The sequence below is a fragment of the Mugil cephalus genome, chromosome 10 (assembly GCF_022458985.1).
Source record: "Mugil cephalus isolate CIBA_MC_2020 chromosome 10, CIBA_Mcephalus_1.1, whole genome shotgun sequence".
Taxonomy (NCBI): Eukaryota; Metazoa; Chordata; class Actinopteri; order Mugiliformes; family Mugilidae; genus Mugil; species Mugil cephalus.
Genome location: NC_061779.1, coordinates 13993385 through 14050131, shown reverse-complemented (window position 1 = coordinate 14050131; position 56747 = coordinate 13993385). Strand labels below are relative to the sequence as shown.

Below are 56747 nucleotides of genomic sequence, written 5' to 3'. Positions count from 1 at the left end.
AGCTGAGGAACACCTGTTTGGAACATGCCGAGTGTCCTGATCAGATATAAAAGGAGCGTCCCTGAAAGGCTGGGGCGACGTAAGCAAATAGTTAAACAATGTTTCCAAATGTACAACTGCAAGGAATTTAGGGAGTTCACCATTTACGGTTCATAGCATCATCACAAGATGAAAACCAACACTGAATGAGTGTGACCTTCGATCCCTCACTAAATTAAAAACAGACTTCCTCCTTTGGGAAACAACATTACCAGGTAAAATGTCAAACTTTATTCATGAAGCACTTTTCATGCAATAAGAAAGCAACACAAAATGCTTCACAAGATAAAAAAACAAATAAATAAAACAATTACAACAAATAATCCCCCACACCCAAATATACCACAGTACATCTCCATATGTCTAGAGGAGTCCATGCACAGAGAGGTCAGAGCTGTTAACATACACAGTATTAGGCAGGTGGTCATAATAATGTGGCTAATAGGTGTATATTTTTAGGGCCTCCATTGATGGTTCCCACCGTTGTTTCCTCCTGAAGTGATGTGTCCTATGGCATATTTTGATAATGTTATGTTTTTATTTAAACATACTAGACGACATCTCTTGAGGTCTTGGAGTTTGCTGAGTCAGTGCTTGTGGGCAAACTTGATTGTGGCTCTTTTTTTTTTCTTTTTTTTTTCTGACTTGCTGCATCAGTCACTGGTCCTACTGTCAAGCATCAGGGTGGCAGTCTCGCGCTCTGAGGGTGTTTTACTTTCAGGAAGCGTGACCTGAGTAGCAATGATCAGCTCAGAGTTGTTCAGTACCACATGAAACCATCAACTACAGCCTGGCTGCCAAAGCTTGGCGCGACCAATTACATTTGGCCACTGTATAATATTTTATCCCCCATCATCAGCACTCCCAAGCTGTGCTCGCTCGCTGCGCTAGCTCTCAATAAATACTATTTACTGGTGACCAAAGAATATCATTGGGATACATTGATGGCAGGGTGGCGCTGTTGGGCTTCTGCTCGCTCAAATCGTGGCCTTGAGTTTGACATGTGTGGCATAAGATGACAGGATTCGACCCCATAACTTCGCTGTTAAAGAGGAAGTATGCGTGCAAAAAATAAATAAATAAATAAATAAGGAAACAAATAAAATAGGTGATTTGGTTCTCTGCCACAGACATAATGAATAATATCCACTGGTTACTGTATTTTACACATAAATGCTATACGTGTGAGGTGAAGAAGACCAGCAGCGAGTGAGAGGAGCTATTGCAGCTATGTAGTCTGGGATTTGTAGTACCAAAGGTGGGGTATGCAGAAACCATACAGACGCCACATAACCACCGCCTGTTTTTGTTTATTTATTTATTTATTTTGTGTGTGTGTACGTCTATAAATCAAAAGTACAGCAACCAAATCACATATGAAAAACATGACATTTTAATTTTACATGAGATCCTTCTCACTGATTCCACTCGACTGGACGCTGCATCTGATCAGACTTCACAACATCACATCAGCACTGCAGTGTTATTTACATGTGAAAGCTCCAGTGTATCGCTTGTGTTATCTGTTTTATGATTAAACATGTGGTCTAACCATTTAAGACCTAAACATCCGTCTGCGTGTGTGCGCACGCGCGTATTCGCGTACACACACATACGTTTTGTGCACGTGTACACGCTTATACACGTGCGTACACGTGTACGCGCTTATACACACACACACACGTATGCAGATATGTAGATAGTTTGGTTCGCTGCCACATGCATAATGAATATTATCTATTGGTTTACTGATGTGTGTGCATGTCTATTATTTAAGTCGCCTCAGATCACTCAGGACGTGTCTCAGTCCGCACCTGAATTTGTGGCAGCAGTTCTGAACGAAACAAAAAAGGACTTCTGGTTGAACATGACTCAAGGGTATGTAAATTTAGCTGACAGGAGCCAGAGAAACACTTTTTTTTCTTTTTTTCCTCCCCAGACAAGAACAGCTGTAGAAATAGCAGAGTTCCCCTGGGGACTGAAAATCATTAATGATGCTATGAGAAGTAATTGCACTGGACACGCTACACCTAAATACACCAAATGGCAGTTTATAGCACAATAATGTTGTGTATATATGTTTATCCTGTATGTACACTAATTTGTATAATGGATAGGCTTTAAAATTACATCTTGAAAAACGCTTGAATTAGTTCATATAAAATAACCCAAATTCTGCTGGAATATGCAGATTTATATGAACTGTGACTGGAAACTTACTTTCAGCTTCAATTAAAAGTTGTTCTGCTTTTCACTGGTTATTTTTAACTCCTACATCAATCTTGAGGGACCTTTACCATCTGTTCGTGTCGTCACAACACCCGAGCAGCAGGGGGCAGTCAAACACTGCCAAATTCACACGAGAGAAAACACACATTGTGATTTTCAAAAAATGCTTTCACAGTTTCACCCTCCACAGACACACAGACACACACACACACACACACACAAGAGACAAGAGGACAGGTCATTAACAAGACATTTTCTTTTATTCAATAAATAATTTACATTATAAACAGCTGGAGTGCGGGACCACATTTGCTTTACATAACAACAGAGTTTGATCTCTCTGGCATTTTCCCATTCAGCTATTTTTTTTAAAATTCTTTTTAGCCATTACAAGTCAAACAAACAAACAAAAGAGCTAAATAAAGAGGAAAACATAAAGTGCTTAAGACTCAAAAACACGAACGCCGGAGAACATTTTTCCTACATTCTCTTATCCAGGGAAGGTGTGCTGCGTTCAGGCGTTTTTTTTTTTGATCTGATCCACGTCAAGTGTACACTGTCAGTAGAGTTCTGCGGTGCTCGTGTTTTTGCAACATAAATCCCTTTTCAAAATAATAAAAATACAAAAAAAAAAAAAAAAAAAAAACGTTTCACATTCACCAAAACATGTACAAAAACAGGAGTGATAAATTCAAAACACAACTGGTAATATACAAATTTTAAACTCAACAATGCACAAACCTATGTACAATCTCACATTACACATGTAGAACCGTATACTGTAAAACACGCAATACAAATTACATCTATTAACACAAGATTCAACGTTACAATCATCTGTTTGTAGGACTTTTTTTTTTGTTGTAGTTGTTGTTGTTTTTGTCAAACTGCACCAGTACATATTCCAAATAGCAGTAGTAAGGCCTGCCAAATACTTCAGTGTAAAGAATAAATGACCATTGAAAAGTGCGTCCCAGCAGTTACAGCATCTACGGGGACGACTTACACACTAACAGATAGCTCAGAGCCAAAGTTCAACGAGGAAAAAAAGCAAATTGAGGCTGAAAAACCTGAAACAAATGTTCCTACAGTGTTTGTTACTGTTGGAAATCCAAACACAAGCTCTGTACAATTAACAATCCCCTTAATGTGTTTTAAGACGGAAAGATGACAGCAACGTTGGCACGAGGGCTTGTTCTTTGGCAATGACTTAAGCCATGAAATCACGTCTACAGACATATGCTTATCGTTTGCTCGCCGAGCCACAGCCGGGTCAGCTTCACCGATAGTTTATAAAAATGCCAAACTGACTAGATGTGACGTTGTTGCAGCTAGCACCGACACCACTGAGACTTGAAACGGAGATTTCAGATTCACGAAATGTTCTCAGGAAAAAAAAAAAAAAAAAAAAAAAGTCACACTTTGATCTGTTAATTCTGTAAACGCTGCCCTTAACTGTGTTTGTTTTTTGTTTTTTTTTTTCCTTTTTTGCCTTCTCGTTAGCTACATTCACATACACGAAACACTGTCTGATCTACTCGTCGGCTCAAACAACAGAGGGAAAGGTTGTGTGACACTGAAAATTATGAAAACAGACTATTTTTATCACCTCCCTAACTTGGCCGACAAGAGGCTGGAGGCTCCTTGTCTTTTTCTATTTCTGAAAATTTGGGTGCAACACGAAGACAAGGGAAGGATTTCTCCCACTGGAGGTTTGTTATCTCATTTCTGGAAACTCTTGCACCCACAAACACACAAAATTAACCACAGATGCTGAATTCTGCACACATATTGTACTAATGCACATGCGCACGCACACACACACACACACACACACACCCTAACAATATGACCCATTAATCTCCACAGCAGACAACTGGAGACGCTGCTCTGACATCCTTTTGGCTGAGTGCTTCCTCCAAAAAGGCTCAGGCTTTTCCAAAGCTGGAAACTAATCAAACATAGAGCTGCTTCTGGCCTAAGGTTAACAAAAGCCCCTGTCAGGTCCTCTCGCTTCGCCACATGAGCCACGGAGAGCTTCACTGGCTTGGCACCAATGTGGGGATCAGGGGAAGGGGAGGATCAGCAAACTCCTCTTTCTGCAAAAGATCATCTTGTCCGGCTTCCCATAGGCATGCGGCCCCGATGAGAATGTGGGATTTAATCCCAGGTGGGATGTCCTGAGCTCTGGGGGTAGCTGGGCTCTCTCTGTCTGCTCTCTTCAAAGACCGGTCCTATGAACCGGCTAAATGCGTGTGATGATAGGTGGGAGGATGGTGATCTCGTCTTGTCGTTAGGCTGATGTCGAGGCGTGACAGGTACCGCTGGAACCGGACCGAGGTGCTGGGGTGACCTACTGGAAAGCCGCCGGTCGAGTCGCGGAACCAGAGCAGACGAGAGGAGCCGATGTGCGACACAGCGATGGTACTCAAACACTCACTGACAGACACGCCACGGGGAGCTATAGATGAACCGCGTAACATTCGCTCCACAGTAAGACGGCGAGGAGGTTGAGGAGGAGGACCGCGAGTAAATCTTTGCTCTCCCTCCGCGGCGCGCCGCCCGTCACTTTGTCATCAAAGATGTGGTATCTCTCGCTGTTTGAGTGGAGCATTTTTACATCCTCGAAGGCGTAGTAGGCTGCCATGGTGAAGTTTATGTCTCCGGAGGAGAGCAGGTCAAACACGCAGGAGTCAAAGTACAGGTCCTCCACCGGGAGCCGCTCTTTGCACTTGGCGTTCGCGGACTGGTAGGTGAAGGCCCCGGTGCCGGTCCTGGGCCTGCCCGCGGCCTGGGCCTCCGCCGCCCGAGCTCTGAAGTTCCTGAAGTCGATGCGCTGGTTGGCGGGGCAGCCGTGGAGACACAGGTACAGGTCCTGGTTGTCGCCTTCCTCCACGGAGTTCACGACTTCCTCCGGCATGCGCACGGCGAAGGTCAGGTAGCGGCCCACCTGCCGAACCACGATCGTCGTACCGATGTAGCGGGCCTGAATCTCCACGTGCTGCCCGGGAACCTTCTCCACCACGCGCAGGGTGTTCGCCCCGTGACGGTCCCCTCCGTTCTTGGAGCCGTCGGCAAACGCGGCCGGCAGCTCGTCCGTCTCCGCGTGGTACATCTTCTGGTCCACGCATTCTTGGAAATTCTTGAAGATGATTGTCAGCTGGAAAAGGAAAAACAAGTTTGTTTTTAGGGCAAATTGTAGTAGATGTTCAAATTAAAAAAAGAGATGCGCTTATACTTTCGCATTAAGAACAACCGTGCGCTGATGTGTGCCATCTACCCCACTTAAGTGTCGCATTTCAGGGCTGGCTCAACAGGGGGGAGGCCAAGGTAAACGCCCTCAAAAAACACGAGCCCCGGCCATGTAAAATCAGGCCTCAGTTTGCAGACACAAAGACGATCCATTCATAGCGCTGAAAAACCTGCCTGTGAACCCCCAGAACTATGCTCCAGGGAGTGGCGCTGGGCCAGGACAGAGCGATATACTCTGCAGCTAATTAAGTGAGACTGGTCAGGACTCTGTAAGCTTGGTTTCATCAGGACACCAATGAGCCATTGTCAGAGCAGTGATACGAGGACAGCCTAGGGACTCCGATATCTGCCTGCTTCACACAATGCGCATCTGCGGAATACACTTTTAGCTCGACGGTTCATCCATTGCGCCAGTTATATCTCGACAGCCTTTACGCTCGGCTAACATTTCCCACCTACATTAACGTCTGCTCCCCCCCACCCCCCTTCCATTTCTTAAAACGTTCGCCGAGAACAAACAGAACGAAAAGGCCTGTTATCGCTCCATCAGAATGAAGACGGAAATAACCAGACAGTTTTATTTGCTGTAGCGAGAGCAATGTACCAACACAGAGCTCTGCTAATGCAGATCTTTTACCAGAAGGGCCCTGTTTGCACAGGTGGCATTGGCTGCAGCTTTGTTTTCCCTTTGTCCAGAAACCCTGATCCTTAAAAAGCTGTCTCATTTGCTTCCAAGAATAGCAATGTAAAAATGTAATTACTTTAAAAGCTTAAACCCCCCAAAAACGCTAAGTAGAGTATCATTAAGAAGCCTTGATTACAGAAAATTATAGTTTCTACAAATGTGATTAAGGACAAAGTCCGCTTATACCTCCAGTCTTAAGTACTTGGGTTATGATACTAAAGTTCCCAACCGTGGCTGCTGAAACTGTGCCAAATCTGAGCACACTCTGTCTTACCTCCACAAGTTCTACTGGAAGCCACTTCAAGTTCAGACAAACCAATGACAAACCACAACATTAATGACGCGCACTGATTAGGCCATAAAAGAAAATATCTCGTAATGTGTAGTAAATACCCACGGTTCTGCGCAGAGACACTACTGTTCTCAGAATGAACTGCACTCTAAGTAGACCGAACGTCAGCTCAAGTGAAAATGGAGCCTCGTGTTAACATTTGAGGCAGCGCTGCTGTTATAATACTAACATATCATTTATAAAGCTTATCGAGATCCTCGCGATTGCCCGGGGTTGGGCTCCGTCGTCTTGTTATTATGGAACCGGTCCAAACACTAACCAGAATCCACAGTTTGATGGAAAAGCAGAAGCGCGGCAGCTCTCGCCGTCAGACCACATGAAAGACGAGACTCACACGTACGAAAATAGGAACGCCTCGGCACTCTGAGGTATCCTGACATGTTATGGCTCCGATGCAACAGACAACCAGCACGCAGCACAACGCGGCAAGGTTTCAGCGAATTTGTACGATAACAAAATGTCACAAAATGCTTTGAACTGTCAACTTTCCCAGTTTAATAGATTTTTCTAACAGAAAAGCTGCACACTAAAGGCTGTGCTTGGCTTCGTATATCATCCATCCATTATAGAAACTGTCGCTGTGAAAAGTTAAATTGAAAATTTGATTGGCAACAATGCACCAATCATTAAAATCATTCATTCAGCCTCTGAAGTGTGAGAATTTGTTCATCTGAAGAAAACAATGTGAAGTTTTCTTTTAGCATTAACAGATAAAATAGTGTAAAGGAATGCACACGATGAATATAATCCTCAGGTGAAGCCCCAGCTGATTGATTATCTGCTTAGGCTGTACAAATACGCAAACAGGATGAACGAATAGGTTCCCACCTTGCTCGTGGCGGTGGCCAGAGATCCTGGTACAACAGGAGTGTTGGTCACCTGGACAGACAGGTATTTGTTGTGGATGAGCGGCCAGGCCCCTTCCACCTTGCACGTCTGGAAGTCGTCACCAAAGGTCCGGAGGTGCGGGTCTCCGAAGAAGCCACAGTGGGTGTAGTTCGGCGGCGCCGTGTTGCGCGGAAGACTCCGCTCATAGTGGCACACCTCCGGTCCGTCGGAGCGCTCCTGGCTGTCGGTCAGGACCGGCGGGGGCGGGGGAGGGACCGAGGTCCGGGCCCGGGGCGAAGACGTCGGCCCCTCCTTGGAGCAGTTGTGCTGGCTCATCAGGTCCTCGATGCCATGCTGGGCCGAGTGGTACGTCAGGTCACCCCTGCAGGTGCGTGCCGTCCGGCGCACGCAGCTGTTGTACGCCCGCAGCGCCGTGCAAAACTCCTCCTCCGGTCCAGAGTTCGAGGTGGAGGCCCAAAATTCAGAGTTACACTTGAGGATCTTGCACTGCAGACTCACTGCGAGGGAGGATACGAGATACAGTTTGAACAAAAGAAGCAAACCAGAGGTAACCATGTCACCTGGAAACATGATCCACAGAAAAAAAAAAAAAAAAACACTGATTTAGATAACACTGGAGCCAATGCGTAACACACACACAGTCAATGCTGTTTCTCCTGAAGACTAGAGAACTACATGCATTCTTACTTCCCTTCTTTACTATATATAAAAACTACAAAAATACTAGTAATAAAACAGTAACTTGTATTCACATACCCTTTTGTACATTATATAATCAACATTAAATGATAAAAACAATAATAACAAATTGCATCTACGCCTTTAAAGTCTTTAAAGTAAGTCTTTAAAATAAAAAGAACTAGTCTGCACCTTCCTCAGCTCAACCCGGAGGCAAAGAAGCTTCACTGTACTTTTCTTTTATACCCCAGTGGCTTCCATTTTACGCACAAGTAAAAATGCCATTAGGGATCCTTATCTCCACCTTTACTGATAATCAACACTTCTTTTCTCCGAGCTTTAACGCCACGTCCGGCTAACTCTTTACACAAATGTTGTTCAAACATTTCTCAGGATGCCTCGTTGCGACACCGTGTTTGACTAGTGTCACCTTCGACCAATAACGCATTTATCTGAGCGGGCTCGTGAGAAGTTTCACAAAGTGTCTGGAGGGCGGGAGGGGTATAAACCATATCAACACTTTGAAGTCACACTTTAAACAGTATTTCTCCTGAAAGTCTCACCGCAGCTCTCTCTAACCCACCCCCCCTCACACACACACACACTTCCTCTCCACTTACCAGCCATTTGATAGATGGCAATAAACTGCTAATCTTGATCTCAGCTATCAGCACATTATCACTTTGTTGTTTGACGGTAAGTGATTTAAGAGGGAAACTGATAAGGGGGTTGGCAAATGTTAAAAGTGAGCCGACTGAGGTGTCCACACTGGAGGGGAGGGAGGGAGGGGGGGCACATTTTTGAGTAAATATAAATACAGCAGGTCAATTTAAAATATGACATTGCGCTAATGCAGTTCTTCATTAAACCAAGCTAAAGGCTGGCTAGTGTGAAACACTGAGGCATGTCCCATCCCCCAAACAAAACAAGGTTAGAGAGCTGTAGAACCTCTCTTTAAAGTCTAATAAAAACCACCAAGAAAGACTACCAAATTAAGTAAAACTGAAGTTGTTTTGACATTTAATAACACATAATAGACGTTCACTGTTATTTTAAACGTTTTGCAAACGTCAACTAGTGAGCAGTGAATTCCAAAATCGCAGTAACCTCAATACTCTCGGAGATTTTAATCATTTTTGTATTGAGTTTGGTACGATTCCAATCGGTTACTATGGCGAATTATACACGTTTTGCCCTATTTAAAGAAATTTGAGGACTTGCGGTGATAATTTAGTTATTAATAGGAATAGGAAGCTACTACAGCTCGGCTATAGTATCACTAAGCATTTCGGCTATTAAATAGTTTTCAAACTCTGTTGGCTAAGGTCAAAAAGTAGTAACTTCTCTTAAGTTAGCTAAAGTCGTGATTTACAAAGTTAACCTGCAAGCTAGTACTAATATCTCGGCAGTGTGAAAACGTGTTGCAGTGTGGCTTAGCACTGATTTAAGAGTGAAATGTCGGATCTTACCGCAGGGGAAGAGTGACAAAAACACAGCGAGGACTCTGCACACTTCAAGCGCCGAGGGTCTCCCTCTTTCCCCCATAACCATCCATCCAGCTCGGGGTCGCACTTTACTCCTCTCCCTGGTCAAACCGGATTAAAGAAAAGAAGAGGAAAAAAAATAACAATGGAGCAAAGTTAGCAAGACAGCGCACTAAAAAGCTCCCACGAAAGAGGTCTGAAGTCGCTTTAGTTTTTTTGTCTTCGCTGAATGGTAACAAGTTGTTTTGTTTCCTCCAGCTTCCACGGCTGGTGCCGCGTTAGCTAGCCGGCAGTGAGTGCGGGGCACACGGCTCGGAGCTCGGAGCAGAGCCGCCTTCCTTCTAGGGAGGGTCGATGAGGTGCAGCCAGAGGACGCAGTCAACCAATCACGGCTGCCTGTTTTACTCTTAACCCCCACCTTCCCCTCTTCCCTTCCTTCGCCGAGGCTCAAATTACACCTGAATGTGCAGACTTGTTCGAGGCCGACCGAGTTTTCGCGACCCACAACGTGGAAGTTCAGTCCACCGCCAGGGCGGACAGGACAAGTCTGGTTAGTGGCTAACATCACAGCAGTAACCTCAGCGTGAAACAGAAGGGAAACAGTGTCCCGTCTCCACAGAGAGGACATTAACACAGAGGTAAGAGGGGGAAAACCGCCAACAATACAAACAAACAACACTTACCCGTCTAAATGTCACTTCACGCAAACCCAAAAACATTTTTCAACCTAAAATGATGGCTACAGGCCAAGTCCAGATCCACTTGTAGGCCACTGCTGTCCACCACGTGTTTACTAGATGTTCCTCACTGTGAATAACTCCCAACAAAGTGTCGGAAACAAGATGCCACCAAGCTCATTTTTAAAATTAGCAACAAATAATGAGCAACAAATAATGGTGGTAATGTTTTCGTCATCAATCATTCTGTCTACAGTATAATAAGAGCAGTGAAACATCCACTTGACAGTTTCCCAGAGCCTACGTTGACCCCCAGATAGTTGGTTTTGCTGTCAGACATAACAAAGAAAAGCATCTACTGCTTCTGGTGTAATGAGGTGGAACGAGCAAATAGTTGGCATTATTTTCCTGAGAGTGGATCACGTTTGCAGAGAAGCGGTTCGATCGACTGATCGTTTTAGTGGTGTGTGTGTGTGTGTGGAACGTCCAGATCATAACCGATCAAATCAAACTCAACATCAATGTTAGCGTAAGTCCAAATACTCCTGCAGGCATCCATTTTAACAGGAGTGATGTTCCAATTTTTATGTTTTGGAGACACTACCAGCGTTTTTTAAAGACATTTCAGTTCATTGAACAACATCTAAGTTGTCATCGGCCTTAAATCAGGTCCCAAAGATATCTGGTTCCACATCAGTATCAAAATTAGCACATGCAATTATGTGTTCATCCTATAGTTGTCAGGTGACTTAAGCTCCCAGAAGAAAAACACTGGGAGTGTGAGCCACGTGTTTTTAATTACACCTGCAGCCCCGTGCAGAAATATTTTGTAATTCAATGAAGGCATTAGGATATAAAGAGTTAAATTGGAAAACAATTAAACTGGGCTCCCTGCTGTAGTTTAAAGGAACAGACAGCAATGAATATACTTGGAGGTTTACACGTCAGTGACTTTAAGTTAAAATCCGCAGCATATTTTCCTGCTACTTGTACACCTTTAGTAAATTAAGACTTCAGGGCTTTCACTAGCACTATGAGGTTTTTATTTGTATGTTAGTGTGATTCATTTAAAACATTTCCATAAGAGGAGCAGGCGTCACTCCTCTCCTCTTAAAAAAAAAAAAGCATAATACCCTTTCTTTCTGATTACTCCTGACTAACACAAATCGCACATTAATGGTGTCTTTCACTAAACTAGAAACGCTACCACACAGATGGCTGCGTGTTCAGGTTGTGGCTGGCTGTACAGTATTTTTCCACAGTGTGGTGAAAGTCTTTGTGGCTGCTGTCCCTCTTATGGGTGATGGATATGTTCGTGCACAATGAGGTCTGAGCCTACACATGTTTTCAACAAGGGTGGCCCAGTGTGTGGACTTACTTCCAACTCTTAATATGCCGCGCATTCACATCTGAATTGAATGAGTGCAGCTGAAAGGTATAAGCTGCTCGGTGAAATGTTTTGATGAATTGTGGAATCTTTTTTTTTTTTTTTGCGCGATGCCGTTAGACGTACTGTGGCTGCAGCAAATGAAGCCAATGGAACTGTAATACCCTGAAGGCTTTGATGTAGATAACCTAATCAATGTGCAAAGAAACCTGCAGGATCAATGCAGCTGCACATCAGATCTGGAAAAATGGATCACATTCACCTGTTGCTGTGACAAAATACAGCGTATTTGTTCGTAATTTACATATTAACGTCAACATTTTTTGCACAGTTTACCCTTTACTCAAATAGCTAGTTGACTAATGATTGTTGTTGATGATTTGGTGGACCAGATGTTTAAGTCAATCAGTCATTTTTATGGTCTGCTTCTGGGGAACAAGCTAATAAAGTCATTAAATCACAGTTATATCTGTAGATTAACGGTTGTATTGTGTTTATATATTCCATAAGAACTAAATATTTAGGGCTTTTAGCAGAAGGCACTCTCCTGGAAAGTGACAATCACGCTGCATAATTAAAATATTTAAAGATTTTTCCTAAACATCAGTGAAATGACTTATTAGACGGCAAAGGTCCAGTTCTTTGTTAAGGACGACCCCGTTTTCTTCCATATTCTGATTCAGAAAATCGTACCATAAGCTTCCCTGACAATCAGTTGAAGTGGTTGAATCGTGCCGCTGTGAGCGACAGAAAATGCCACACATTGATTGGTACCAGCTCAGTTTTACATCCCCATCTTTGCCGGATGAAACGACTCTTTGCTGAAGCCACTGTTAAATAATGCTCTGATATTTTACGGATGAGTCATTGCTTAAAAAAATCATTAGCTTCGGCCCTTATTCTAGTCACGTAGGCCACATCACCAATCATAATTAGGTTAGGACCTCTTCTCACCAGCTGTCTTTGGTAATCGTTCAATCATATGTCACTTACGGATGGTAATATTGGGATTCAGGCACCGATGGACACATGGTTTGATTAATGTCAGCTGATTATCCACGCAGAATGTGTTCTGACATCAATAAAAGGCATATTCAACATCACGCAGACACATCTGGCAGGTCGTGCACGACAACAGTATAACATGCCTCCGTAATTCCAACACACACAGCGCCATTTGTTTTAAAACAAATGCCGCCTTGAATTTCTGATCTCCTGTCAAACCGTGACCTTTACATTAGTCCTGACACCTGTGTTCAAATGTAAATAACATACCAGATGAACTGTGCGCACTATAGCTCCATTTCTTTTTTTTTTTCTGTGCAGGGACTGATCCTCTTTTCCAACAGATGGCGCTTGTTGTGAGCCCTGACATGAAACCTCAAATCATGACACAAACGCACATGGCATTATGAGGACAAGCAAACCTGTCATTAAATATGAGCTTTATGGACAGCTCAGTTATTGGTCTAATTACGGCTGTCACGCAGTTAGGATTTAAAAGGTGAAAACCAGCATCCAGCGGGCGCATTTCTTTGCTGTTGCGCTGCTTTGAAGAAGATGATCTTTCTTTTTTATTATTATTGCATGTCAGTTTGAACTGCACTTCTAATAAATTGGTCATTATGCAGTAGGCGGTGCAGGGCTTTTGCTTTGTGTGTGCGCATTTTTTTTATTTATTTATTTATTTTTTTAATATTTATGATTTATGAATTCAGTTTTCTACCAGTTTCTGTTGTGAATGTTGCAGAAATCCGTGCAGCTCTCTCCGGACAGATAGTTGCAAAAAAAACAGACACAATTTAAGACTCAGAAGTATAGTTCACAAAGTACGAAGGCTCGCAAGACTCTTGTGAGGATTGAATTTAGATTACAGTGGTTTAAAATTAAAAACAAGTCGCGATCAAATGAGGAAGAACCGACCTTGGCGACTGCATGGGCTCTCCGCGACTCTGGAGTCCTGCAGGAACCCGGAGGACAGCGAACAGGAGCGAGAGAGGAAGCAGACTCCTAAAAAAAAGAAAATCTCCCCCTTGGAAAACAGCGTGTCACAGTAATCCCGAATCAAACGCACTCAGCGGCTCTCCGGGTGTAAAATCCGCCAATTTGAACATGGTGTCCACCGATCAGAAGTCTTCAGATCAAACCAAAGTGCGCCTGTTTTCTCTCTTTTTTTAGTTCATGGCATTCATTTACAAAGCTCGCAGCCGCCGGTGGACTCGGATCTCTTCAGCCATTGCCTAACTCATTTGGCTATCAGTCGATCGGAAAGGAGACATTATGATAGATTAAGTCCAGTAATTGGCCTCATCCGCGTGCCGAATCCAAATTGTTAGTTATGGTCGACGTCGGTGAGGAAGGAGGAAAAAAAGCCCTGAGGGCAAAGCTGCTGCTGCTGCTGCTGAGGACGGCCCGATCCGCTGTGTGGATGTTGTGAAATGGCTAGTTAGAAAGTGTGAGAGAGACAATGATCGGCTCTGCATGACGCCGCATGGGAGCCCCAAATCTTCCAAGCCCCCCCTGCCCAACTAGTTTTTCTCTCTTTGCAGAGAAGGGGGTTTTACAGATTAGGTCGCAGCTGCACCGAAAAACAAGCCAGAAATAATTCACAGTTGTTGTTGTTGTTGTTTTTTTTCTGTGATACCAAGTGAAACTAAACCATTTCATTTCCAATATTGCTTGAGTCACCCTTTTTATTTATTTCTTAACGTGCACGTTCTTTATGACATTACCACAACGCATTTTATCTATTTTTTTTTTTTTTTGCATCCAATTTTCTGCACCTCATTACAAATTGCCTCATTATAATTTGTGACATCTGTCAGATCTACACCCTCACCAGATAACCTTTACCCGTCCCTCGTCTTGGCAAATCACAGGTTTGAAAAAGACAAATCCATAATAATCGGGATTTAATGGAGGATCAGATGGACAAACACTTTGCAGCTGGGAGGAGGGGGGTTGGGTTGTGCTCAAAGGCAGAGAGGGCTGCAAGGAGGCTGCACCTGTGTTTTAGGATCAGGCTGCAAGCAGGAAAATACCACCACAACCAACCCCCCTCCCCTTTTTTTTTTTTTTTTTTTTGTCTAAAGCGTTTCAAGCCTCTGTTCCTTACAACTGGCTCTCTACTGCTCCAGTTTCCCTCTGCCGGAAGCTGCAGGGTGACCAGAATTCACACCGTCCTCTAACCTGACAACTGACTTGCACCGTGCAACAGGAACGCCGAGGCGGCACGGCGCGCCTCACCTTCTCTTAAAACACGCTACACGCAGGGAGATACCGAGCAGTTTCTGCCACCATTACATCATCCCTTTGTGCATCCAGCAAGAACCTGACCTCTGTAATCCACTCGTTTACTATCACAGCTCAGGCCTGCCCTCTCCAGATGGCCACTGAGAGGCAGCATATTTTACATTGATGTAACAGAAGAACATAAAAGAGTGACACCCCAGTGTGAATAGAATGGCTTTGGAGGTGCCGGATGCTGGCCCCATCTCAAACACAGCTGGCGTACACGCTGCCTTGCTGAGGTATTATGGTGAGTTAGCGCAGCGGACCTGCTTTACATGTCACTGGATTAATACAACGCTTCAGTTGTGTGTGTGTTGGAGTTTGGTTTCATTTTACAGAACCAATCAGTGACAGTCAGCCACAAAATAAGCATTCAGCGACGCCTGAACCCTCCGGGCTCTCCGTGATTTCCTTTTAGTAGCCTGTGATTTGACGCACTATAAAAATCTATTTAGTCCTTTATGTCGCTGCGAAAGTGTGAAATCCCCCAGAGAGCGGAAGAAACTAGTGAATCCAATCCAGAAATGATCACCCAGAATCAAAACGCTCCTGGATCCCGGCAGAAACATTAAGCCTGCAGAACGGCTGCTTTAAGAAAGGATATCAACAAAGAGAGAGACCGAATCGGAAGAAATTTCACAATATATTTTTTTTATTTTTTTCACAGTGTACTGTAAACGACTAAGTGTGATTTCCCAAAATACAGAGGAGTCATTCAAATCTTGCAGCACTATCTGGTGATTTGTTTTTTTTGTTTTTTCAAATATTTTGTTGTACTTCCTCAAATAGTTTCTTTTCCCCATGGCAGTATATTAACAAGACGTGGCTCTGCGCAAATTACCACATGTTGGGTGTGGATGAAATACATGGGGAACCTGTCACGAGAATGTCTGAGTCACACATGGATTAGCAATCATCATATGCTCTTACTGACCTCCCAGTTATGGGTTGAACTCCTGCAGCATAACAATTAGCCCATCACACCCTGTTTGTGCCTTTTCTCTTCAGAGGTGTCACACACGGCATTGTGTTCAGGAAGCTCTGAAAGGCCACTGAAGACATCCACACCTCCTCCTTTGATAACTGTGTCAAACGCTCATCTCCTCCCTAATTACTCTCCGTACAAAATATCATCCTTTCCTATATGGACTTGATTTATAACTCATAACCATAGCCTCTTCATCAGAATGAGTTAATCAATTAAGTCATTGCTGTTTCGCGGAACAATTTCTCAACATATCCTCGGGTGTTGCATAAAAAATAAGATAATATCTTTAGGTTCACATTTAATTTTGAGAAGTTGAGTCATGCCATCCATTTTCTTTTTTTTTTTTTTTTTAATTTTTAATGAAGAAAAATAATTAGTCTGCTGTAACAGCGGGATGCTACATTTGAAAGGTTCTTAACTAGTTTTCTTTCAAAATCTGGTAAAGTATTTTTTAATTTTTATTTAATTCATTAATTTAGATGGTACTGCGGCATTCACAACTTTAATTTCCGCCCCACTTGGGATTGTTAAACATTGCACCTGTAATAAATGCAAACAAATAAAGTGGCATTGTGCCAAAATGGGTACGACAAACAAGGGAGATGCATTGCGAGCCAAAAGAGACAGGCCCTTCAGACAGATGCTACCAGATGAGACATAACTGACATATTTGCTGCTGGAAGTTCTTTAGCCCCCGTGACCAATGATGGCCGTGGAGGAAGTGGGGGGAAGAGAGACGAGGGTGACACTGGGGAGATTGTAGAACTTAAGCTAATAGCGGGATAGCTGCTGGGCTCCATGTGTTTTTCATTTATCTTATGTATATAGATCTTTAATCCAATTGGTTTATTCTACGTTGCTTATTTTAGCTGAGCTTTTCCACTCAGTCTTATGGCGTTGTTGCCTGCTCTGCCTTTAATTTCTCCCCTGGGAACGAATTCAGTTCTTCTGAATCTGAGTGTTACCGTTTGATTCCACAGTATGTCATGGTAAATGATAATGATTAGCTTCGGGCTCCTCTCGAGCCAAGGAACACATTGATAGCTCCTAGACAGAATTTTGCTGGCACTGAACAAACTATAAGTTTGAAAAGTTACATTGACACGTAAAACAAATTCTTTGTGTTCACTCTGCATCGTTTTGGCTAGCTCGCAACTTTTATGAGCACAGGTGGAGTTTGTGGTCGGCTAATTAGCTAGCTAGCGAGCGAGCTCTTGGACTTAGAACGTGAGAACAAAACTTCATTCAAGTGGTGAAAATCAATCATACGTTATGAGAAAAATGCTGCTAGGCAGCTGTTACCATCTAGAAGTCAGAGAGGCTAATTTAGCAAGCTAACGGCCAGATAGGTTAATGTAGTAAATGTAAATATAGAACAGAAAAATTAGGCTACATATCAGCATTTTACTCATGAAACTGCAAAGAAACCTCTACAAATATTTAACTTCTACTCATGTAATTTCAGAAAACACCACAAAAACATGTTGAAATGTATGAACTCGGCAAAAGTTTCCAACTAGCCATGACCGTTGGTATGGTTCACACGGTAAACACAACTCTTGAAGGCAGCATGTGTCAAACAAAGTATATGAAGATGAGTTGGAGACAGCTCAACTTTGATTTGTAGCAGGTCACATTGTCATGTAGTGACAAGTGTTAAAATGGAGCTGTAGCTTGGTGCTCTGTCACTGCTGGTGACAGCGCTGCATTACACTAATGCTGCCTTCAGAAAGGGTTGTGTTTACCATGCTCACGTGGAAAGTCCAAGTGAAATGAACTGTTGTATTCATGACTCCATGAGTGGAAATTTACACTAAGATCAGAGTTCACCAGTCTCAGCGAGTTTGTTTGATCTTTCCAAAATTGGTAGATGTGGAAGATAAATCAGTGAACAATTGGTTATTGTAATTTTAGGACGAAATAATGCAGTTGTTAGATGCTAAACCGTTGATGGGTACAAGACACCAACATTTCCCCACAGCAGTGGTGTCATCACAAATTACAACTGATCTTACCATTTAAATGCCAAGCCTTTTTTCATACTCCCTTTCCTATGTCATAACCAGAGGCTTACAAATTCAATTTGAAGCCAACAACTGTGCAAATTTACTAAGACAACTAAACATTTGCAAGTGGTTAGCAAGCTAGGTCTTTTTATATCTTCCTGAGCTAAAAATTCTTTTGCGGCTTTGAGGCTTTGTCTCATTGGAAGAAATTCTTACTTCATCAACGTCGACAACTGGCAGCGTTTGTTGCTTTGTTCGTTTACTATTTCAGGTTATTTAAGGTAAACGGTGGTCTTCAGGGACATAGGGAAGGATGTTTGGTGCTATTTTGTCTAAGGCAATTAATCAAGTCAGTTATTTATCCTCTCTATTATCTGTCTCTCTCTCACACACAGGACGCCATCGCTTGTTTCAGGACTGCAACATACAAGATGTGAACACCACTTTATGAAGGTATTTATCACGTTTCCTCTCTTTAAGTCTTCCTTGATTCCTCATTACGTTACATAGTGGTTTAAGATGTGACTTAGGGTCTGTCTCTGCCTTGTTGATATGAAATGTAATTGATCACGTCTGTATCTAATATTCTATCTGTTCCTATATGCACCTTTATTGTATTCAGTGAGAAGTAATATCCATTTCTATGAGAATCACACATGTGTTTTCAAACACATCTTGTAGACCACCTTCCTGCATCAAATAAGACTTATAAGAGCAGCTTATAGTGTTAAAATTGCACTTGTGCTGTTACAAAAGGCTTCTTTTCTTTGAAAGGCTGTTAAATTAGAATGCAGTCGCTTTAGTAGTCAGCGAAAGTACAAACGGAGCAAGATCTACGTTCATGATTGGCGTTTAAAAAGAGGGGGTGTCTTTGGTAATAAGGTGTGAGCATGAATTCGAAAATTTCTATTAAGGGGTGATGTGCGGGGCTCGGATAGTGCGCAGAAATACTGCCACGGTGTGTAACAATATGAAGGCAGGATGCTTGCAAATTGGCCTGTTCATGCTCACAGGAGGAAGGGACTTGAATGTGTAAACCCTCATTACAGAATCTCCTTTCTCCTTTTGAGCAAAGAATGTGAGCGCCCACCCCCACCCTCCCACCCTGCCCCTCTTTTCTAAAGCCAAACTGCAGTCCAGCAAGAATTATTCACACTGTTTAATTCCAGACGTGGACCGAACTAGACAGAGTGTGTACAGACTGCTCGACCACTAATTAGCTCTGCTGCTAAACAGAACCGACGTCAATGATGGACGCATTACATCAAGCCAGATTTCGAGGAGTAAGTGTTTTAGACGATGGACGATTGTTACAAAATGCGGCACCTGCCAGGGTTTTGGTAAAGAAAAAAAGAAAAGAAAGAAAAAGAAAAGAAAAACATGCTGGTTGAGCAGCCGTGACTCCATTTGCATGCGAGATGCCATAAATGTATGCACGAACACCGAGGCTTATCTCAATAAAGCAGCTGGCTTTTTTTAATTTCCTGCTTCTGATATTGTGCACAAAAAAAGTGGAGGACTATCGATATAGTCATTTTATGAATATAAAATTAGATATGGTTTAAGTCCATACTGTGGAAATAATGAAAACACTGGCATCATGCCTTTATTTGTCGGTCATTAACACAATTATTGTGCTTTTGTATTGCATTTTCCGCAGACAATTGGCGCAAAAAAATGTAAACTAGGATTAAACTAGGATTAAAATGACAAAATTGCATCTATTACGTTAATTAACCAGACGAACAATAAAATAGCACTTCTGCATTCGGACATTTATTATATTCTCCGCTGCCAGGGCGCTGAGTTAGCGCTCAGTTTATGTGCTTATAGCTGACGTCTTGTATCTCCGTGCCGCAGAGACACAACACAAGACAATTCATTGTCTTTGAATAGCTTCCTGTCAGAAGCAATATTTTCCTTCCAGGTTATCCATCCTTGACCTGTGTAAATGCAAAGTGATGATAACGCTGACAGAAATACGAGCACAGAGAGAGAAAGAGGGAGCAGACTTTATCACAACAAACTGCTCCACATTGTTAGTCCTGCACGCTGACCTAAAATGGGAGTGCACGAGTGCTGCTAACACTGTCTGGATTCGGAGCTGGAAAATAAGCAGCCAGCCTGAATTCTTCACCGCTCTTTTACGCTTTGGCATCGTCTACTCGGTTGCTGAACTTTGCTAGCGTCCTGCAGTGTTGCTATGTATGCACAGCTGCAGGGGCTTCGTACTGCCCTTGTTTTGGTTCCATCTTTTCACAATAGATGTAGCGAAAAGCTGGTGCAGGTGCAAGCACATTATTGGCAGCGTAGAATTGCTTTGCAGCCTTCGCACTCCGGACCCCGGTGGGTCTTTAAACTGCACGGGGAAAAAGGTTTAATTATAACTCGTGACTTTCTTTTTGTTGCCCCTCACGAGCAAACACCTTCATTTTTATCGTACAGAATCTCCAGTAAGATGCTAAAATTAATGTTTAGCCTGTAAATCTTCGGCATTTACAAGCGGCACAGTTGGCTCTCAGGTTTTTCACGGATCACCTTTAGCCCCAGCTGCTTTTTAGCTCTGCCTCTTTATTACTCTGACCACACACAGTGACTTTAAAGTCTGCCCCTAAAAATCCCACAACCTGCTCCATTTCACATTTTAATAATCCACTTCCCTATTCATCATTTAAAGCAAATACGACCGTTATTTAATTTTTCGGAGCCACCGCGGCCAATATCTGCGAAGTGACTTTTTATTTTCGGTATAAACTGGCACTCCCCTTCTAAGATTTAAAGCCGTCATCACGTCTCGGGCAATCCTAAAATTTTATCGAGCGACCATCGAAGAGTGTCGTTTTATCCTGAACTGGCGGAGGGACTTGCAACTAGGCGGAGAAGAAGATGGTTTCCATGCTGAAATATTTATGGTCTCCTTGAAACTGTGGTTCCTGAAAGGACGGATGTGTGCGATCTCGTCAGGAGCACGAAAAGAGGACTCGTTCCTCGGCGGATGCCGTGAAACGTACGGGGATGCTTCTTGTATTGTCGGTGAGGACAACGCTGCTGTGGCAAAGCGTGTCATCCAAGTTCAATTCCCCCGTGCGGCCTTGACCGCTCCATCTTTGTAAAGTGCGCTTTGGTTCATTAATGAGATGTGGAAATGTCAGCGCTTTGGGTTCAGATTAATTGAAGAGCCTGCAGAAGTCTAATTACAGGAAAAAGACTTGGAGATAAGTATCAGCCCTCTGAGGCTGTGGACCTTGCCCCTGGGCGAAATGATGCTTCTATTGATTGTGTATGTACAGTATATGTAAAAGGATACTGTAATTTCTTTGTCTCGGCCGTTCCAATTGAAGCAGGTTAATTGGATCAGACCCTAAAAGGGAAATAAAAAAAGAAGAACAGTGGTGCTGAACAAGCTATAAAAGTTTGATTTCTAATGCCTTAGCCTGAGGATTGTGCTGGGTGTGCAGTAAGGTTAATTAACAGTAGGTTTAATGGGGGCGGCGCTCCAGCGAGTGTCCTCTGCTAGTCCTGAGTCGTTCGATGGGGAGGAGATGGCATCTGCTGTTTGGTCAGGTGTTTGTTCAACAGTGGAATGATGACGGCGGCTGTCAAAGTTTTACTGCCTGCTCTTTGTGGTAACACCTCACTCACCATGGCTCGCCTGAAAGGTTGTGAAACAGGAGGAGACTCAAGCCCCCTTTAGAAAAAAAAAAAAAAAAAAAAATTCCCAATACCGGAGCCAAAATAACATCCCGTGAGTCATAGTTGCCTTCAGGCCACGTTGACTTTATCTTCTCTGTCTCAACACGCACTCTGGTCGACTTAGCAGTAACTTTAATTAAAGCTCAAGTAGGAGTTGCCACATATTTAACCTCATCGTAATATGTCGGCAAAGTCGTAATAAGGTGTGCTATTTTTAAAAAATGGAACATAAAATCCCGTCTTCCTCTTCCATTTTGGTCACTTCGCTAAAACCGTACAGAGGACTAAAAGGTATGTTTGTTAAAATACACTCTGGTGTAAGACGACTATCTGCAAATAAATTTGACTTACAACCTCTCATATTTAAGTTACTGATCCACTTTGCGTGGAAACAGGACTGAATGTGAATGGCCGTTCTCCTGACTTAATATATGAACATGTCTGATTTAGTCCATATGCCTGTACTTGCCCCTGTATTGTCTACATTTCCTCTCATTTGTGCCAATCAAAGCAAACCATGGGAGAAACATACCTTAGGCTGTTGAAATTTCAACAATATGACAAATGATATATTAGGTAAAATAAGCTACCTCTATCATGTATCAGGACTGTCGGGACACGTAAATCACCAAAAACACTGGCTGCAAAAAAATGAGAAGGCACACGCATCTGAATTCAAACCACGTAAATACTGATTTAAATCAACAGGTCAGAAGGGTTTTTAAATGTTCTGTGTACAATGCACATGTAACACTAGTATAGATATGTACTGTCAAGCAGAGTGAAGTCACCTGACGCTCTTAAAGCTGCACGCATTGTTCTCTCACTGTTGCTGTGAGGGATTTAAAAACAAAATACAAAAACAGACATGGCGGTACTGTAACTGAGAATATCTCTGACAGGAAACCGTGAGAGCTCAGGCCTCAGTCAAAGGTGCACCACTTAAATAAAGCAGCACATCCACATTAAATGTTTATGCCACTAAGAGAAAAAAGTGTTTCCAATTAGATGGTTATCATTTTCCTGGGGGAAAAAAAAAAAAAAAGGTGAAATAAATTTCCCCCCGAAGCTACAGTCAGAAGGTCTTAGCCGGTGGGACAGCCCGAGGCAGCAGCTGCTCTTGTTAGCCGACTGTAAGCAGCCAGCCATCCACTTAGCACATACCTATTATGTCCAGCACCCTGAAACAGGCTGGAGCTGCCACTTCAGCTTCGCAGAAGGTGTGAGGAGTTAGGGAGGGTCTAAAAATGGCTCTTTGTACTCCCGGGCTCCTTTGATTTCAGTGCATCAGCCCTCCATAATGTGTGGAAAATCAAAAATGTGCCCATAACTGACACCAGTTATTCTGAGAGCTAGCTGTCGCTTCATCTGAGCGGCTGAACTGGGCGAATGCTTGTATTACTGTGAACCAACTGACCAAGCTGTCTTCTAGTGTTATCTGAATCATAGTAGTCCTACGGTAAGTCTGGGGTTTACAGTACGGTTAAATGAGGAAACCCAGTGAGATGTTCGACTGCCTTCCTGCAAACGGAGATAATACAAGGCCAGTTTTCTCCGAATATCAAAACACACCTGGATGAGCTCAAAGGTATGTCCAAGTGTAACTGGTTTCCGCAGCCTCGGGGCTGTTTTCACTCCAGCAGTGACGCTGTGGTGAAAAACACTAGTCTCCTCATTCATTTTAATGAGACTACTGCACTGGCACCGTGGGGGTTCACGAAGGTTTGTGGAGGAAAGCACAGGGCTGCACAGATAAACAGCGGCTCTGACTCAGACTGCCTTTGTGGAGAAATGCAGCGTCATTGTGCACCGAAAGCACGGGCGGAGGTGAAAACGACCGCTGCCGCGCGCACCCGGCATTTCACGAACCTTCCGATCTAGATTTATGGATTCAGATTTCATCTCCGACTCGTGCCCTGCAGCGACACGCCAACACCGATTCAGCCCCTTCGAGGTTGTGTTGTCGTTGTGAAATCCCATTACAGAGGAAGAGAGTGTTCGTCCTCGGCCTTCGCCTGACCGAAACAAACGGTCGCTGCCACAGATGTTGTCTGCAGGTCACCCGATTTATCCGGAGATTAGCTCTTAATAATGCATCTGCACAATAGTGTTAGTCTGACTTGGAAAGGTTCATGAATTATTGCTAGTAAAGTTAAGCACATGATCTTTCATGTATCCCTAAATCACAAACGTAAGACAAAGATAAGTAGAAGTGAAAGTAAGTAGTTCCCTCAAAAATGTAACATATTGACATTATTTTAACATATTTGAACAATATTTATTATTTTTATAATTGTACCTACTGATTAAGGAGAACCAAATTAACTTTTTTTTATTCAACAAAATATGAAAAGATATTATTCTATAAAAAGACTAAACCTCAGAAGCTTGTGTTGCTGAAACCTCCAACCACTTGTTTTTGTTTTGCTTGTTTTGTCCGATCTTTTCTTTTAGAGGCTTCGATTTGCTGGTTTATTAGGACTTCATGACCTCTTTCTAAACTCTTCGATGTGATGCAATGTCACAGTTGAGCGCAGTTGAACCTACAACATTTCAAACTATCGTGCTTTCCAGGTGCTACGAGGTTCTCAGACCGAGAACACAGTATCTGCTCCTCCTGCAGCCAAACAACAAATCCTTTGCCAGATTCATAGGCGCCCGCAACCTTTCTCTGAATGTTTGACTAAGACACGTCACCCCCCCCCCTGACGCTCCCTAAGGAGTTTGTAATGATTTGCTGTGTGGAACACCTCATTTTATGGATTTCAGGTTGTGATGTGCAGACACAGCAGAAAGAGAGAAAATGAGAATTAATCAGCTGGAAGGAAGAGATCCAGATCCAGAACATCTGGAAGCAGACACTGACAGTCAGCAAAGACAAAGGGAGGTTACAGGACTGCCAATTGCAGGGGGGGGGGGGGGGATCAAAGATGGTTAAGTTTGGAGTTGTTGTCCTCCTTGTCCTCCATGTCAGAGACATGGGATGGATTAAACGGTTTGAGAAGACAAGATGGATAAGAAGTGGGACGCCCATTTTGTAATATGCATGTCATTAGAAAGACCTTAAAGGGACACACCACCCCTATGTAAAATTAAGTCACTCAACCTATTCCCCAGAGTTGGATAAGTGAGAAAAGTCGTTTTTAAATCGGCCCAGGCATTGTCCTAATCCGGCATTAGGCATTAGCATAGCCGCAGTAATGCAGTGTTGACAATTAGTCAGTCATTAGCAAAAGTACTAAATAAAATCAAGCGTTTTCCAGAAGTTGTCGGTTTTCAGATGCTGCGACGCGTCTTTGTGCCTGGCAGTGGTGCTTTGGCCCAAATCTATATCTGCCCCAGGCAAATCCCTTCGTGTTAATTGCATTGACATTTGTACTCTACGTGAATGTACAGGTCACAAGAAGTAATTAGGAAAATTCCTGAGTTTATCACTTTTGCTTACGGCTGGCTAATTGGCAACATCGCATTACAGCGCCTATGCTAAGCTAAAGCTAACAGCTAGGACGCTGCCTGGACCAATGTAAAAACGCTTTTTCTCACTTATCCAACTCGGGGGAATACGGTGAGTGACTAATTTTCACGTAGGGGTGGCGTGTCCCTTTAAAGTCCAATCAGACACAGACTCAGTAACCAAGGAAGGAAAGGTAAAATGAGCGCAGTGTGTTCAAACCACTCTTGTTGTTAATATTCTCTGTTCAGTCTGGATCATTTTAAGTATTTAGTTGCAAGCGCTGCCTGAAAACAAAGCCGTAAACTATTTTATCGGCCGTGGATATAAATAGCTAGCTATATTTTGTGATTTATAAAGTCGTGTCTTGCATGTATCTCTTTGTTCTGACACAGCCAGACCTCTGATTCAGAGCCACACACAGAGTTAGTGTTTCCTGATGTCTGTGTTGTGCTGGGCCAATGACCAGCATCTCAGGTTTATCGGAATTTAAGACCGGGAAATTATGTAACATCCAGCTTTTCGCGTCAGAGACAGAGGCCTCTGATTTATGGATCCCTTCCGACTTTATTCAACATATGTGACATTTAGGCACCTTTTCTTTTTACACTGTGTTTGAATCAGCCAACTGAATGATAGGTAGGAATTTATTGCTTCAACTGACCTTAATTACCATCTACACCAACTGGACGTCCACCCAAGAAGGGTTGAGTTTTCTGTTGCATTCTAGTAAAAGACAACAGCATTATCTTTGCTACTGTCTGCCCAAGGCCTTGCATAATGGCTAATCTGAGGGTGTTAGCTTTGCACGGAGAGGACTAGGAAACCGAGGCACACTCCCACACTAGTTTTGGGGACACAGTAATCCAGTAATTCATTGTTGGCACTAATAACACAAGGATGAGCCAACCAGAGTTCACAAAACAACGTCTGGGCAGGATGTTTGAGTTTGTCGGAAAGATAAGTCAGCATCGATTAACTGTCTCTGGGACTCTGAAACATGCGGGGTAATGCTGAGATGCAACTCTTGGCTTACTTCAGCGAACCACTGAGCAGCTTTTAGTCCACATATCTAACTGTAATCTCTTTGAATCTTTTTGACCTGCACTCCCAGCCTGTCACTCTGCTGCAACCGCACTTTGTGATGAAAGATTTTCTACTTGCCGCGGATTCAGATTCCATCTGTGTTGTGTCTTTTGTGAAAGGACGACACACGCCACATACTGTATGGGGAGAAGCTGTTTGAGATGCACAAGTCTTGTCAAATTAATTTGATTTAAGAAGCCTGGTATCACAGTATCCCTTTAGGGACTTTACGATCTCTGAGCAGAGAAACTCTCCAAAGCACAACTTGGATGTGTGCAATCGACTAGTGCTCCCTCTTTTAGTTGTGACCAAGCTTTTATTTTACCGTACAGTCCGAGAGTGGAGCCACATGGAGCTGTGATATCGATGACCCGACCACACTTAACCCTAAACTCATTGACGTTTTATTTAATTAATACTGCGCTCTGCTCCACCGCCACCAGTTACAAGGAAATGTTGGATTATACACTGTGCATATTTTTACAACTCTCATGGTCCAAATGGCTTTATGGAGCAGTTGGCATGGCAACTGGTAGTCGCCATTACATTGCATCCTGTTCCTATAGCGTCAAATAACTAAACTTGAACATGCTAAACATTATATTATATACCTTAAATGACAGAAACCATCTTTATGACCTTTACTGCTTTGGCTTTACATTTGATGAGCTGTTCCACCGTCTAATTTTATACTGTCCATGAATTATATAGTTTAGATATGGAAAGGCTGCTTTGATGGCATGTGGGCGCCCTCGCTACCTGTCTGTAAAGGCATCACATTCACCCATGCTCCACCTCTTTTAAATTATCCAGAGTCGTGTACATCCAAGATGGCAAAGGCGCGATGCCAAATCACTTCGAGCTTCAAAACTACTCTTAACAATCCTAGAGGCGGTGCATCAGATACTGACTTAGTGGACCACCTGTGGTAAAACATTGTGTATATATACAATTTAACATTTATCATGTGTCTGTATTGTGTGTATATATATACAGTGGGGGAAATAAGTATTTGATCCCCTGCTGAATTTGTAAGTTTGCCCACTTCCATAGAAATGATCAGACTCTGGTTTTTATGGTTGTTTACTGGTTATGGGTATAGACAGAATATCAGTCGAAAATGCATAAAAAACACACAATCTAAAAGTTATAAATTGTTATGTATTTTATTAAGGGAAATAAGTATTTGATCCCCAAGCACAACACAAGTCAGTACTTTGTAGAGAAACCTTTGTTGGCAAGCACAGCGATGAGACGTTTCTTGTAGTTGGTCACCAGGTTTGCACACAGCGCAGGAGGGATTTTGGCCCATTCATCTTTACAGACAGTCTCTAAATCCTTCAAGTTTCTTGGCTGCCTCTTGGAAACTCGGACTTCAGCTCCCTCCACAGTTTTTCGATCGGGTTAAGGTCTGGAGACTGACTAGGCCACTCCATGACCTTAATATGCTTCTTCTTGAGCCACTCCTTTGTTGTCCTGGCAGTATGTTTTGGGTCATTGTCATGTTGGAAAACCCACCCACGAGGCATCTTCAGTGTTCTTGCTGAGGAAAGAAGGTTTTTGTCCAAGATGTTACAGTACATGGCTGCATTCATTGGCCCCATAATGCGGTGAAGTTGCCCTGTACCCTTTGCTGAAAAACAGCCCCAAAACATGATGTTTCCACCTCCATGCTTAACCGTGGGTATGGTGTTCTTTGGGTCATACTCACGTTTTTTCATCCTCCAAACACGGCGGGTCGAGTTAATGCCAAATAGCTCAACTTTGGTTTCGTCAGACCACAGCACTTTCTCCCAAGCCTTCTCTGAGTCATTTAGATGTTCACTGGCAAACTTAAGGCGGGCCTGTACATGTGCCTTCTTGAGCAGGGGGACCTTGCGGGCACTGCAAGAGTTCAATCCATAACGGCGCAGTGTGTTGCCAACTGTTTTCTTGGTGACGGAGGTCCCAACTGCTTCCAGATCATTAACAAGCTCCTGCCGTGTTGTTTTAGGCTGCTCCCTCACCTTTCTCATCATCATCCTCACTCCATGAGGCGAGATTTTGCGGGGAGCTCCAGACCGAGGACAGTTGATGGTCCTTTTATGGGTCTTCCACTTGCGAATAATGGCACCAATAGTTGTCACCTTCTCACCAAGCCTTTTGCTGATGGTTTTGTAACCTATACCCAGCCTTGTGCAGGTCTACAATCTTGTCCCTGACATCTTTTGACCATGGTGCTGTAGAAGTTGGAATGTAAGAAACTGATTCTTAGAGCAGGTGTGCTTTATATACATGACGAGTTAAGATCAGGAGTATTGGTAATTAGTTGACTGAGCACAGCTGTGTGCCACATGCGCACCAGCCAATCTGTAGGAGCCTGAATTCTAAGTGAATTGTTGGGGATCAAATACTTATTTCCCTTAATAAAATACATAACAATTTATAACTTTTAGATTGTGTGTTTTTTATGCATTTTCAATTGATATTCTGTCTATACCCATAACCAGTAAACAACCATAAAAACCAGAGTCTGATCATTTCTATGGAAGTGGGCAAACTTACAAATTCAGCAGGGGATCAAATACTTATTTCCCCCACTGTATATATATATACTCATTATACCCATTGGAGCTCTTGAATGGCAGCATGTGAGGCTCAGTTAAAGCAGGAACTGCAGACCAGTTGAACTGTGGTAGGTTTGGAGAAGGGGCCAAACAATTGAAGACCATGTGCATGGATGTGGGGATGGACACTTACATTACAGTGTTACATTTGTAACACAGTGTCAAGATCAGCATTGCTGTTTGTTGCATTGCGTTAAAACCTGACTAAAATGGAGTCATAGTTTTCTGCCTCTTCAGCAGTGGAAGAAATGAGAAACAAGTATTTTCATAAGTAAAATGACTCCTTTGTCTCAGCATGGAGGATGCATAGTATTTTGGGTGACTTTACCAGATGGTTGACATATGTTCATTTGCTTTCCAGCTGCTGTCACTCTCTTTTTCTCTGTAAGGTGATCTGCACTTGTGATCCCAGCTGTATCTGTGCAGCAAAATTCCAGGGTATCAGCAGTCAAACACATAATCTCTCTCGTTTAAAACACACAGGGGAATAAAAACCAAGCCAGAGAGATGCGAATACGTTTCAGATAAACAAAGCAAGTCACAGTGCGGAGGCAAATTCCGTTTTTTCATTTCACCAGTGGCGTCTTTTAAAATAGCCCCCTTTAAGGTGTGTTTGTGAAACTGGAACAGGAAATAAATTAAGAACTGTTAGTCAGCTGGTGCAGCCTACGCAGAGAAATTCGAAATCACTCTGCCATTTTAGATAAGATACTCAATTTCTGTCAGATCTCTGAGCCAAGAATTCTGCTCTGCAAAATCTGGAGTTTCTGCCCATACTTGTCTTCTGGTGCATTTGAACAGTATCAGCTGTGTTTTCCAAGTAGATTTTAAGAAGCCGTAGCTGTTCAAGATCTTCCTTCAGTGTCCTTTTTTTTTTTTATATCATGCATTTCTCACCTATTACCCACACAGATTACAATACCCGTAGAGCATTTTATTATTTAGAGAAATGCTTCATGCTCTTCTCCTGCATCTGTCTCTCACAATCAGTGTTTCCTGTACCCTCAGAAATCTTTCCCACAGCCTCTTTCTATTCATTTTCCAAGTCCTACTTTTTGCACCTGAGCGTCTTCTGCCACAATGCAGCTGCCTGACAAAGAACTGAAGCCTTAGTTTCACACAGGAAACTGTCAGCCGGTATGGTTTTAGCACAATGGAGGCTAGGGGGGGAAGAAAAAAAAAAAAGTCCTCTAAGGCGTCCAATTGGAACAGGACAAGCAAATGGCTGAAATAAAACCAGACAGAGTAGTCTTAGACAGACACAGAGAGCATGAAGGCTGTCTGAAAAGGCAGCTGAAGGATCCAGAGATGAGCACAGACAGGCCTGACAGCGATCTGCAGCGCCGCTGACATCCAGTGCAGCTGGATTCTTGCTTTTATCAACGGCAACTGAAAGAAAAGCAAATACATCAGAGAGAAAGGTTTGCTTGGTGTAGACATTAGAAATCATCCATTACACTGACAGCCATGCATGCAGTGACAACATCAGTCTTTATTCTTGCTTAATCAGTACTTTCATGCCATGTTTTATTCTTTTTTAAAGTCCTTTTTTCTCAAGCTGCTCGGGTAAACACACATCAGATATTGATATACGATCAAGCAGAGAATACTACATCTTCCATAAAACTGTGAGAGGAATTTATTTAGGGAACAAATAAAAGCTTTGAGAAAACAAAGGCAGACTAAAAACGCCCTTCGGTTCCAAAAGATGACTGGAATCTGAATAGAGAAGGTTTGGTCTAGCAATTTAACCCATTATAACCCAGCGTGTAGTTTTCTAACTACGGTGCACCAGAGGCCATTAATCCTTCCCCGCTGCTCTCAGTCCGCCGCTCTAAACCTCTGGGTTGTGGCAAACGTGTGCTGCGCTAATTGGACTTGATGGCTCGTGCTGTTCCTTGGAACAAAACCAGTTAAAAACAACTGGACACCTTTTGTGCGGCGCTGCGAGCGCGGCGGTAAAACTCTTAACTTGTCAGGCCTGTGAAATTATTTCCTGACACCGCGGATTATCGGTTCAGCCATTTCTCATGCACCTAGTTAGTCAGCTCGGCCTCCGAGGTGCCGCCGATACTTCCACCCGCACGTGGGACGAGCCTTTGTCACATTGTCAGGAATCCGCCGGCCGTTTCGACTGCGAGGGCATGAGAGAAAACGGAAGCAGCAGTTTTCAATGCGTCTCTCTGTGGCTACAGCGTATCTGCTCCCCTAATCCTTGACACAAAGCCTGGATGTGCAGCACCTTTTGTGCGTGTCAGAATGCCAGGCTTTGGAAACAGGCCCCGGCATGCAGGGCTTCACACAGCAGCAGCAACACAGTGGAAACTTAGCTGACACTGAGAACATCTACAGTGAAATGTAGGAATACTGTTGGCAGGGATGACAGCACGCCCACAAAACAAATAGGCTGCATGCCGTGTCTTTACCACCGCCAGTCATTTTTCTTTGTGCGCTCTATTTTTTTATTTTTTTTTTTTTGCGCAATGTCTTGCAGGTGTGAGCTGATATCATTTGACCAATTTCCATCGCACTGAACCTGAAAGAAGAGTTACAACTATTGATTTATAATAAGCCGCTTCAGGCGGTTGATGTCGTTATTCTAAAATTATAGAAATAGAAACACTTAGTTTTTACTTAACTTCATTTATCTAGAAGTAACAGTTACTAGTTACTTTAAAGTACATTGTTTGATAGTAGACTTTATTGCTTGGTCACATTAGCTCAGATGCACATAACAAACACAATACACAACACACAATGGAGTAAAAAGCAAAGAAAAATAGGTGTAAAATAGTTAGAATCCAATTAAATAATGAAAATAAGAATTAAAATGAATAATACAAAGTGACCTGTTACAGGAAGTCATATTGAAAATGGTGTGAATGAAAGTGGTACAAGTAATGCTTTCCTGTATATTACATTAATGTAAAACTACTCCATTACAAATAAATTAAGGCCTTCATTTCTACACTCAATTTTTTTAAAGACCAGGAGTATTACTGGAAAAATGTACCTCATTCCACTGAAAGCATCCTGGCAGCTGACACGGCGTTACGTAGCGAATATCACGATGTCCGCGTCGTATCGTTTCACGGCCGTGGCTGGTCGAGGTGAAGCTGATTGATGCGGTATGGCTGCAGCATATGAGCGTACGAGATGATTAATCGGACGGGGGATACACAAACACTCTGCTACACAGATTTGTGTACATTTTCCTGATTTGTTTCTAAAGCTAGATTTATGTTTCTGCCATGGATCCAAACAGAGCCTCCGTCGTGGCCTGGGCGAGTAGCATGCGCCGGTGATGCTCGCGTGCGTCTGCATCAACGAAGAAATAACGGCGCTGGTCGACGGCGCGATTCCTGCACGTTGAGCTTCTTTGCGCACGGTTTGCGATGAGATGTGAGCAGATAATGTCGGAGCCGGAGCTAATAAATGCTAAACAACAACTTAATAGATTTTGAATCAAATGTTGTTGCTGCAGGACGTGCATGTATGGTACGGCTCATAAATATAGAAACATATATACGAGTTAATGTCTCTAATTATGCAGTTTATGTGAAATATTGGATTGCGTGTGCACTTTAGTGGCCCCAAAAGCTGTTTAAATGACAGCACATAATACGTTTGATTTCAAGACTCTTCATTGAACCAGAGACTTAAACCCCACCACCACCACCACCACCCCTCTTAAACAAGCACCAAGGCCGGGGTGGACAGGAAGTATCCTTGAGCGGGACACGGCTCATATGAGGGGACCCATCTGCTTGAGGCGGGTCGGGCAGAGAGTCAGAAAGGAAGGGAGAGGGGGGAGGAGGAGAGAGAAATGTGTCTTTGGTGAAACTGCTTATAAGAGACATCTGAAATGTGACAATGAATACGTATTGTTGTATAAAGGGTCGGGAACTGTGGGTCTAATCTATTTTCTTTTCATATGGAACCTTGGTTCAAAAGTAATCAATAACCACAGTGAAATAAATGTAGTGAGGTAAAAAAAGAAAAAAAGTGAAGGCTACTTGGGGCCATTTCCCAAAAATTGAGGTTTGAATGAAAAAGATTTAAGCAAAAGAACAATTTGAGTCACATAACTTCTGTGATTTGTCTTAATTGCATAATTTTCCCTCCTGTCCATTACCTAAAATTTCACTTTTATTTGTTTTACATCTGAAAATACTTGCACTGACTTAAGTAAATGATACGAGCGCGTCTGTTGGGAGCACATTTATCTTCTGTGTGTAAAGTCAATACACTGCATGGTGACAAATTGTTCCACTCTTGCAGACAGCTACAAATCAGTCTTTCCTTCAAAAAAAAAAAAAAGAGAGAAAAAAAAGAATTCTTTGCATGTTTTCACGCTCACATGTGTGTCTGTCAGTTTGTGTTGCTGCACCTGGGGCTGTCTGCTTCTACTTCCTGGAAGCTGTGAGGTGTTTGGAGCTGCTCCCTCCGAGACGCACACAAACATACGTGCAGGACATCAGGTGGTGGAGGAAAAACGCTGGCCTGTTCCAGCGCAGATCCACAGAGACGACGTGGTATTTTTTTTAAAAAAGGAAAAAATAAAAAAAAAACATATTGACTTCATCTACAATCAGCATGAGTTCAATACGTCCAGAGCTCCTGTTCTGACCTGCTGGTATTCAGATGAATCGGTTTGGACCCAGCCTAAGAGTTGTACACCAAAGACCAAATTGGTTTGAAAAAGTTCAAATGCACCTTCAAATGGCATTCATGAATTTATATTTCAGGTAATGCACTTTTTCCCCCTCCTCCCCTCCACCGTGGAGCGAAACACATTTAGATGCTGCCATTTTCATTAACGCCGTCATGTTTCCCTAAAGCTCCCAGAGGCGTGCTCATTTTGGCAGCCAGGCGTTGGATCAGGCCACCTGTCATCTTATTTCTGCACATGGCCTCTACTGTCAAACACTCGGTGACATTCCTCCCCGTGCCCCACGCTGCACCTGTGATTGGCTCGCCTGTTGCCATCACAGCTGTCAACCCCCCCACTCCCCCCTCGCTGTTAATTAAAGTGACAGACCTCCCAAAAAGCTGTTTATCCCGACAGCTTGGTGTTTCCTAGCCAAACGTATTACTGCGAGAGGACGGTAAATATTGACTACATGGGACATTATACAATTCATTGGGATTTATATTAGAATTTAAAGTGTTCTCCGTGGATGACAGTCGACTCGTAAAGATTTAAAAGTTTAAAAATATGTTATTCTGTTCCATTTTAACAGTTTACATAATGTCAAACATCATCAGGCTGTTTGTTTGACGGATTAATATTAATTAGGAGTTATTTTCATAATGAAACAATTATTTACTTGAAAAAAATAATTAGCGGACTATTAAATCATGAAAACAATTGCGAGTTGCCATATTGGATTATTAGAAATAATCGTCGGATGGCTGTGGGAGCCATTTCACACACTTTCCCCAGTGAACCAAAAACATTGTGACCGCTCACAGCCGAGGCAAATAACAGTAATCATCTCACCGCAGTGTCACGGGTCTACAATCAACGCGTCGGATGGGTTTAAAAATGGGCAGGTGTAAAGACCTGAGCCACGTTGACAGGGGCCAAATCATTCTGGCCACAGCACTGGTTTGGCACATCTCTGAAATGGCAAATTGTCGGGTGCTCCATGGTTTGCGAGTAGCTTCTGACAGCAGTCCAAGGAGGGACAAAGCACAAACTGGCAGCTAGGTTTTGGGATGTGTCGGAACAAGTCCGATCGACAGAAGCTCCGACTTGCAGCTTAAGGAACCGCTGCCAGCTGCTCACCTCTGTGGCCACAAGGTACCATCAGAGACCTTGTAAAGTCCCATGTCTCGACTGGTCGGAGCTGCTCAGGAAGGACCGAAAGCATATTTCACAAATGTGGTCTTAATGTTTTGGCTCATCGCTGTAGATGACACGACGCCAGCATTTCGAAGCTCCAGTTGCACGGACACAAATCAGCCTCTACAGACGGGATGAAACACAAAATGTGCTGCGTCCCCGCACAATTGGATTCATGTCAGCCTCATCTCCAGGGAGGCCGGTTCCCAGAAAGCCGGGGATACACGTTCACAAATGAGACAGCAGCACTCGCAACACACTGATCCTTTCCATCCAGGCACCAGAGGCTCATTTGAAAATAGATTATTTTCCGAACGATTCGCTACTTCGTATGATGTGAAACGGGCAGTCGGAGAAATAAACGTTTGTTGACTACGTGTTTCGCTAATGAAGCAATGTCAGAATGTTTCCCCCAGAATAAAAGCGGCTGCATTAATATGTAAAGTCCAGAGGCGATTACGCAACAGCCTCTCCAAAAGCCTCCCTGCCATCAGCCAATAAGCCTGAAAGGTGTCGTCTGAAGCCTTTAAATATGGTGGCAGCACAGAAATGAGCAAAAGTCAGCAGAAAGAAACAGGCTTTAAAAAATACGGGTTGTGTTGAAAGCCATCCTCCTCCTGTCACCCCTATCTGTGCATTAGTCCACATTATGGATGGATTTTACAAGAATGCCATTTGGATTCACCTCCTGTTATGCGGCCTCTGCAGATATCATCCTTTGATCCACTTCTAATTCCTCACTGATAATAATATAATACAACTCGGGTGTCAGCAGAAAGAACTCAATTTTCTTACTTATGAGGTGAAGTGTGTGTGTGTGTGTGGACTCCACAGTGAACACATTGGAAAGATGTGGCTGTGTATTAAAATGCCGGCGGGGTTGCGAAAATACGTTATCTATAACATAAATAGGGAAAAAAATGAGTCCAATGAGTGATTGGGCTTTAGGATTAAAGTAAGAAATTAACCCAGTAACCCCTGAATGCACCGCGTTATTCACGCCCTTGACAGTGGCAAACCAGTTTGATGTTGAGTTTAAAAGCATTTTTTTTTCCTCCTCTGTCCCCTTTTCTACGATTCAACTCTGACAGTGACCGACTTTGATGTTTTGTCGAAAGTGTAAAATGGATTGGAGCTGAATGAAGCTGCTGGGTATCACTGTGTGACTGACTTTTCTTTTCATTTCTGAAAGCCTGTAGCTAAGCAGAGCCTTGGCTGTGGATGAAGCATCTGATCTGTGCCCTCGGACATTGTCAGGCCTCGAACATATTTACCAGATAGGGTTGTTACAATTATTATCCTGATATGACAAAAACAGGAACAACGGAGAAAGAGGGAAGGGGAGCGCCGGGGAGACTTTAAATGAGGCAATCTTTTATCGCGGTGACACTCAATCAAATTAGCCAGTAATGAAGCTTTATTTTTCCTGAATGGCTGCAGTGTTTTGTTCGGCTGACAGAGGACGAAGCCTGTTGCTGAAGGAGTCGCTGAAAAAACGTCCGGTTTTTTAAAATGCCTCCATTCAGTGCAAAGGAAAGGATTTTTTTTTTCCCCTCCCCAAGCCCACTGTTCTCACACTTGTGCTTGCATCTCAAATAAACCTCCTATGGATTCCTGAGTTCACAGAATAGCAGTGGGGGGAGGGGAGTCGTGGGTGGGGGTAGGGGGGGCTAGGAGGAGGGACGGGAGCGAGGGGTGGGGTGGGATGGGTGGGGGTGTGTGTGTGCCAAAAAAAAAAAAAAGAGTTTTATTAAGATGCTGATTTCTTATTCACTGGTCCCCTCTGTAAGAACAGAAACCCAGAGGAATGCACTCTGAAAGCAACGATTCTCATTCAGAGAGGCCATAATGCGTCCGTCGTATATGAGCTGGGGAAGAAAAAAAAACAAAAAAAAAAAACGAAGAGTCTCCCTGGTGGGAAAATAGTGACCCTCCGAACTCGGTGAAAGGGGGCCCTGAAAGAAGAGGTGCACAGTGGAGAGAGAGCGAGAGAGAGAAAGTTCCTGCCGCTCCCGATTCTCACCTGCACAGAAAAAAAAAAAAAAAGAGAGAGAGAGCGAAAGCCCTCTCTAGGTGTTTACACCAGGCCCTCGTCTGCCTTCCCAGTGGAGCAGAGGAATAACAACAAAAGTCCCGGCTGTAGGTGCGGAAATTCGCTGTTGCTAGATCCTAATCAAGCCATTTACAAGAGGCATGGATGACATATCTCTCTGTGTTCCCACTTATTTCGCAGCAGACAGCTTCCCTTTGAACTCTTTTCTTTTTTTTCTTCTTTTTTTTGGCCTGTGGTAGATTACGTTGAAGACATCACGGAGCATGAAGATCGTCGCAACAAAGAGCGGTCACACCTGATAAGAATCATGAAAACCAAATCTGAGAAGTTAGACGGCGCATACAGGCCCACGAACGAGCACATGAACATTTTTAAACTGACTTCTTTGTGGCTTCACCAGAAAACTAAACTAGGAAGCTGAAAAAAAAAAAAATATATATATATATATATTACTTCAGTCAATAAATGAAATATGAGTTCCGCTGTTTATATTTTGGAAGCATACTGTAAAATTCAGATAGGACCAAGTGAATAAATAAAAGCCAGTTGCAGTTAATCTGTATCCTGGCAGAGCTGCGTGGATGTGCATACATTTTGTTCTATTCCCCGACTCACTCAAAGCCAGCATTATGCTCCACTTGTGCCACATTTGGAAGAATTAAAGATTATTCCCTGTTCCAGCTGACGGGACTGTTAAACAGATGTTGAACTGGAGACAGATATCCTCGGTGGAGCGAATCCAAGAATACCAACTAGATTTCCAAACTGCACTGATGGACACATGACATGTGGGTTTCACATGTTGTCTCTGAGAAGGGGAGAAAATGCAGAGTGCGTGTTTTACATACGAACAAAACAGCTGAACAACAAAGCCCTGAATGCAGCGGGCTCATCCTGTAGTCTCCCTGAAGAGTAATGACGGCGTATTGGCAGCTTCACACAGAATTAGTTTCCTGGGTGATATTAGTATTTGTGGTGAGTTGTGCATGTCAGTCACATTAGAGATGCTCTTTATATAAAAACCTCTGAAGAACCTCAGTTCAATGGGTCCATAGTCTGGGGAATGCTTTGTAGGGAGCCAAAGGTCAGGGCTTTTCTTCCGCCCCTCCTTCCCTCAGCCTGTGTGGGGTTGTTGCTGAGGCCATATGGTGCGTCTGCACTTAAGAGATCTCCACATTTGTAATCTGTTAAACGCTATTAATGCACACTTACGTATGTTTTAAATGTGGTTCTGCATACATTTGCATACACTTGAAAGGAAAAAAAAGCAACATGGACGACAAACGCAATGTTTCGAATTAGCAAGTGTATATGGCACCGTGGAGGGATATTTAATTGCTAATACACAACAATGAAACCAGCAGTGTTCATTATCTCCATTGTAACGTCCCTAGTGAGTGTCTACAGCAACATTTCTCATTTACATAAGGCTATAAAATAACAACATCTGAATGATTCAAGCGTGAGAAGCTTTGATTTGTTTTTGGGAGTAAATTATGACTATTGCTAAAACTGTTTGAGGTATTTTTTTGTCGTGTTGTTAGTTCATCTCAGTCTCTTTACCTGTTTTAGACAAAACGTTCCATGGGCAAGTTTTAGAGGTGGAGTCAGGTCCAGTTAATCCCCACAGACTCTCCCAAAAGGACACGACGTGTGTGAACTTGTTCTCAAAAGAGTGTGCAGCTCATAAATATTATGCCAACTGCTGCTATCAAAAGTAAAAGCGCAGCTTAGAAAAAGAAGGATCTGATCACCCCCCAGTTACACATAGACATTTTTTAAAAATGTGTCCTTCTTGTACTTAAGAGAGACATTGTCTAAAGATCTGTATTAAAGCATTTGCAAATGTCTAATAGATGCCAACTACCAATACAAAATAAATTGAAACAACAACAAAAAAAATTAATAGGATCAGGTTTGATTGACTTTTGTAACACATTTATTTTACTTAAATTGACACAGGTTAAGTTCCTTAAATATCCCTTCATTACTTGTATGACAGAAAGTGTTTGTGCAATCATTTTGATTGACTGGTATCTGTTTCTTTCATTAAAGAAAATAAACAATTTAATAATCATTTCTTTAATACGTTTATTTGATAGGGACTGAGGCGGAGAATGTGACAGAGACACTGAGTGACAGCGACTGACTCATCCAGCTGGGCGCCACCTACACCTCAATCAGCAGGTAGTCAAGGTATGACTATTGTATTCATCATTTCTACTCCATGATTATGAACCCTGGAGCCAACGTTTGATGATTTTGTATGATATGTCTTGCACTATACAGCCATTTTGTAGGTATTCTTAAAGCTATTTAGAGATGGAGTTTGTAATTTCCTTGAAAATGCTAAAAACAATGATCAATAACTCATCCTGCTCTAGAGAGTCCAAACTGATTTTGCGCTTGAAACTTGTCACTTTCCTGAATATTTATGTCCATACCGTCTCGTGTGCGTCTCCCTCAACATCTTTACTGCTGGTTTAAACTTTTATATATTTGAAAACAACGTCATCATGCTCTTCTTCCATCTGCACATCTCTGTTTGTAAAATCTACTGGTGTACGTGACGTGTTTGAGCAATGAAGTTCTTCACAACAGCTATTTGTAGCGTTTAGCTTGTAGCTGGCTTCCACGGTTACAAAAACACCAACTGAATTTAGAAGAGTTGACCAGTCAGGGCAGACTGGGCAGATCCCTAAGCTTTCAGTATTAGCTTTTAGCTTCTGAAGTCAACCGTGTAACAAGTATCTGTGCTAGTACAATAGACTTTGGTCTTCCATAGAACTCCTGAAGAACAGGTTTCAGGCTCAGTGTCAAACTAACTCCTGGCTAATTCAAAAATCGGTAAAGAGGTGTAGCATGGGCAAGAGCTGAGGTTCATGGGTGATGCATAGGTAGCTAGCTAGCTAGTAGATGGTGGTCGCCCTCTTAATTAATCATAACTCTAAACCTTAGTATAATTTAAATGGGTGAGTGATGAAGTGTTTTATATTTACTGGGCTGAAAACATTTTAGTTTTTGTTTTAACATGGAAGTCTATAGCAAATTTGAAGTTTGATTTTTGGAGCCAGCCTCAAGTGGCCATTTAAGGAACTGCAGTTTTATGACACATAGCTTCATTTTCAGAGGAAGACACTTAGCATCTCCACACGTGGCTGAAATCCTGAGAAAGCTTAACAAAACTTTCTTGGCTGTCAGGTGAAATTCACTACAAGCCGTTAACGGCCATTTAATTCCTGTTTAATGTGTGCCCGAAGACAGTGCCACGTTTCAGGCGCGATAACAGGTGATGTGACTTTCGAACATAGTTAGACGCTAAAACGTAACTCTGAAACTCAAATATAAAAACCAATAACAAAATAACACTCACAAATTTAAAACGCTGTTTTAAAACGTTGCAAACATTCATGAAAGCAGATGAAGCCGCTCCAGGAGATATTATTTACACCTCACGCTGAAACAATTAAAAAAAAAGTGTGATTTTGTCACAACAACTGAACCGTTTAGGTGGTCTTGCACAATAAACACTTGTTGCCGGAGGAATGCTTTTTTTGTCTGTCGTGAAACGACATCTGCTCGCTGTCACGTTTTACTGTTAGTTACCGGTGCTATTTAGCTTTTGTATTTTGATATATTGTATGTGCCTTGATCTGTTGAACAGTATGAGCTCAACTGTATGAAATGCGTAGACCGTAATTGCCCTCTTGCATTAATAACTGTCAACAGAATCAAAAGTTAAAAGAAGATCTTTATATCAGCACACTGGATGCTTGTTTGGACAGAAAAGCCCGTGTGGTTGTGGACAACCAACTAATCAATTGAGAGACAACCACAGAGAATTAAAGTATTTAGAGGGTCCAGAGTGACGTGCCAGGGAGTTGCTAATGATGACATGGCAACGCTTGGCAACTGGCTTCCCCAAAACACAGAGCAGAAACTTAAGCCCCCGGGACGGACTCAGACCTCTAATTAGGCTCTCAGTGACACCCCTGGTTAATACCGAGCAGATACAACCAGAGAAGAGAGGGAAAGTTTATTATCCTTAGAGACTCAGGGAAAACAAAGGTGGCCTCTCTTTGGATGTACCTAGGTGGAAAGGTACATGTGTCTCCAGCAGAGACACGTGGTTGACATTCACACCGACAACAGAGCTCGTTGTTGAGACATTCCAACGCTGTTGCCGTTTTTGTTTTCTCAGGTTTTTTACTCTAATGAACTCAGATGAAGATCATAATTGAACCAGTGTGTGTTTCTTGGAGGATTAAATAAATCCAGATATTGGCACTGTACCTTCAGTTCATGGATCATAGAGGTTTGGAGATGTTTTTTTCTTCTTCTTTTGTACATGATGAGAAAAGTCGGTGTGAAGTCGTGTCAAGTGATTCTCAAGGCTCATAGTTTTATAACAGTGTATGAACTGATTACACCTTCAGTTGCCATGGCCTCGTTTTATTTTATTTTTTTTTTGCTGTGTAAAGGTTAACTTGCTAAAAAATGCTTTTTCTAAAACGTAAAACAGACGTGGACAGTCTCACCTGAAGCAAAACAAATATTGTCACCGTGAAAATGCGCCGTTTTAAACATATTAACATTTAGAAAAATACAGTAATAGAGGTGATATTTCATATAGCACAACCTAGTAAATGCAACAAAGTATCCACATAATTAGCACCATACAAGGTGCTCCCCTTCACTGAGCTGAATTAGTTAATTATTGCTCCCAGTGAATTACCATTAATCAATACTACAAAGACTAAATGTTACAATCATTAAAAATAATTGTATAGACAAAAATGAACACGTGTAACATGCTTGCACATGCATGTGAAAAGCTAAAGCTGGGTTTCCATTATTTTTAGTAGAGCAACAATGATGGAAACCCTCCTGTTTAGTGCCGAAGATGTGGAAACTAAAAAAGCTAAAATGCAACCTGAAATTGCAATGTAATCCCTATCCCAATGTAATCCCTATTGACGTGACTTTTTTCTTGACGCCGCCATATTGGCAGGAAAACTCTGAGGAAAACGAACGGCGCCAGTGCTGATTTCAGGCCGTCAGAGTTTAGTTTACTGCACTTTAAACAGACACAAAATGACCAGTACAAGGCAAAACTCTACAGATTAAATATCAGGCTCTTACCATGACCCAGTTGTGTTTTTTTAGCATTAAAACAGCCGATGGAGACAATGTTCCTGACGTGTAGTATCTGGATATATAGAACTACCTTATTAACTTTCCTTTCACCCTACTCTGGAGAGTCGTTAGCATACAAGAGCTTAACGGCAGCATACTGTAACACACTAATCACTGTAGTAAATGGTTTGTTAAATGCCAACCTTTTGTAATGTTAACACAGTTTAAATGAAAGTCTAAATGCGTCACAACATCTCTTCTCTTATTTTTATTTATTATACAAGAGTATTTATTATACTTTGTAGCGTAATCACAATAACAAGTAACTGTTTAATCCTGAGTTTAATTCTCATTGTGAGTAGTTTTAGTGCTGAATGAGTAACATCCCTTTGTAATCCATGTCATAAACATTAGCCTAACTTTATGAAAAGAAATCTGTTGGACATAGTGTTAATATCCCTAATAGAAAGTTATCACTACACAAGAGAAATCTGTTTCTTGAGGGATCTCATCACTTCATTTATTGCGTTAATCCACATCTGCCATGTTGCAGAATCTTTTGGAATCCCATAAAACGATTTCCACTTTGCTTTCCCCCGATTATCCTGGCATCCTGGGGCTAATTAGTTGGTTGCTAACAGTTGTCAACCGAATAGTCATTATAGAAGCTTGCTTTCCTGCCAATATGGCGGCGTTGTGCAGGGTCCCGGAGCTCTATTGGAGGGATCAAATCTAAAATCCTCTACACCTTTTGAACAGTTTTAAAAGGAAATACATATTTGGAAAGTAAGTAGATGTATCTTGGATATGTACTGGACATCAACCGATAAAGATTTTTTAGGGCTGATACCAATACCATTTATTTATTTTACAATACATGCTGCCGATACTGTTTTTTCACCCTGCAGTTACATTTTAAAAATAACACAACGATAACAAATGTTGCAAGTCTCAATTTAACCAAAAACATAAACATTTATTAAGCTCAAAGAGCATTTAACGCTCTTGTGCATACAAGCACTCTGCTAGTTGGGGCAATGTATGGGCTGCACGGGTCCACAGCACCTCCAGCACCGCAGGGCTGCCTGTGGATTCAAGATTCAAGATCACTGTACTGACCGCACAGGGAAATTGTTTTGTCCAAGAGTCGCAAGATAATAAAGAACACATATGAACCAGACATAGACATAAGAATAAAAATAAAATAATCTTTAAAATAGAATAAGAATAAGAATGAGTTAGTAAAGAATTACAAAACCAGTAAAAAAAAAAATATCAGCCCGATATATTGGTCGATCTCTAATATGTACCTAAATAACTGAGAGATAAATATTTGATAAATGTGCTACTGGGGGCCAGGATACCAGGCAGTAGTTGTCTCAAGAGAAATGCAAAATATGTGGACATGACAATGGGCATTAACAAAATGAAGACGATTAAAAGCATCAGTAAACTACAACTTGCTGACAAGATTTTATTTTCACAAAACGATGACATTCTGACACCCTTTTTTTCTACTTGTTTTAACAAAGGTAAACATTATCTGGAGATATGTATATATATATATATTTCTGTAATGTACATGCCTGATGGATACCAATAAAATATTTTATCATAAAACAAACACAATGTTCAAAATCCAAATTTGAACCATAAAATATAAACACATATCATATGAAACCATTTGGTTTCGCATTAATATAAACACCGGGGAATCTGTAGATCTGTAATCTGCTGATTTCTCTGCGGCGTTTGTATATTCTGGTGGTCAACCCTCACAGGTGTACATGATTCCCCCTGTTAAATCATCCAGTTTGTTGAGGTAAGACACCAGCGAGGGAGCACAGCAGATGGTCTGATACGATACCTGTCAGCAGGCATGAGGGAGATCAGGGAGCCCTGCTGCGGAGCTACTGACGGACCTCCCACATTTGTTTGGAGGGGTCCAGTCATTAGCAAAGGGTGTTTGTGCTGTCTTACCCCGTCTATTATGTCAGCCATGAATGACACTGTGTGTTTCAGCCGTAAAAACCGTGGCTGTTCATCTGTCACAGTTATTTTTAGGAATGCTGCTCGTCTTTTGTCTGGTTCACAGAGCGTTGAGTGTTTGATATGAAGTTTCCGTCACATGTTATTTTGCACCTAAGAATTCCTATTTTTCTTTTCAGACACTGAATGATCTGAAGCAAGAGTTCATGGTCGAAGAGTTAAATAACACAGTAAGATGAAAAGCGTCCATTCGCTGAGAATGACAAAAGTGAATCTTTTCAGTTGCTTTAAGAGACTCACTCAATTGTTGAACTTGCATAAAGTTTGCGATATGAAATCTGTCTTGCTGCTGCTGATTTGTACATGCACAGAACTCTCCAGCACTAGAATGTAAAAGCCACAAAGGGAACGGCAGTGAACGGAGAGTCATTGTTGCGGGGACAATGAGCGATTTCACGAGCAGAAAATCGTTCTGCAAACTGCGACATTTATTTTATTATTTGTCATCCGTAGCGAAGCATGCGTGGCTCTTTTCCTCTTTAGCGAACGCACTCTCGTCTCTTTCCTCCAAACCTTTCACATTTACCAACAGCACACACTGTAGCAGTGTACAAAAGCAGATGAGTGGTGTGATTAAGTAGATGCAATCACACGGCACCTGGTGGTTATGCAAACTTTTCTATCCTCCCCAATTCTGAAAATGAGTCAGCCTCGTGACCGATATTCATCTCGCTGACTTGTTGTGTTAGGTGCTGCTTTAACTGGCCGGGCGAGATTACGCACAGATGTGAAAAATAGGGCTAATGTCTAATCAGACTAGAAGCTGACACCTCCATATATTGTTCCCGTCACGGATCTCTGACTGCTACATACCTGACATTACTCTGATGAGGCACATATGACACTTCTTCTTTTTTTTTTTTTTTTTTTCTTCTTCCCCTCACCGCCTTCCTTCCTTCTTTCTCAGCTCGCCTCACGAGTTGACGGATGAAACAAAGGCGGGCGAGGAGATGGCAGTCCAGAGGCGCAGGCCTCAGGTGTGAACAGGTGTGTGGGTTCACTGCCATCCTGGAATGGGAGCAGTTCCAGGTGCACAGCTGCGGGGTGTGGCTCCCGCTCACATATATATTTATATATATATATAGACACACACAGACACACAGTACCATTCAAAAGTTTGGACACACCCTCTCATTGAAATGAATGAGAAGGTGTGTCCAAACTTTTTTACTGGTAGTGTACATACAGTATAAATATATATATATATATATTTCCCAGCCAGTGTTAAAATGCTGAGTCCCGCGGAAGGAAGGAGAGGGAGGTAGGGCGGGGTGGGGTTTCAGTGTGAACTTAATCTCGGATTGCCATAACTTTGAACAAGGAACTTTGAGGAAGAAAAGAGAGCGTACGCAGGGAGCTGAGAGTTAGAGGGTGACAGCATGCGGCTCGTGAGAAAAGATGGAGCATGGTGCGTGTGTGAGTTTCTATGTGTGTTTCTATGCATGTAGGCGTGAGTGATCTGTGTATGTTTAAGAAACAGTAAGGCCATAAGCAAACACAATGACAAAGAATGACGTTTGGGAGGTTGCTTGTCTGTACGGTAGTCTGGTTTCCCGGGAAACTATTGTTCTTATCAATCCGTGATTAAACAACTTTGTAATTTGCAATCCTGCTGCAACACATCCTGGCGAATTTTCTTGTTGAAAGAACGTGAGTGTATCGAGCTCCTCTAAGCCCTGGACGACATCAATCTCAGCCTCAGGACGGATTAGGTTGGAGACGAGCTCTCTGTCTGCAGCGTACACGATCTTTAAGTCTTTTCTATGGAAGGTCAGAGCGGCCAGGTGAAGAGGAACATCGGTGGCGTTGCGTTGGCTGGTCATTTTTGAAAGAGGAAATGGGTCAGCGGCTGCAGTGGACGTGCTCATGCGTGTCACCAGCCCACATGTGCTGCCAGGGGACGGATGTGTATATGTGTGGAAGCCATCCCAGATTGTGCGTGGAGATTTAGAGCTTGGCATTCTGCGGCTCTAAATCCCAGTTTTTCTTGTACAATGTGATCCCACAGTCCCATTGACTGTCAGGCGGCACGCCACACGAGCAGCGTGACCTTTCCTGTCCTTGGAACAGTCGACGCTGTGTAATGTATTCCGCGGTTGATTCCTTTTTTCGTCCTATGAATTTTAACAACTTTTTTTTTTTCTCCTCCTCTGCGCCAAAGTCTTTGTCTCTGTGGCTCTGCACTGCTGGATATTATTCTTCCTATTACCTTTCAGAACTCCAATCACCACGTGTCCTGTGGAGAAACAAAGCTGATAGACACAGTGTAAAAAAAAAAAAAAAAAGGGAAACAGCCCAGGGAATGTCAATTTAACCCAATCGGCTAAGAGGATAGTTTTCTCCTACAGGCGAAGATTAGGTTGATGTCAAATCTGAGATCCAAGCTAAAATTGGCTGAGGAGTGAAAAGAGAAGAGTGACGAAGGCAGAGGCATCAATATTAAAACGCGCTGAGTTCACCGCGACGTCCACCTCTTTCAATTCACCTACACTCCCCTTGATATTCATACATTTGCGATTCGTGGCCTCCATTGATATTCCTTTTAGCATCAAATCAGCTGACAGTAAGTCAGAGGATGCCAAGAGTATCCATCAGAATCCATTAGTGGTCTGTTACTAATTACCAGTGACTCCGGGGTTGATTAAAAGAAATCACCAAGCAGCAGCACACACCATTATGCTAATGAAAACTCATTTGGAGAGGAAGAGTGGGGGCGCCGCCAAGTATTTGGACCACTTTGCCATGCAGCCGGGCTGGCTGGAGTAAATGGTTTCTTGGGCGGCATGTCATTACAGGAGGAGGAAGTCTCGTGTTAATGACGACGATGACGATGATGATGGCAGAATTTTAATCAAGTGTTTTTTTTCTGCACTTAATTCAAACGCTGACTTTTCACCCTTTGTTTCACATTAGCATATATATATATATACATATATAGTTTTTTGCCCTATGGCACAAACTACCCAATGTCTCCCTGGCAAGTGAAGATAAGAGATGTCTGCTGTGTGGTGTTTTAGCCATAATTGATTTTCTCATCTAATTAGAAACCCTTGAGGGGAAAGAACAAGGCACCAAAACAAGCCGCTAATCACCCAACAATGATTGCTTTGGTGAGTTTCGATGCAAAGACGTCGCAGCGTGGCGCGGACACATGTTGCGGACACATGAAGACGTAAATCATTCATTACGCAGCCAATGCAAAGGTCCCTGCTCTATCAGCAAACTCGGTAACACTATTACACACAGAGCGTAAGAATTAGCCCAGTAAAACAAGATACTTGACCTATGCGGAGGAAACATGGCTGTTATTGTAGTTTAGCAAAATCAGAGGTAGAAGGAGCAGAGAAGAGCTTTGCATTTGGGAAAAGTCCATCAATCCGTTACATCAACTGTAAACAGTGGTGGAAGAAGTAACAAAGCTTGAAAATTTGGGAATTTACCACAAACAGCCAAGTGTTTGCTTTTTATGTACTTAAATATATACAATAAAGTGTGAAAGTGTAGTGAAATGGATGTAAAATCAGCATCAGCGACAAATAATCACATAAACGGTCTCAAAAATTGACTAAATCGGCCACTTAATCACTTCCCCCCTCTGTATTCAGTCGTGCACTCGGTGAAAACTAACTCCATCGTTCATTCTTTCGTCCAAGAGCATAATATTCTGTTATTGCTTTCGACTCGCATCAAGAAATCTGCTGGATTTTATAGTAACGGCCATAATCCCCCGCTTCCTTTATTATTATGAAAAATAGCCTGGGGCTTTCCAGCGGTTCATCCTCATCAAGTCCAGCTCCAGCCGCTGAGCACCTGTTTAAGGCCGCTTCTTCTCGGCATCTCATAAACAGCTCCAACTCTTGATCCGCTCACATGGCGCGGAAGGCCACTTTTCATCCCTCGCGTCTGTGATTCCCCCGAGCATTCCCAAAAAAAAAATCCCCTTGGCAGTTCAGTGATCTTTCTCAGCTGTTAGCGTGCCCTCGGGCCAGGGCAGCATTGCTGTGCGCTCCAGCTGCAGGCTTTGCTGTGGTCATGGGGCCCAGCTGAAGGGCACTATTGTCCATTCATGGGGTTCAGTGTGTGAAAGGTCAGATGAGGGAGAGCCTGTGCCGGGGCCTGGCAGGAAATGAAGGTGGAGTGGCATTTTTTTTTTTTTTTTTGTGATAGAGCCTGAATAAATAAAATAGTCCAATCGAGCACAGAATAAGTTGAGTCACAGCTTTTTTTTCCCTCTGTGAATGTGTTTGAAACGAACGCTAATGACAAATAAAGGATAAAAATCTGTACACACACGTACTTGTGGTCGAAAGGGAAGTGTGAAAATGTCAAGTCTCGACTGCTTTAGGATACACTGTGTGCCTGAGAACCCAGCGCCTCACAGATGTGCAGATAAATCTTCATTTCTCACCCAGTTAAGCAATTCAGTCATCTTCAGAGGCAGCACTGCCTAAAGCCAAAGGCACCTTTCAGGATCCAGGGAAAGTGCAGAACAAATTGGAGAACAAATAGTCACACTGGGTCATTCACATTATCCTCAGGAGGTGGGCTGACTGCACCCAACAATGAGCACTCCGCTGACACTTTTTAAAGTGCCATTTCTCACATAAATCTTTTATAAGACACTGTCCGAGTGTCTTCGTCCAAAGGCAGCTTAATGACTTTACGAGGGACAAAGCAGTTAAAAGGTTTGTCGTGAGATATTAGATGAGTTTGAGCAGAGGACACTTATGAAATAGACTTGGCTGCGCTGCGCAAACTTTATTTTTACGAGCAAAATATATTAAAGGTTAAATGATTCCCAGTTTTGTCCAACATGTTTCAACAGATGAGTTGTTTTCCCTTGTTAAAGTTTTTTTTTTTTTTTTTTTTACCGGAGAAGAAGAAAACATGTGAATCTGTACATACAGTGACAGTTGCTGCGTTTCCATTACCCCTACACATGAGCAAAACCCAAATATCGCAATAAAAAACTGATGTTGTAAAACAGGTTCACTTTGAAAAACCTCTCAAATATCGCTAAAACATTTTTGTTTTTTCAGACGTATCGATATAAAAGTGCAATGCAACACTTTTTTGGTTTTCCCCGTCATCGGCATTGTATGGAAACGCGTGGAAACACGTACAAAGCACAATTTTACTTTCCGAGATTTCAGAAATGTCACTTCTATTTGTCAATAACTCTAATGGAAACATGGCTGGTGTGACATCATTGAGGTTTGGCCTCAGTATGTTATCACTTGAGCTGAAGCCACTTGCGGTGGCAGAAGCTGGATATTTTAACAGTTCATTATTTTTGCTTATCCATGCAGACTTTTCCAAGTACCCATGTTTGCTCCAACCCCCTTAAGATGTTAAAATAGCCTCAGGCTGGTGGAAAAATGAGGCGTGTCTCTTACATTCAGACTTACTTACACGACAGGATTAACTAGTTAATGTTTGGTCAATAAAATGTCAATAAACTGCACAAATCTTAACACATTCAATACAAAAGTTTATTCTTTACTTCAATAAATTCCTTAAATTGCAGCTTACCATCTAACATGTCTATGATCTGCATGTGGCGGAAAGTTGGTCTGGATCCGCTTTGTTTGGGAACTGATCTGCTCGGCCGATCGCATCGTTAGGACAGGACAGGCAAGTAACAGTGATGTCATAGTACGCGTCCCTTTAGCCTTTAGCAGCACTTGGTAGAATTTGTTCACAACAAAGCAGCTCTGATTGGTTGTAGGACTGTGCAATTGTAATATATTCTTTTAAAAAAATCCATATGGCATCTTACCAGCCTCATATTTGCATAAGAATTGACTATATGCAGTAGAATTTTAGGTTTTGAATAATGAAAAGGACACTGAAAGTACTAACATAGAAATTATCTATTGCATAGAACCACGACAACACTACTATGATATTCAGCTGGATATGCAGATATGACATGTGCGCCGTTACTTCGGTTTTCCTCAACATCAGGCTGAATTCACCCCATAACGTGCAGTGAAAGAGTGCACTGAGAGGCTTAAGTGTGAAGATACGCTGGATTTCGTGAAGTCAGATGAATAGAAGGATTTTCACCTCGGGAGGGAGATGCCTACGTCTCCACACATAATACAGCCAATTATTTTTGTACAAGTGAAATTAAATAAAAGGGAGGAAATCCCTACGCAACGGAAAAAAAAAAAAAAACACAGACGGAGCTTGAGGGATGATTTTAAAAGCCGTTGCGAAGCTTAAGAGATCGAAAATGGAAGCGGAGGAAAAAGACCGTTGTTTTCAGACAATGCGCCGAGTCTGTTTTCTCGTTGCACCAAACAAGGTCACACATTTCCAGCCGAAGATAATGAGCGATTGATGAAAAGAGAAACCCAGGCCACAAACACGGAGGCATCGCTTCCACGCCGGCTGCGGTATGTCTTTGTTTCCTGCGCGCTGAACAGCGAAGCGAAAAAAGAGGAACAGTTATGATTCAGGCAACGACAGACAGCGATGCTCCAGATCAGAGGTGTAGACGGGGGGGAGGGGACAGACACAGGGGTGTTGAGGGATTATGGGCCAAAAGGGTGTCTGAATGGCAGACGGGCTGACCTTTCTCTACACTGAACTGGCAAATGGTAATCAGGGGCAATTATAAAGGCCTCTTGGCCACAAATCACCTAATCCTGTTGTGGGAGTTGGAGCCAAATGTAATTACAGCACTCTGGTACGCTGACCCATCCGCCGAGCAGAACTAAGCCCAGGAGCCAAACCAGAGCCATCCAATCCACCAACTTCACTTCAATCCAGGGCTGACAACCAAAATATTCTCATTAGGTGAGAAGGAGAGGACCACCTGTTTCCTGCAGCTACTGCTCCTTCATTCCTTCATGACGTCAAGCTAATCAGGATGCTGCACGTATGAGATCCAGCATCACTGTTTTTATGCGTGTTTTCATACCGGTCCAGTGTCGCGTGCGTCTTCACGAGCTACTTCGGCGTCACGTTCTTAAAACGTCCGGACAAAAGCAATTAATTTTAATGGCTTCACCGTGACCAGCTGATGGGCTCCCAGAGCTTTGGTTCACAGCTCAACTTTGGCGAACTTTAACATGCTAATTTGTGCGTTTGTTCACCCACTGCAAACCCTTCTGACAGCGCTGACCTTTGGATCTAACTGTGTGTAGCGCAAATGTGGACCAAAAAAAAAAAAGATTCACAAAGGAGACGTGGTTCGCAGTTTCTTGGAAAGGAGTCAATGGATAAAAATGAATGAAAGTTTATTCAAAAGGAGTAGGAAGAAGCCAAAGATTATTAAATCCACCCCTTCTCCCTATGTTAAATCAATATCTACTATGATAAGTTATAAAAAAGTAACATTTATAGATGGTCTATAATAATGTATATAGCTATAACATATATGTGTATACATAAATATACACACGCATACATATACATATATGCACATACATAATGAGACATAGAAGAATCAAAGAAAGAGATCAACAAATAGTAGCAGCACCCAGTATCACCCAGTCTTATCTCGACCCTTAAAGAGGTTTTGTATGTTTTTCAGTCATAAATTATTTGTTGTACATTATTTGTGCTGTTTGTACTGTAAGAAAAGGGAGCGGGTATATACTCTATATAAAAGAAATAAAGATTAATCCTTTTAGTAAATCTGTGAAGCCAGTGCTGATACGTAGTTTATTCCTCTGATCCTCACAGCTCCACTGTGGACCAAGGAGGCTAAAAAACAACATGTTATCATTGTATTTACAATCTCCAAACCATCAATCTGAATACAAGTCAAAGTGGTTCTGCCCGGTGTTGCGTGTCAAATCTGCTCCTTTTCTCTTCTGCTGTATTTGAAATAGCAGAAGAGGAAATAAGTGTTATTCAGTTGTACCACAAATAATCTGTTGTATCCATTTATTATAACCCAGATTCCATTAATTCCTGCTTTGTTGTTCTTTGTTGTCTTATTGTTTTGCCACTAAAATGCGCCTGTCCTTCCTGGACCTGTTGATGTGGTTATGAAAAGCTTACACCCCCTCTTAGATCTGGCATTTTTATTAGTGTATGGAAAACTAGTGAACATGCAAACGTAACTCATTTTAAATTTGGTGTTTTCATGACACTTATTGCACTGCCCATAGCGGCCAGAGACATGAGGGGACGTCGCTTCAAAAGTTGTAACAACCCAGAACTACAGATCTATATACAGTGGGGGAAATAAGTATTTGATCCCCTGCTGAATTTGTAAGTTTGCCCACTTCCATAGAAATGATCAGACTCTGGTTTTTATGGTTGTTTACTGGTTATGGGTATAGACAGAATATCAGTCGAAAATGCATAAAAAACACACAATCTAAAAGTTATAAATTGTTATGTATTTTATTAAGGGAAATAAGTATTTGATCCCCAAGCACAACACAAGTCAGTACTTTGTAGAGAAACCTTTGTTGGCAAGCACAGCGATGAGACGTTTCTTGTAGTTGGTCACCAGGTTTGCACACAGCGCAGGAGGGATTTTGGCCCATTCATCATTACAGACAGTCTGTAAATCCTTCAAGTTTCTTGGCTGCCTCTTGGAAACTCGGAGCTTCAGCTCCCTCCACAGGTTTTGGATCGGGTTAAGGTCTGGAGACTGACTAGGCCACTCCATGACCTTAATATGCTTCTTCTTGAGCCACTCCTTTGTTGTCCTGGCAGTATGTTTTGGGTCATTGTCATGTTGGAAAACCCACCCACGAGGCATCTTCAGTGTTCTTGCTGAGGAAAGAAGGTTTTTGTCCAAGATGTTACAGTACATGGCTGCATTCATTGGCCCCATAATGCGGTGAAGTTGCCCTGTACCCTTTGCTGAAAAACAGCCCCAAAACATGATGTTTCCACCTCCATGCTTAACCGTGGGTATGGTGTTCTTTGGGTCATACTCACGTTTTTTCATCCTCCAAACACGGCGGGTCGAGTTAATGCCAAATAGCTCAACTTTGGTTTCGTCAGACCACAGCACTTTCTCCCAAGCCTTCTCTGAGTCATTTAGATGTTCACTGGCAAACTTAAGGCGGGCCTGTACATGTGCCTTCTTGAGCAGGGGACCTTGCGGGCACTGCGAGAGTTCAATCCATAACAGCGCAGTGTGTTGCCAACTGTTTTCTTGGTGACGGAGGTCCCAACTGCTTCCAGATCATTAACAAGCTCCTGCCGTGTTGTTTTAGGCTGCTCCCTCACCTTTCTCATCATCATCCTCACTCCATGAGGCGAGATTTTGCGGGGAGCTCCAGACCGAGGACAGTTGATGGTCCTTTTATGGGTCTTCCACTTGCGAATAATGGCACCAATAGTTGTCACCTTCTCACCAAGCCTTTTGCTGATGGTTTTGTAACCTATACCAGCCTTGTGCAGGTCTACAATCTTGTCCCTGACATCTTTTGACAGCTCTTTGGTCTTGCCCATGGTGCTGTAGAAGTTGGAATGTAAGAAACTGATTCTTAGAGCAGGTGTGCTTTATATACATGACGAGTTAAGATCAGGAGTATTGGTAATTAGTTGACTGAGCACAGCTCCGTGCCACATGCGCACCAGCCAATCTGTAGGAGCCTGAATTCTAAGTGAATTGTTGGGGATCAAATACTTATTTCCCTTAATAAAATACATAACAATTTATAACTTTTAGATTGTGTGTTTTTTATGCATTTTCGATTGATATTCTGTCTATACCCATAACCAGTAAACAACCATAAAAACCAGAGTCTGATCATTTCTATGGAAGTGGGCAAACTTACAAATTCAGCAGGGGATCAAATACTTATTTCCCCCACTGTAATGCTGAGACTCTGCAGTCTGTGCCCAGTCCACCCCATCAGTATGTGAGTCAGGCTGCAGAAGCTCAGACGGCCGGCTCCATTACCAACCTCCCCACCAATCCAACTTCCAACAGCCGACTGATCAATCTGTGCAACAACCTCTGACAAGTAATAATGACTGCAGTTTTTATTTCCTCGCCGGCTTCAAGTTTCACTCCACACAAGGGAGTGACACCGAGCGGCAGCTTCATCTTGGATCTGGGTTTGCAGCAGCAGGTTGAACTGTCTCACAAACAAGTTCAACCAGTTATTTAATCCCACAAAGAAACTTCATGACTGATTGAATAGAAAGATGCGTGTCTGTGCTTCCCTCCAGTCCGATTAAAAGGTTCAACATTGATCAACATCAGTTTCGAGCTCCGCCTGCAGCAACAATGGGGCCTCGTCATAGTAGATTTGAACTAACAACATCACCACACTTAACAGCGTTTACTTAACTCACCTTTGACTTAACTGCATCATTTATTTAACACCGCATTGATTTTACTTCACGACATAATCGCTTGATGGATTTCTTCGCCATTCTACCTGGAACAACCTGAAATCCTGTAACGCCAGCCCGTGGAGCTGAATCACTCTTCAGTTTCTCATCTTCACCCTGCAAATAAATAATATTTCTGGCGTTTTATTAGATTTGCCGTGCGGCTCTTCAGCGCCACATAAGGAAATTCCGAGAGAAATTCGAAACTCTCTTGAAAGTGAAACAATTCGAGGCTGTCGTACACAGAAGCCTAATGGAAGAAGAGAAATGTGAACAATTTACACGGCTTGAGACGTTTAGCTTCCAGTTTCGTGTTCATCAGGTGGATGTTGGTGTCATGCGAGACAGAGACTAAATGAGCTGAGCTGTTCGGGAGCGGCGACACAACAATAATTCCCGCCTGTCAGTTAAAATAATGTCGCCGTATTAAATGTCAGTCACACTGTGATAATTTATACCCTGCATACAACACCCAACTCATAGAGAAGATGCATCCACCCACAATTCATTTACCTGTTCTATAGCCTGACTCCAGAATGTGACAGAAATAGCAATCAATCATTATGTAGCAGGGGGGAAGGCCTCCAGGGGCAGACAGGCCCGGTTTCTGAAAGGTGGAGCAGGTTCTGTGGGAAGCAAAGCATCCCACTGCAATCGAGTTTGTGCTGTTAGTGGTGTAATAAGACAGATTTATTTAATCAGGTGTAAGTAAGGCCGATTCTCCTGCGTCTGCAATTGATTTTGTTAGGCCTTAAAGAGGATTTTAAATTAGTTTTAACTCCCTGCCTGTGGTTACCATAAGAACAAATGAAAGAGCAAACTGTGTGAGGGGTCATGATAATACGCTTACCAAACATATAAAAACTGGTAAAGAGTGGACACAGATACTTGCATTAGAGAACGTTAGGGTAAATATTCAGTAAGCAAAAGGCTCTTAAACAGCCTATAATTTCATAAATATACAGGGTACACACATGACGTCACATCTAGATGACGTCTCCGTGGTTACGGCCACTGAGTGGCAAATAGTGACAGTTGAGCGTGGAGATTAGCAGCATTAGTCTGAATCATAGTGTTAATTGTAAAATTAATTTTAACAAAAGGGTGAAGAGCTGCTGTGCGATGGACTGTACCAACAATTTGAAAAACTGTATATTTTTACAGATATCTCCGACAGCCAAAGAAAAGAGATCGTTGCATTATTAAGAAACAACTGGAATCCAGGCATCAAAACCTGTAATACTCATTTAGGTATTTTTTGAGGAAGTCATACCTTAAGTTACTTCTTAAGTTATCTTCTGGAGGGCTGTCAGATAAGTTTGTAAATGTTGTTGTTTTGGTGTAGTTAAAGTCGACAGTAACTGTTTCAGTTTCAACAATAAATAACACTAAAATAATACGGAGTATTTGCCATCACTCCTTGTCATCCTTTTAACATCTGGTCGGACGCTACAGTATTACATAGCTAACGTTACTTCTCAGTAAAGCTCTTAACATTAGCGTCTTTTATTAAGCCACATTTATCATAACTGAAATGACGTAAAACTACCTGAAACTGAGGCTAATCCACTTTTCCAAATCCACATTAGTTCGTATGGATCATTTGATCTGATAATCCACATTTTTACCGGTCTCACTGTATTTACTGATACATTTCACTGTGTTATTGCCACTCGGGGGGCGTGGCAGGCAGTGATGTCAGTGCATACCTTCTATTGTCATTTTATTGTCCATAACTAATCAAGGCATTTTTGTGGCTAAGCCCAATGACGATACCGTCCACGTCACTTCTTTGTGTTGTCCTAAAGAGAATGGACAAAAGCACTTGTTACGTATACACGTAAAATCAAGCAATATTTTACAAAAACTCAATGCAGTTATTCATATTGTATAACTGCATTTCAGTGGTGAGTGATTATCTGGACGCCAAGGGCAAAACTTGCTGCTGCTGCAACATCGTCTTGTAGCAGTTAGTCTGTGATAAGACGCAAGATCATAGAGAAGAGGCACAGATGAAGTGAGCAGATAAGGGGAGTTTAGGTGGTGGAGCAGATAAACTGATGGAAAGTTTGGTTGCCCTGGACAACCTGGATGTGGTGGAGGAGAAGGAGGAGAAGGCTGATTTAAATTAACAGGGACTCTTGGGGCTAATTGGTTCGAAGTCATTAGATGGTGCAGATGTTGAATTATCAATGATACGTTGAGAAAGCAGATGTCAGGAAGAGAACGGAGACAGAGAAAAGAATAACTTAGTAAGTAAAGGATTAAAGTAGTTTTGTCCGAAACCAAAATGGTATTTACTCAAATATCAGGTAAAGACGGGGCTGTGGTAGCACAGCCTACCTGCTAGTTTTACACAAGGCAGAGAGCATGCAGTGGGTTTTTAGAGCTCATGAAAGGTACAGATACACTGCAAAACAGAAACATTAGCTTAAAGACACTAAAATGTTCCATGGAGCTTGTGGCCATTTAGTTTTTTCTTCCTTTCTTCCACATCCAACTGCCCAGGATGATACAGATACAGCATATTGACTATATCCACTTTAAAACTTGCAATAATTATATCCTCTCACTTTTGCATAAAATTC

At 42.4% G+C, this 56747-nt stretch overlaps 1 protein-coding gene and 1 long non-coding RNA gene across 2 annotated transcripts; one reads left to right on the top strand and one right to left on the bottom strand.

The window, feature by feature from the left end:
• Window positions 1–2509: 2509 nt before the first annotated feature.
• rgma (repulsive guidance molecule BMP co-receptor a) lies at window positions 2510–14273 on the bottom strand. The gene is made up of 4 exons (XM_047596886.1): window positions 13556–14273; window positions 9554–9669; window positions 7386–7903; window positions 2510–5428 (listed from the first exon to the last, which is right to left on the bottom strand). The coding sequence occupies exons 1-4, from the start codon at window positions 13567–13569 to the stop codon at window positions 4730–4732; spliced, it is 1347 nt and encodes a 448-aa protein (XP_047452842.1). The 5' UTR covers window positions 13570–14273; the 3' UTR covers window positions 2510–4729.
• LOC125015189 lies at window positions 9638–38850 on the top strand. The gene is made up of 3 exons (XR_007113563.1): window positions 9638–10206; window positions 18313–18370; window positions 38757–38850. It is a non-coding gene; the product is annotated as an uncharacterized LOC125015189 (long non-coding RNA).
• The last annotated feature ends 17897 nt before the right edge of the window (window positions 38851–56747 follow it).

What these genes read in the sequence shown, in the direction of transcription:
- rgma (XM_047596886.1), bottom strand. An exon ending in TTTGTCACTCTTCCCCTGCG is followed by an intron (nt 7,904 to 9,553) that starts GTAAGATCCGAC and finishes CCTCCCTCGCAG; the next exon opens with TGAGTCTGCAGTGCAAGATC. An exon ending in TGGCCACCGCCACGAGCAAG is followed by an intron (nt 5,429 to 7,385) that starts GTGGGAACCTAT and finishes TTCCTTTTCCAG; the next exon opens with CTGACAATCATCTTCAAGAA.